The sequence below is a fragment of the Durio zibethinus genome, chromosome 14 (assembly GCF_047325235.1).
Source record: "Durio zibethinus cultivar Kanyao isolate XHJ-2024 chromosome 14, ASM4732523v1, whole genome shotgun sequence".
In the NCBI taxonomy this organism is placed as follows: Eukaryota; Viridiplantae; Streptophyta; class Magnoliopsida; order Malvales; family Malvaceae; genus Durio; species Durio zibethinus.
The window spans coordinates 23,951,175-24,003,302 of record NC_143175.1 but is presented as its reverse complement, the minus strand read 5'-3'; the positions used below and the strand labels follow the sequence as shown (position 1 = coordinate 24,003,302).

At 33.7% G+C, this 52,128-nt stretch overlaps 5 protein-coding genes and 3 pseudogenes across 14 annotated transcripts; 4 read left to right on the top strand and 4 right to left on the bottom strand.

Annotated features, from left to right (window-relative positions):
• Nucleotides 1-1,849: 1,849 nt before the first annotated feature.
• On the top strand, nt 1,850-4,377 carry LOC111295516 (uncharacterized). Its single transcript, XM_022889035.2, has 7 exons — nt 1,850-2,127; nt 2,223-2,392; nt 2,780-2,856; nt 2,960-3,025; nt 3,310-3,384; nt 3,474-3,548; nt 3,791-4,377. The coding sequence occupies exons 1-7, from the start codon at nt 1,976-1,978 to the stop codon at nt 4,166-4,168; spliced, it is 993 nt and encodes a 330-aa protein (XP_022744770.1). The 5' UTR covers nt 1,850-1,975; the 3' UTR covers nt 4,169-4,377.
• A 1,028-nt stretch (nt 4,378-5,405) lies between these two features.
• Nucleotides 5,406-12,484, top strand: LOC111295514 (transducin family protein / WD-40 repeat family protein). 2 transcript variants are annotated; one of them, XM_022889032.2, is made up of 12 exons: nt 5,406-6,184; nt 6,481-6,696; nt 6,794-7,915; nt 8,103-8,225; nt 9,275-9,456; nt 9,567-9,798; nt 9,951-10,160; nt 10,408-10,536; nt 11,124-11,192; nt 11,699-11,821; nt 12,015-12,065; nt 12,149-12,484. In XM_022889032.2, the coding sequence occupies exons 1-12, from the start codon at nt 5,951-5,953 to the stop codon at nt 12,314-12,316; spliced, it is 2,859 nt and encodes a 952-aa protein (XP_022744767.2). In that variant the 5' UTR covers nt 5,406-5,950; the 3' UTR covers nt 12,317-12,484. The 2 variants fall into 2 exon arrangements, with proteins under 2 accessions (XP_022744767.2, XP_022744768.2); XM_022889033.2 differs by lacking the exon at nt 11,124-11,192.
• A 137-nt stretch (nt 12,485-12,621) lies between these two features.
• Nucleotides 12,622-21,630, bottom strand: LOC111295515 (protein fluG-like). Its single transcript, XM_089744019.1, is given in 19 exon segments — nt 12,622-12,988; nt 13,083-13,225; nt 13,401-13,633; nt 13,841-14,029; nt 14,419-14,564; nt 14,978-15,107; nt 15,198-15,250; nt 15,324-15,441; nt 15,673-15,845; nt 16,475-16,743; nt 17,511-17,559; nt 18,043-18,138; nt 18,233-18,389; nt 18,680-18,785; nt 18,855-18,971; nt 19,308-19,374; nt 20,361-20,551; nt 20,707-20,767; nt 21,433-21,630. Coding segments are annotated over 19 exon segments (2,523 nt in total). The 5' UTR covers nt 21,595-21,630; the 3' UTR covers nt 12,622-12,925.
• Nucleotides 21,631-22,521: 891 nt separating this feature from the next.
• Nucleotides 22,522-24,111, bottom strand: LOC111293563 (thaumatin-like protein 1; annotated as a pseudogene).
• Nucleotides 24,112-26,460: 2,349 nt separating this feature from the next.
• Nucleotides 26,461-28,413, top strand: LOC111294212 (UDP-glycosyltransferase 73C11 pseudogene; annotated as a pseudogene). Its single transcript, XR_016327821.1, has one exon. The product of XR_016327821.1 is annotated as a UDP-glycosyltransferase 73C11 pseudogene (transcript).
• A 6,136-nt stretch (nt 28,414-34,549) lies between these two features.
• Nucleotides 34,550-36,241, top strand: LOC111295043 (UDP-glycosyltransferase 73D1 pseudogene; annotated as a pseudogene).
• Nucleotides 36,242-38,813: 2,572 nt separating this feature from the next.
• LOC111293621 (putative pectinesterase 15) lies at nt 38,814-41,612 on the bottom strand. Its single transcript, XM_022886439.2, has 5 exons — nt 41,065-41,612; nt 40,769-40,940; nt 40,037-40,243; nt 39,620-39,870; nt 38,814-39,180 (listed from the first exon to the last, which is right to left on the bottom strand). The coding sequence occupies exons 1-5, from the start codon at nt 41,466-41,468 to the stop codon at nt 39,033-39,035; spliced, it is 1,182 nt and encodes a 393-aa protein (XP_022742174.2). The 5' UTR covers nt 41,469-41,612; the 3' UTR covers nt 38,814-39,032.
• A 763-nt stretch (nt 41,613-42,375) lies between these two features.
• Nucleotides 42,376-51,074, bottom strand: LOC111293619 (uncharacterized). 8 transcript variants are annotated; one of them, XR_016327819.1, is made up of 24 exons: nt 50,849-51,074; nt 49,751-50,744; nt 49,547-49,618; nt 49,241-49,445; nt 49,026-49,134; nt 48,385-48,477; nt 48,176-48,268; nt 47,932-48,024; nt 47,641-47,733; nt 47,361-47,453; nt 47,181-47,262; nt 47,043-47,102; nt 46,907-46,959; nt 46,648-46,814; nt 45,553-45,763; nt 45,333-45,390; nt 45,143-45,199; nt 44,774-45,019; nt 44,148-44,218; nt 43,815-43,879; nt 43,642-43,698; nt 43,465-43,558; nt 42,948-43,088; nt 42,443-42,858 (listed from the first exon to the last, which is right to left on the bottom strand). XR_016327819.1 is itself a non-coding variant. In XM_022886433.2 (23 exons), exons 2-23 carry the CDS (start codon nt 50,711-50,713, stop codon nt 42,727-42,729), a joined length of 3,237 nt encoding a protein of 1,078 aa, XP_022742168.1. In that variant the 5' UTR covers nt 50,714-50,744; nt 50,849-51,074; the 3' UTR covers nt 42,376-42,726. The 8 variants fall into 8 exon arrangements, 4 of the variants coding, with proteins under 4 accessions (XP_022742168.1, XP_089600142.1, XP_022742169.1 ...); XR_016327818.1 differs by having other exon boundaries at nt 42,483-42,858; nt 44,148-44,182; XM_022886433.2 differs by lacking the exon at nt 44,148-44,218 and having other exon boundaries at nt 42,376-42,858.
• Nucleotides 51,075-52,128: the final 1,054 nt, after the last annotated feature.

The window sequence follows — 52,128 nt, the reverse complement described above, 5'->3', positions numbered from 1 at the left end:
GGAAACCAAATAATCAATTATGAAGCAATTGTCTTGATTTGAGCCATTCACTAGAGCTAATGACATGGCTATTTAGACATGCCTTGTCTAGATAATCTCAAGGTGTGATCATGTTAGATCAAAATTTAATCAAATTAATCATTGATTAATTGATTTAGACGTAATATGTCTCATAATAAAAATGAAATATAATGGTACATAAAGTTAAATATGTTAGAGGTTATCAATAATAATTTTAACAGAATTATTAAAACCATGCGTGTGACACAACAATATTAATAATCTAAATTCATGTAAGGTGGGTAAGAAAAGTTTGAAGTTTAGTAAAGTAATAAACTAAGTCTAAAAATGTTTTATTTTTTGGTGCAATAACAATGTCTAAAAAAAATTATAGTGTAGCATTACGATGAAGCAGGTTGGATGGACATTGGGAATGAGTCAGCATAACAAATAATAAGACTGGAGTTGAGATGACATACCTTTTGTTGGATGTGATCATCACGATCTCACTGCTTTTTCTTTTAAATAATAAAAAAATTTGAATTTTATTATTTTATTTAAATAAATTTTTATATTTTAATTATATCTAGATAAAATTCGTGATCGATTATTTACATTTAAATAAATTTTTAAATTTTAATATAAATAAAATTTTTGTTTAAAATAAAAATTTATTTAAATATAAATAGAAAATAAAAATTTATTTGAATACAGTAAAAATATATAAATTTATTTAAAAAATTAAAATATTTTAAAATATTTTAATTTTTTAACTTTTTTAATGGTCAATATTTAGTTAGTAAACTTTAGATTTAATTTTTATTGTTAGCAATTATTTTTATGGAGAATTTATAAGTTTAACGTAAACTCTTGTTAAAATCTTATATATATATATATAATTTTTTTTTGGTCTTGAAATAAAATAAAATTTTTCATATAAAATATTTTTAATAAAAAGTGAAGAACAAAGTTGAAGATGATTATATATTCTAATTACTATAAAGGTCGAATGCCATAATTGGATAAATTGGGAATGTTCGAAGATTCATTAGAACACCTACTATCCATGAATTATAACCTTTGACCCAAAAAAAAAAAAAAAACATGCCAAAGAGTTCAAACTGTCTCGTAATTCTTGGGTCATGCAGGCAAATGAAGGATTCCTTGATTTTGGGTGTAAACGAACGCCATACAAATCAATAATTGTATATTTGTATATTTTTAACGGTGTTTGAATTTAGTTCGAATTTGATAAAAAAATATTTTAATAGTTTTAATTTGATTTATTTAAATGATAAAATAAATATATTTATGAATATATATAAATAAATATTTTATAAATAATAAATAAAATATAATAAAATAAATTTAAATAAATAATTCTTAAAAGAATATAAATAGATTTTAAATGAATATAAATTAATTATAAAATAAGATTAAAATAAAAAATAAAAATATAATAATAATAATATTATTATTGAAATAAAAATAAAAATAAAAATAAATAAGCTTTAAATGAATAAATTTTAAATAAATTTATTTATGAATTAAACAGACTTTTATTTATATTTAATTTATTTAATAAATATAAAAATATGATTTAAAATCATTTATTAAATTTAATAAACTAAAAATTCAAACATATTTACAAACGAGTTCTATATAAAATAGAGTTTATGTTTTCTTCAAATAAAAAAAAAAGAAAAAGAAAAACTCCGTAAAGACCGTACCTGGTATCCTTAAAGCCAAGAAGATTCGGCTTTCTTGGGCCCAGAAACCATTTGGGCACAGTTTGGATTTCCAAACATAGAGCCCAAGTGTGTAGCACCCTTAAAACGGGGATTTACCACCGCCATTACCACCAGCAACCTGGCAACGCCAAATAGCCACTTAGATCAGGTGGGTAAGCCAAAAAAAACCCTAATTTGCAACCCTAACAAAGAAGAGAAAAACCAACGGAAGAATCAAGAGAACCATGGACAGAGACTGGGGCTCCAAACCCGGTTCTGGAGGCGCCGCCTCCGCCCAGACAGAAGCCATGGACCGCCGTGAGCGCCTTCGTCGACTGGCCCTCGAAACCATCGACCTTGCCAAAGATCCCTATTTCATGCGCAACCACCTTGGCAGGTGCAAAATTATATACCAAATTCTCCCTTTTTTCCCTTAAAAAGTTCTGTTCTTTTTTTTTCCCTTGAAATTAAATGATTTATATTTTTGGGCAGTTATGAGTGTAAGCTTTGCTTGACGCTACACAACAATGAAGGGAACTACTTGGCACACACTCAAGGGAAGCGGCACCAGACCAATTTGGCTAAGAGAGCGGCGCGTGAGGCGAAGGAGGCTCCGGCTCAGCCTCAACCTCACAAGCGTAAAGTTTCCGTTCGTAAAACAGGCATGTCTCATTCGTCACCCCCTTGTTCTCTTTTCAATTTTCTTTTATTAGTAGTTGTTTAAGGGTTAATTTTTTGGGCTAAGATGAATTGAGATTATGCAGGAAGCAAATGAATTAGTTATATAATGGCTCAAAATGAGTTTTTAGAAAGAAATCTCACTAGTAATATGGAATGTGAGAAAGATTGAAGGAATTCAATTTTGAATTATGTTTTGAGTCACCTAACAATTACATTTCTATGTTTTGAACCGGTTTATATTTGTACTTGATCAGTGCTTTACTTTTTGCCCGCATGTGCGAGAAGAGCAGTTTGCATATCTGTTCATGGAATCTCCTTATTTGTTTCTTAACTTATGAAAGTTTGCTCATTTGTTATTGTTTGTGCAGTCAAAATTGGTAGGCCAGGGTATCGTGTTACAAAGCAATATGATCCAGAGACGAAGCAAAGGTCTCTTCTCTTCCAGGTGCATTTTATGTACAACAGCAATAGAATTGCATCTGACAATTCTCTCTTTTTTAAATCCTTGTATTTATTTTTGGAAATTGATTGTTTGGTGTTTCATACAGATTGAATATCCTGAAATAGAGGACAATACAAAGCCAAGGCACCGAGTTATGTCGTCCTATGAGCAGGTTTGACTCTATATTTTCATTTTCTTTTTGACTTCTTAGGCTTGTTATGGTTCTAGTAATTCGTGATTGCTTCCCCTGGTTCCTCCTCTTTATACACAATTGCACTCAAAGTCATTCTGATTTTCGTACTTCGCTTATTTGATTTATGTAATTTTGGTCTGTTACAAGCAATAAAGAACTTCACTTTTTCCCAACACTTGAATTTAAAAGCATATTTTAATCATAAGCTCTTCTCTGAAACAAAATCTAATATCTCTTTCTATGTTTACTGTTCATGGATGCAGAGAGTGCAACCTTTTGATAGGAGATATCAGTATCTCCTGTTTGCTGCAGATCCTTATGAGATCATAGCTTTCAAGGTAAGTCAATTGTAGTATGTCACATTCTATTGATTCATTTAAATTATGTTTAGCATTTATGCTTATATATATTTAATTTACCTTTTCAGGTCCCTAGCACGGAGATTGATAAATCCACTCCCAAGTTCTTCTCGCATTGGGATCCTGACTCAAAAATGTTCACGGTTAGTTTATTTAAATGAGCATTACTGCTTCATGTGGTATCTCTTCTCCCATCTCCCTTCTCCCTCCCTCTTCCACCTGTCCCTGTTGACTATGTTGACATTAGCTGAGGACTGTCTATAAGCTGAATTGGTTGGCTAATCTTTCTCTTTGGATTAGTTGCTAATTTTGCATAAAAGCACTAATGGTTTTTCGAAAATGTTGTCAATAGTATCTTACCTTTTTGGCATTTATCAACATGCAGTTGCAGGTATATTTCAAAACCAAGCCACTAGAGGCGAATAAACCTCAACCTCCTCCTGCAGCCAATGGTACTGCAGCACCAGGTGCTCCTCCAAGGCCTTTGCCCCCACCACCTCATGCTCCACCGCCACCACCCCCTCCACCACAAGGGCTGCCAAACCCTCCTAGAGCCCCTCCACCACCTATTGGAAATGGACCTAGGCCTATGCCTCCTGTTGGAACTCCAATAGCGCCACTGCCACCTCCTGGGGGTAGTGGGACAATGGCAAATTTCACTCCTAGGCCTCCAACAATCCACCCTCCACAAGGTTTTCCTGGTCAACAGATGCAGGGACAGGGGATGCACCCGCCCCCTCCACCTCCTAACATGGGACAGTAGTCCACCTGGCTTTCAGTGTCTTGACAGGCTTATCTCTATCAATATGTATGCAAATTGCTATATTTTTGAATCATTTTCGGGTATGTCAGATCAAACATGTAATAGGATTTATTATAACCTTAGCAAACGTACTTTTCAAGTTGTATGTATGAACCAGTTCGTGCTTCCTTGATTTTACATATTAGTAACAATATCTTTTGCTCTAGAAAGCCTATTACTAAGTATTAAACTTGCAGATGCGTTTTCTTCTTACTCTTTTATAGTGGTCTTCAATGTTTGAAACAGCTGTCTAGATCTATGTTTTTTTTAACACTTGTGAAAATTGGAAAATTCTGAGTTCAATTGGCACGGCAAATAATACTAAAGTACAACCTTTTGTCAAAATAGGTAAGGTTATCATCTCGTTTCTGTGCCAAACTTCAGTTTTGGGTGCCTTATACGAGCAAGGCAAGTGGCAAGCGCAAACCCAGAATCGATTAGACAGCAAACAGTTCTTTTTAATTTGATTTGAACATGAACATGAACTGTTTTTTTTTTTTTTCCAAGTCTTAATTTGAAACAAATTTTAATTGCAACTGTAAATTTTTTTTTTTTTGGTGTTTTCTTTGTGAAATACCTATACAAAATGGTTTGTCCTGCAGCTAACAAAATGAGCTCTCAACCTTGTGAATTAGATCGTATCATTTGGTTGTCATTGGCCTACATGAAGTGTCCAAATTTTCACTTGATGACTGATGCTTTTGTTTTAATTGTATGTACTTTTCTTTATCACTACTATAATATCAACTAAGCACATACGAAAACTATAATCAGAGCATTGTCAATTTGTCATATATGCCACCATGGCATGGGGAGATTTAAGGCATTAAAGCATTAAAAGTTCGTATATAAATTACTTATATATTGATAAGTGAGTTATTTTTATATTGGGTTTGGCTTCAATCAGCCCATCTAAAAAGTTGAAACGGTCAAACCCTAGAAAAGATATGAAGGATAAAAAAGTGAAGAACAAGGTTGAAGATGTAAAGGTACCCTTACTTGGATAAATTGGGACCCATTCGAAGATTCATTAGAACGTTCGAAGATTAATTAGAACGCTGTGCTATCCGTAAAGCCATGAAGATTGAAGATTCAGCTTTCTTGGGCCCAGAACCATTTGGCCCAGTTTGGATTTCCTAACATCGAGCCCAAGCCTATAGCACCCTTAAACCCTAGAAAAAACTTAAACCCTTGAAACGGTCAGACCACAAGAGTTATCTCCACTTCTCATAGACTGGTTTGTCTCGCAAAACTTGCTGCCCTATGAGTTGCAGCGTTTGACCCAAAAGAACACACCAAAGAGTTCAAACCCCCAGTCCACTCAACGGGGTCTCCAAACCCTCGATCCTCTCTCGCTCGCCGCTACGAACGGGGTCTCCAAACCCCCAATCCGCTCTCGCTCGCCGCTACTAACGGGGTCTCCGTTGATTTCCCTTCCTTTAGCTATTCAATATTTCAGTTCGCTAAGTTTTAAAAGTCCAAAGAGCGCAGACTAGCCACGGAGCTTAGTTACGGTTTCCCATTGAAGATTCAGCTTCCACAGAGCTTAGATACGGTTTCCGAAGATTCATATTTTTGGGGGGCAGAAACCATTTGGGAACAGTTTGGATTTCCAAACATAGAACCCAAGCCTATAGCACTCTTAAACTGAAGGATAGAGAGGCCTTGCTTACACTTGAAACATTGAAAAAATCTCAACAGCCATAGCAACCCAGCAACAAAGCAGCAGCGGCGGCTGCGGTCATGGTGAAAGCGTATCTAAGGCACGAGCCGGCGGCTGCCTTCGGCGTAATCGTATCCGTTGAATCGAACATCACATACGACAACTCAGGCAAGCACCTACTCGCGCCAGCACTCGAGAAGCTCGGCGTTTGGCATGTGCGCCAAGGTGTCTGTACTAAAACCTTATCTCCTTCTCCTTCCTCTCGCGGCCCTTCTCTCGCCGTCACCTATGTCGCATCTTCATCTTCGTCTCTGGTAAAAATTCAGTCTGCTTTTTTTTTTCCTTTATCATTTAAAAAAAAATTTATTTTGATAGACGCAAAATCTTAAAGTTTCGTTTGGATATAATATTTTTGTGAATAATAATAATAATGCATGATTTTATCTTAGCATTGATAAATTAGGAACTTTTGTAAAATTTTAATTAAAATTTTAAAGTAACAACCAAACCTAGTCTTAAAATTTTCGCTTTGTTTTGTGATGGTGAATTTTTAGTGATTTTCATGAAAATGAGTATGAGCCTTGAAGGAATAAAATGGGTTTAAATGCAGGTAGCAAGTGGTTATGCCGATGGTAGTATAAGGATTTGGGATTGTGATAAAGGAAGTTGTGAGACTACATTGAATGGACATAAAGGGGCTGTGACTGCTTTAAGGTACAATAAGGTTGGATCTCTGCTTGCTTCTGGAAGTAAAGACAATGATGTTATATTGTGGGATGTGGTTGGCGAGACTGGTCTTTTTCGCCTTCGTGGACATCGTGATCAGGTTTGTCATTTGTACACTTTCTATTTAAAGTTAACAAATTATTGTGGTATTTTTAATTTCTACATGTTGTAATATCTTTGCATTTTACTTCTTGTAGATCACAGACCTTGTTTTCCTTGATTCTGGTAAAAAACTTGTTAGCTCTTCCAAGGATAAGTTTTTGAGAGTGTGGGATCTTGAAACTCAGCATTGTATGCAAATAGTTAGTGGCCATCATAGTGAAATTTGGTCTATTGATGTTGACCCGGATGAAAGATACTTGGTCACTGGTTCAGCAGATCTTGAACTTAGATTTTACAATGTAAAGCATGACTTCATGAATGGAGAGTCTATGGTGAATGTAAGCGGGGCTGAAATTGGGAATGATGGAGAGTTGTCTACTCAAAATAAGTGGGAAGTTCTAAAACACTTTGGTGAAATGCAGCGACAAAGTAAGGATAGGGTTGCAACAATGAGATTTAATAAATCAGGAAATTTGCTTGCTTGTCAGGTAGCAGGAAAAACGGTTGAAGTATTCCGTGTACTGGATGAAGCTGAATCCAAGCGCAAAGCAAAACGTAGACTTAATAGAAAGAAAGAGAAGAAATCTGCAAAAGAGGCAGTTGACGCAACTGAAAATGTGGAAGCAAATCTTAGTACTGAAGAAGCTGGGAGTATCTCAGTTATTACAGTTCCTGATGTTTTTAAGCTCCTTCAAACTGTCCGAGCCAGTAAAAAGATCTCTTCCATTTCTTTCTGTCCGATCACTCCAAAGAACTCGCTAGCTAGTTTAGCATTATCATTGAATAATAACTCATTGGAGTTTTATTCAATTGAAAGTGGTGCAAGTACAAAAACACTTGCAATTGAGCTTCAAGGACACCGTTCTGATGTCAGAAGTGTCACACTTAGTTCAGACAATAGTCTTTTATTGTCAACCAGTCACAATGCTGTTAAGATTTGGAATCCAAGTACTGGTTCTTGCCTTAGAACAATTGATTCTGGTTATGGACTGTGTGGTCTGATTGTACCTCATAATAAGTATGCAATGGTTGGAACTAAAGATGGGAAAATTGAAATTATTGATGTTGGTAGTGGTACTCGCAGTGAGATCGTTGAAGCTCATGGTGGCTCAGTAAGGTCAATTGCTACTATTCCAAATGAAAATGGTTTTGTTACAGGCAGTGCAGATCATGACGTGAAGTTCTGGGAATACCAAATCAAGCAAAAACCTGGTCAAGTGTGTTCCTCATACCTTCACCACCTCGTTAAATTTTTTGAATAGCTAACTTTTGATTTATTTGTTCCAATCCTTAGATAAGCTTTGCATTAATACAATATGTATTGGAACGTATCCTTTTTAGGAATGTAATTGTCATGTTGAGTTGACACATGAGTGATTCTAGATTGCTCTTGTTGATTTTCAGGATTCTAAATGCCTCACTGTATCAAATGTAAGGACTATGAAAATGAATGATGATGTTCTAGTGGTTGCTGTTAGCCCAGATGCTAAATATGTTGCTGTTGCATTGTTGGATTGCACTGTGAAGGTAGGAATGATTGACTCATCCTTCTATTTTGAATTTACTTTTTATTATGTTGTTTGGCTTGGTGAATTTCTTCTACTGTGGTGTTCCTTTAAGTTGTAAATGGAAGCACCATGAAGCTTCCTGCTTAGGGCTGTAAACGAGCCGAGCCGAGCCAAGTAGTGAGAAGCTCGAGCTCGAGCTCGACTCACAACTCGGGGCTCGATACTCGGCTCGAGCTCGATCGAGTTTTATTTTTCAAGCTCGAGTTCGATTCGTGATCGAATTCGAGCTACTCGAGCTCGCTCGATTAAGCTCGATTAATATGTAAAAATAAGCTCGATTCGTATACTCGACAAGAATTCGATTATTCATGCTCGAACTCGAACTCGAACTCGGACTCGAAATATTTTATTAATTAAAATAATAAAAATATATTTAAATATAAAAGCTCGATTAGGCTCGCGAGCTACTCGAGTCAGATATAATAATACTCGAATTCGGCTCGATCGATAAGTCGAGCTACTCGAGCTCGAGCTCGACTCGACAATAATCGAACCGAATTCGAGTTTTTTTCGAATCGAACCCGAGTAGCTTGCGAGTACTAATGTATCATTTACACCCCTATTCCTGCTCAACTTGGGAAAAACAAAGTTCATGTATGTAGTTGTTTTTTGTTCATCTCACTTTTGCTCTACATCTTCATCTGTCATTATGTACCTTTTAAATCTCATGATTTATATGTGAGAGCCTAAAGTGGAGAACTTGCAGCCCTATACTACCTGCACTAACCATGTCTTACGAAGATTGACTGATATGTGCTAATTAAATCTGTTGGTTTATAAGATGTTTGATAATTTCATGTTGCTCCTCCTTAAACCTGTTGTGATTGAAGCTTCTATTGAAAAAAAAAAAGTTTAGTAAATGATTAGCATTCTCCATGATTTAACTTCATTATAGCGTGTATGATATTTTGTTATCATGTTATCAATTAGCGATTTTCAAGGCAACTTGTTTTGCATTACTACAAGTCTATTATGATTATAATGATTTGCTTTTCCCTTTTTCTGCAGGTTCTTTTTATGGACTCACTCAAATTTTTCCTTTCCTTGTATGGCCACAAACTTCCTGTCCTATGTATGGATATTTCATCAGATGGTGAATTGATTGTGACTGGATCCGCAGACAAAAACTTGAGGATTTGGGGTTTGGATTTTGGTGACTGCCATAAATCCATCTTTGCTCATTCTGACAGGTGCTGTATGATTGTAATTATTATGAAATATAAAAGGCTTCTTAATCCTAATTGTTTATGTATTTTTGGTCAAATTTTTAATCACCAATTCTGATGAGATATTTTGTCAGTGTTATGGCAGTGCAATTTGTTCGCAATACTCATTACATGTTTAGTGCTGGGAAAGATCGCCTTGTAAGGTACTGGGATGCTGACAAGTTTGAGTTGCTTTTAACTCTTGAGGGACACCATGCAGATGTTTGGTGCCTTGCAATCAGCAACCGTGGTGACTTTGTTGTTACAGGATCTCATGACCGGTCCATTCGCCGTTGGGATCGTACGGAGGAGCCGTTTTTTATTGAGGTATTTTCAAATGTTTCTGCTATTGTAGTGAAGTTCTTGGCTAAGGAATGAGAACGCCATTGTTAAGCTAGTTATCCCCACTGCATTTATAATTCTTGTTTACCTTGATAACTGGATTTTCTTTTCATGTTTACCACTGCTTGAATGTGCAGGAAGAAAAAGAGAAAAGATTAGAGGAGCTGTTTGAGGCTGACATTGACAATGCATTTGAAGACAGACATGTACCTAAGGAAGAGCTCCCGGAGGAGGGAGCTGTTGCATTAGCGGGGAAGAAAACTCAGGAAACCCTGACAGCCACTGATTCAATTATTGATGCGCTAGATGTGGCAGAAATGGAGTTGAAGCATTTAGCTGAACACAAGGTATTCTTCTCTTGTTCCGTTTGTTCTAAACTGATGTGTTAATGGTTACCCTTTTGACTTATAGAATAGAAATATATATATACCAATAATCTATCTGGCAGAGTATATGTTGATCTTGCTCGGGAATACTAGGTAGATTTTATTAGGAAATTAAATGTTGAAAAGCATAAAATGCTTGGTGAAAACTGAAAAGAGATAGTTTGTCAATCTTTGTGTTGCAATTAATATGTTCACCATGTTACTTCAGGAGGAGAAAACCAGAGGAAAAGTTGCTGAATTCCAACCAAATATGATTATGCTTGGGCTGTCCCCATCAGATTATGTCCTCCGGGCTCTCTCAAATATTAGCATCAACGATCTGGAGCAGACTTTACTGGTAATTAAGCATTGTGTAAGCTTTTTCTCTAGTTCTAGTACAGCATTATGGAAAAGATTATATTGTGTTTCAACCATGTGTCAAGTTCTTGCATGGAGACAGACAACACACCAAAAGTCACGTCCTTGCAATTTTTTGTTGATGAGGATTAAGCTCATGATGAAAACTTCTTGATAAGTACCTTTTGTTATTGACAAGTCAATTTGTTTTTTGTGATCTACCTGATTGTGACCGATTACTTTGGATTGTAGTTAATTTTTTTTCTACTTGTTTAGTTAATTATTTATCTAATATATGGGAGTAAAGACCAGTTATTAACTGAAACTTTAGACGCTTTAAAGCAAATTTTTTTCGTATTCCAGCCACCTAAATGGCCAAGTTATGAATTCAGCTTATCACAATTAGAAAAAGAAAAATCATATATGACAGGTTGAACTATCTTTGTTTGTCTAGTAGTTAAATTGAACTTCTCTCTTATGGATTCTACTGGATGAAGCTATGTGGTGGTGATTAGTAGTAGGAGCATGTCATTCTTTCGCATCTGATTGTTTATCTTTATATTTGATTCAAAGTGGTTTCCTGCCCAGGCATTACCATTCTCAGATGCTCTCAAGCTGTTCTCTTATATGAAGGACTGGACTACAAATCCTGACAAGGTGGCCTATCTGCTTATGGATGTTCTTATGCTTGGATTTGTTAGTAAATGGCTAAAATAGTAAAAGGGCCTTTATACTTTGTCAAATTTCTCAAATAAACCATTATCCTTATATTATGCTCAGCTAAACCCATAAAATATTATTTTTGTATAATTAAGACCTTACTTTGCATAAAAGCCACTAAAATAATACTTTAAGGACCTAATTAAACAAAGTAATACTTTTAAGGCTTGATTGGTACAATAGAGAGATATGGGCTTATCTAGGAAATTTGGAAAAGTACAAGTGCTTTTTAGTATTTTAACCTTAGCAAATAGATGTGTGGCATGCACACCATGCATTCTCTCTCTCTCTCTCAAACGCACACAGACACATATACAATAGGGAATTTATTTTAAGGCTTTGGTATCACAGATTTTGAAGCTAGGAAAGCATATATTTTATGCATTTGAGCACTCAAATTGTAGTACTTACTGGTGTTATTACAATATATTCTGTATGGATAGGTTGAGCTGGTTTGCAGGATTGTTACAGTGTTGTTGCAAACCCATCATAGTCAGTTGATCAGTACCCCATCTGCCAGACCAGTCTTGACCGTTCTCAAGGAGATTCTTTATGCAAGAGTCAAGGTAAATATGTACTTTGGATTTATGCATGTTTTCAACCCACACATTCTCTTGGACAAAAAAATTCAGTTCAGCATGTGGTATCCCTTAATGATCTCTTTTCACCTCTTAGTATTGATTTTAACTGTAACATGATCACTAACATATTTCAAAATTTAAGGATCTATTTCGTTGACATAACCTTTGAATTTCCTAGGAATGCAAAGATACTATTGGCTTCAATCTTGCAGCAATGGATCATCTAAAGGTTTGTAAATGGCTTGTTAAATATTATCAATCAACAAGAAAAAGCTAAAACTTATTCTCTACTTTTGTGCCCTTTGATTTCAGCAATTGATGGCTTCAAGATCTGATGCTCTGTTCCGAGATGCAAAGTCGAAGTTGTCAGAGATTCGATCACAGCAGTCAAAACGTCTAGAAGCAAGAACAGAGACCAAAACAGAAAAACCAAAAAAGAAGAAACAAAAGAAATCGACTGATATGCATGTTTGGTCTTGATTTCCAAAAAGGGCAATCTTCCATTTTGTATTTTTGTAAGGTTTATTATAAGTTTTGATTTCTAATGTATGAATCTCATCATCCAAGTGAAAATTTGAAATTCTCATGACCAGGCTGCCTGGATACGTGGGCTGGAAAGAATAATACACGGAGCTTTTTCTTTTTTTTTTTCTTTCCAATGTCTAGGACAATTATGATTACCCAATGAATTCACAATTAAATTTTTTTTTCTAGATTGATGGGTTTTTGTACATACGAGTCTAAGCCGATATTTAGAAAAATGGATATAAGAATAGATTTTCCTGTAGTAAAAGAGAAAATGTTTATATTTAGAAAAAAAATAGATAAAATCCCTAAAAAAAAACACATTGGAGTTAAAAATTTTATGGTACAAAATGTTACATTCATAAAGATTGAAGTAGCCAACATCACAAAATTATTAACCTTGATATTCTGAGGGCCAACTAGTGTCATTCCTTTACTATTGATTGGCACAACCCATTTCCTTTAAAAACACATTTGGCATTACCAACCACAAGGCTCATGGAGTTTGCCTTAAAGGAAAGTGAAAAAAAATTCATTATCTGCCTGGAGATTGATATCATCGGCTTAATAACGGTGTATCAGTTGCTTGTATGCGTCCTTATTCTTTGAATGGTAGTCAATTTCTGCCTGCATGGCATCAGAACATGAAAGATATCAATGATTATATTCATGGATTAAATTTCTCTAAAATAACCATTTAGAAAACATTGTTGGAACTTACCTTTCGAACTCCTTTTATAGCAACAAAAAGTTTTTCACCAATCATCTCCCTCAATACATTGTTGTTCTGAAGAGCTTCTAAAGATTCAGCAAGTGATGAAGGGAGTCTCGGTAGTTTCCCCTCAAGTGTAGCTGGGTTTGCATCTGTTTCATTGATAAAAATACATTACAAGACTAATGTCAAGGTATCAATTTCATTGATAAAACGAATATTTAGAGTGGCAAATATTCCTGAAATAAAAACATTCAGATGAATAAATGTCCTTCAAAATTTTGTTATCACATGTGGTAAATACCAAAAAAATGCCATCTTTGTTACCAATAGGATCAGGCAGATGAAGGTGCCTCCGTAGACCATCAATTCCAGCGGCAACTATAGCAGCCAAGCCCAAGTGTGGATTTGCACATCCATCAAAAGATTTAATCTCAAAGTTGCTCACAAAACCATCCGGGATCCCAGGTGGACATGCAGTTCTTAAAGGCGCTTCTCTGTTTTCTTTTCCCCAGCACTGATATGCTCCACTCCATGCATTAGGTTGAATGCGATCATAACTAAAGACAAATAAAAGTTGAAGCAGGATCTAAGCAGGTACCACTATAAAAAAGTAGATTTACCACAAACTGCATTTGTTCATTCTAATCTATTGTTATAATCGGTGGGCATAGAATACATGAATGCACTGCAGTAATCTTAGCATGAACAGCTAACAATTGATTATCCAAAATAAATAAATAAATATTTGGAAATAGAGAATAAACCTATTTGGAAGTGGTGCCGTCAATGCCAGAATTGACGGAAGATGGCTTAAAACCCCTGCCATGAACTCCTCCCCAATTTTAGACATTCCATACTGAGTAGCTGCATCAGATGCTAGAAAAACATTTTGTCCATTCTGCCATAAATTGATATGCACATGGGATCCCGAACCTATGTCATCCAAAGCATACCTGGGCAGAGAAATATAGTTTAAAATGTTAGGTATTCTAAGTTTCGAACATTAAAAGTAGGACATGCATGAAAGTCTCACACCAGTGACTTATATGTTTGACATGAAATTTAGCTCAATCAATAAGCAAAAGAGTCCTCCCATAATAATCTATTCATTATTATATTAACCAATTAGAACCATTTAAACTTCATCCAACGCAGAAATGACAAAAATAATAATAATAATAACCATAGTGGCCAGCCTTGCATGGACAGGGTTTCATCGTTCCTAAATCAGCAAGTCTTTCAATTCGCATCTGCTTATCCCCCAAAACCAGAAACTATAGACCTAGACCATGAGAACAAGGATGCAAGCATTGGTCAAACTAAGAAAAAATTTGCAACTTACTTCGGGACAAAAGTTGCCAACAACCCATGTTTATTTGCAACAGCCCTAACAGCTTCGTGTGTGAAAATCGAATTGTCAGCAGCATATGTACAAGCAGTGTGCCCCAGAGCCATTTCAAAATGACCTTTTCCAGCTTCTGCATGCAACTGCAAATTTTAAAAGCTAAGTTAACAGAAGCAGATAACAGTCAAACTTGCACTTCCTGAGAAGCAAAATGAAGCACGCACGGGAGGGAGGAAAGGGGAAAAAAATGATGGCTGCCTCTACTAAGAATTAAAAAAAAAAATTAAAAGAATACCACTGAGGAGTTAAATAGGAACTAAACTTCTATTGTGATCAATAGAACTCAAATTTGACCTCTGTATATTTATTCTTATATTGGATTATTTTGTGTCTTGATGGAGATGCTCAACCAAATAAATGGTACAACGAAGACAAATTGATCATCAGGTAAAATATGAATATAAAGGCTAATGACTGAGCCACACACATTATCAATTTGATAGAAAGTGCCTCCAATGAATGTAGATATCAAGCATATATGACTTCTCATCTGTACCTGCTCAACAGCAACATTCAAGGAATTTAGAGTTGCAATAATTTCTTGAAATAAAGTGGACACAGCATCAAATCCAGAAGAGGAGCAGTAAGGTTTTGAGTCAATTGGCACCCACTCTTCTTTCCCCTCTCTGCAAAATTTCAAGATTAGAATTTCATTATAATTGAGCGGAGCCTAAAGTTGCAAAAACAAAAGGAATAAAACTGCATACATCACCCACCTTTCCAGCTTTTTCAAGAGATAAAATTCATTTTCAAATCCTGCATTCATTACCTGCACATATAGCATTCATTAGTTAAGCATGAAATACTCTGCTATAACATGTATGACAGACCACCTAACGTACCAAGTTGAACTCATCTTATAAAACTTTTGAAACCCTTCATAAGGCATCTCTTGGGCTATATTCCCATGCTTCACCAGGTTTAAGGTGCATGTCAGCCAAAACCATCTCTTGTTTTTTCCTATAGAGGAAGAGGGTATTGACATTATTTTCAAGGAATAACGAAAAATTAGCACTTTGTAGCAATGATGATCTCATACGGATGTTGATATGATCACCGTCAAAGATCTGAAAGCACAGCCAGAATATGGAATGATATAAATGCATGTAAAATACGTGAAGGTGTTGAAGGGGCAGATACAAGAAATTCAAATTGTCGAAACCAAATATTTATTCCTCAAAGATACAGTACCGAGGAATTTCCCTCATAGTCAATAGGTCAGGTATCAGTCTGATCTCACCCGTTCCAGTCAGATTAGTCTCATCAGCTGGACCATCAACAGCAGAAGTCATACCCATACATGCAAAAGTCAAACCAACACCATTTTTCTTCACAATATCGTCAAAGCGTTTCTTTGGAACAACCTGAAATGTTAAATAAATTAGAGAGAAACAGCTAAAATGTAGTTTACCCTTTCAGACATGAATGGTCAAGATGCCTTGAACAAATGACATCTATAATAGCTAGTATTCAATAGCTACCATATAGTTATAACACTTAATATAAGGAACAAGATATAGCCTAACGCACAATTATGATGCATGAAAAGGACCTCAAGCTTTCATTCAATGTACAATTAAGCCATTATATTGTTATTTGGTTCAATGAAACCATTTTACTTCTATTTCTATGTAATAAAGTCCAATAGCTAGCAGAGTATCTGCCACATCACACTTGCAATAGGAACTAACAGAATAGAATATTCAAAATAGATTAGCATTTGTGCATGATTAGGAGTATGAAAGCATGAACTGCCCAGCTTATGATCCCTAAAGTGATACCCAATGAATAGAAGGAAAAGGAGATCAATTCAATTTTGAAAATTAAAGATTTTCTCATCAAAGTTGGTAATTCCCTTTAGTAAATTTTTTATTTTCCTCATTTCTCAGATATTGGCAAATGAAATGCCATAAATTTCTATGTCTTCCATAGAGTTGTGATAACAAACTTAATCAAAGAATAACTAATTTATAGTAAGAAAAAGAAACCTTACATGGCATCTATGTTGTCCAGAAGTATCTACCCATACAATACAAACAAGGGAAACATTATGTTCTAGAACATTTGCCCCTAACACATAGCTGGGAGATTCACTAGCCTTTGAATCAAAAAGCTTCCTGCCTAAATTAATCTTATAGAACTGAATTCCATTATGGGCAAAGATGTCCTTGGATGCTTCAATTGCTTCAGCAATTGAGAGATCACGGTCAATGCATGAATCACTTAAAACAGAAAAGACAACCTCACGAGCTCTTTTGGCACCTAAAAAAGGAGTAGATTTAGGCATTATTGTCATATGGAATGTACATAGAGCAAGATATAGAAATCTAAAACTAGAAGAAGCAGTTACTTTCTAATGAATACATTCCTTTTAAACTTCACAAGTTGTTTTATCAAATAAATAGACAGATACATCAAGGCTTCTATACTTTTCCAATCCTTCAACAAATTAGTCTATTTTCTTCCAATAGTGTGAATGAAAGGGCCAGGCCAAACACATGCATATGCACAAGCACACACTCACTCCCCAATGAAATTAATTTTACATTTGTGAATAAATAACCAACACGGACACATATTCACATAGCAAACCCTCTATATGTTGTAAATGAATGAACTTTGGAAAAAATAGTTTCTATAATTAAGTACCTATTTTTTCATCATATTAAAGGGATATTTTGGAGAGTAACTCTATGTTGTGTAGTCAGAATTTTTAATAAATACCAAGAATTTTCAATTTGAAAATAATCACACTTCTTGCAATGCAAAAGTTTTGTCCTAGCAGTATAGACAGACATCAATAATTTGAATAAGATAGAAGTCAGGAATCTTGATCCCACTCAAACCTCACCACAAAAGAGAACAACACCCATCATGAAAAATGATATTCAAAGCATGTTATGAATGATCAGATAAGGCCATGAGAATTTTAACAATAGAATGCATTAAAATCATAGAAGCAAATTGGGAAAGAAGAATCATTCTTGAGCTATTCTATGATATGTCAGTGGGTGTTAACTTCTACAGACCTGAGTAGTATGTTTCAGGAGTTGCATATGCATCAGTGCTGAACATCACCTGCAATTTTGTGTTTAAGATCAATTAGTATTAAAACAAACTTAGTATACATATAAAAAGAAAGAGTAAACCATTTCTGTTGGGCATTGACAGCTTCCTCCATGTGAAATGCAACAGAAAGACATATTCCAGGGAACAAGTCCAGTTGAATGGGGTGGGAGAAATGAAAGAAAATTGCCCCATGTTAAATAAGGCAGCCATAGGACGAAAAGTAGAAAAGGAAACCACAATTTATCTTTCTATACGCTATAAAGTGGAGCAAATTCTAAGAACAGCTAAAAGCATATGCAAGGATAAGGTTACTAAATTAACTACAGTAACGTTACTTCTAGAAACGCTCACATGTTCTCACTGGATGAACTGGAACAAAACTCTTTTACAAAAAAAATGTGCATTTACCTAATAAACTAATGCTTATTTCTTAAAAACTTCGGTACACTTCGTACCAGGTTCTCAATATTTCCTTTGAGTAAGTGTTCTCACCTTCTTTATGGGAGCTAGCTCCAAAAGTTCTTTGACAGAGGATATCATCCCATGAACACTGAGCTTGGGAATGGCCAACCTGAAGTCAAGGTAAACCTGAAAGAACAAACAAATACATGCATAAGAACATGGCAAATTGAATAACTAGCGTAAAGAATGAATGTGATTCACTGGAGAGTAGGATTTTCACCTGGGAATAAACAGAGGCCAGATATGAAGCTTCCTTTGAGAATGGGTATGATGCATGTAAAAGAACTATCCGACACCCAGAAAATCTTTTGTCCTCTAGAAGGGTTCGGAGATGAAGAGGATTGGATGGTTGTAAATCTAAATCTTTGTCTCCAAAAGTAATTGTGGGAAAAATGAAAAAAAAAAAAAGAGAAATGAGAGAAAAAACAATACTGAAAGTGCATACAGGTTGCTTTAGTGCCATCAATGATAGATTACTGACAAGGACAAAAACTTGGAATCTTAGGAGCTGTCTGGGTCAGGGGCTTCTAAAAGGGACCTAGATAAGCCAGGCCACTTCTGCATAGATGCTAACATTGCAATCCAACTCCAAGTTCATTTCCTCATCTTCAGCCAATACTAAGAGCATAATTGGGGAACATTTTACAATCTAAAAGCTAGCTCTTACCCTGCATGTATCTGCAATGGCAAATCAAACTGTAGAGCAACTTCCAAACTACGTGTGAAAATATGGTCGATAAAGCTTTTATTTGTAATGCGTACAGGCTTCCCACCTGAAATAGGAAATGGTTACTTATATCCTGTGATGAATACAGAACATCCAATGTGCATGCTATACTCACTTTTTAAAACTTCAGAAAGACCAAGCTCAGCATCCTCTCTGGTGACAAATGGGTTGATTTCCAAACCACTGCGGTATGCAGCTATGCTTTTCAAGCCAACAATCTCATTTGCAACTGTAACAGTAAGTTAAGGAAACCAGCTAAGACAGTAAGCTTTTCTCATATATTCATCCTTACCAGTTAGGCAGACTAAACTCAATAACCATTCATTGGTAGTCAACCAAAGTTACATGAACTATCCTTATAACTTCAATCATATGTAGCAGATAAAATGTGAATTTCCAAGAATCAAAACAAATACAATGGAATAAGTGTCCTTCAGTTATAAATGAACAGGTCATTGGGTGATAAGATGTGGTAAAGCCGTGAAGGTGCATGCCACTTCAAGCCAAATATCTGTGAGAAAAATAACATATGACCATATAAATGTCTATAGTTATTGGAAAGGATATGACCTCAAGCTTTTCAAAAATGTTTCAGTGAATGCATCCAGTGTCCAAGTAGATCCATCTAGCATCTCCTGTAAACATACATAACACCAATGATAAAAAACCATACTACTGAACACCCAATATTACCAAGAAACTCTGAGGTCTATTTGATTCAAAGAAGCAGATCGGACTAGCACCTCAACGTTGCAAGTTGTGGCTAACCCCTCAAAAGTCCACAGGCATAAGTCATCGAAGAATTTAGTTTGGGTCAGTGCAACTTAAAAAAGAGGATAAGTTTCGACGAAAGTCTTATAGATATTATACAATATAAGTTACAGACTAATATGTAAGATGTATAGGCATAGCATAAAAAAAGAACCAGGACAACTTAAAATGGACGAAGTACAAACATCCTTTTCACTAAGTGCAGCACATAACCACACACATGCCAGCAACATATGATCACAGGGACACATATCCACAAGAACTTATAAAGGAACTCCTCAAATTTGATACCCTCGTTGACCACTTCTAATTCTGTGTGGTCTATGTCTTCCATTAAATGTTTCAAGAAAAGACAGACATATCCACTTTATATTCACTCTGCAAACAAGTTGCCCATGTAATACAAAATTGAGAATCAGGCACACGGATTCTCTACTATTCTCTGTTTCCTTCAATCTCTAAATAACAGAGTTGTTAACATGCAATACCATCTGATAACACATGAAACATCACAGGCATAAATAATCCTCGAGAAGTGCAAAAATAGCCAATATCAAGATTGACATCTGATGATTTATAACTATAACATGGATATGACTATTCCTCATTTAAAGATAGTCCTATGCCCCTAAAGTGTAAACAATGTAGAAACGTATATACATATATATATATATATATTTATTTATTTATTTATTTATTTATTTAAAAAGAGAAAGAGCATTTGTGTGTGCTAATGGATTTGCAATAATATAAAATGTAAAACATGAATTTGCCATGAAATAGTACGCTTATAATATTTACATTAGAATTTCATATAAAGTTTTCAAAAAAGATTCAGAAGGTATCCTACTCCATCAAGAATCTCCTCGGCCAGGTGTTCAGTTCTGAGCAGCCTACCAACAAATGGAACAAAATTTTTATGCCACTGTATGTCAAGCTTCTTGTCAAGTTTCAATCCATCATCAATGAGAATAGCAGAGATTCCTGCAGCTTTAAAGCACTTTGAGCTAATGGCTTGTAAGCCAGATGATCTGCGATAATGTTCCACAGCATCCAAGGATGATTCCGTGCAATAGAGTTCTGCAATCTAAGCTTCTTGTCAAGTTTCAATCCATCATCAATGAGAATAGCAGAGATTCCTGCAGCTTTAAAGCACTTTGAGCTAATGGCTTGTAAGCCAGATGATCTGCGATAATGTTCCACAGCATCCAAGGATGATTCCGTGCAATAGAGTTCTGCAATCTCCCTCAAATTCCTCTGCCAAAAGACAATAACTAACACTGTCAGAATAAATGGATAGAACCCAACTTTTCAATGCTATCAGGCAATGAAAATTCACATTCACTACTTGTTTCTTGAAAACAAATGATTAAAATGCAACATAAATTATAATAACATAATTAGTTTGCACTTTGTTATCCCAAAAATTCGTTTTTTTTTTTTAAATTACTTGCTTTTATAGCCAAACGCGGTTTTTTTTCTTTCTATGGGTAAAACTTAAAAGCAAAAAAAACCCAAATCGATTCTTTTTTTGAGCAGTTATTCACTTTCAACGGCAGATTTAACATTCCCCAAACATGTAAAGATAAGTCAACTTTTTTTGTTCTATTTTTAAACTTAGAAACAAAACCAATCGTGAACTCTAATAACAACTTAAAAAGTAAGATTCATTACTGTCTCTCCCTCTGTTAAGCAAAAATATAAAGAGGGAATTAAAGAAATAGTAAAAGAAAATGGAATTTGAATTTTGAATGTCGTTTGAAACTATCCAAAACAAAGTCAACATGCAGCAACACTTATACACCACGGTGAAAAAACCCAGAAGCTTCTTTTTTTTCAAAAAATTTCTTTTCAGTTTTGACGATTGTTCTATAGCATTAAGCAACAAAAAAAGAAAAAAAAGAAAAATGGGATGGGTTTGCCTTGAAAGAGAGGGAGTGAGGAGCAAAGGATAAGGCGTGGCCGGTTGCTTCGGACAGTGAATTGATGAAAGCAAAAGAGGAATCCAAAGGAACAATGTTGTGAGCATGAGAATCCACCACCTCTATTCTCTCTATCGCTTCTCTCAACTCTGCAAATTCCATTCTTTATTCTCTCTCAGTCACCAAATTCTTTTCTTTTCTTTTTATCGGGAAAATGAACCGGCTTTTGGCAGAATACGAAGGGAGGTACGTCGCTTTCAACTAAGTTTAGTTTAGTGAACCATTGACTTGGACTAGGAAAGAGAAAATTATAGGGAATTAAGATTGGTTTTTTTTTTTATTTGAATTTGTTAAGATTTAAATATTAATTATTAAAATTAAGATTTTAATACTTTATCAATTTGTTAAGAATTTATGTGACATTTGATTATTTCGGTAAACACTTTTGGAAGTTACATGTCAAATTCCAATATCGAGGATTGGCATGAAACTTGGGTTTTGTTGGAAAAGAGGATTTTTAGTTTGGTCATTGATTGGGAGACAGACAAAAACTGCTAGAAATCTGTCGTTTCCTTTATGGAGATTCGTATTGTCCCCCCGTTTCCCATGTGTTAATCCATGTTTAGATTACGTGACAACTTATGGCTATGCATTAATATTTCTTCTTCGTTTAATGTCGTAACCATGAATTAGGGTTGAGAAAAAATGTGATAAATTCTTGCCTTACGAAGCTATTTTTGTTGCAGTAGCTCAATCAGCTACATTCACATTTAGAAACAACTACCCGTGCACAGTTTGGGCAGGAACTCTAACAGATGCAGGTCCTCAATTATCCTCAGCCCGTTGAGTTAGCTTATCCTTTTGATGTACCTTAAATGGCTATGAAATCACCAAAACAAAAAAAAAAAAAAAAAACCAAAGAAATACTCAACCTTAAACTATTATTACAGGAGTGATAAATTAGAACTGAGATCTCATTGGAGCTTTGAGACCAAGGTATCGCATTATCTTTAGTCGACGACCTCTTTTGTTAGATTTCGGTGGAAATAGATAGGAATTTTATGAAGGCATTAATGATACCAACTAGCAAGTAGTTGAAGACAAGTCGACCAAAATTTGAGTGCCAACTCACATCCAGGTGACTTGCAGGCTTGCGTTCTTTCTTACTACCGGTTTTGCTTGAGGTAGATGGAGCCCATTTACCTGTCCCAAATTAAACAGGGTCAAGATAACAACGAAGGGTAGTTTCTCCAGTATATGCAATGAAATGTCAAGGCATTAAAGGCTTCAAGTATAATCCAAATGCGTAAAAAAAAAAAAACACATATATGCTCTTATCTAAAAATTAAACGGATTTTGAAGTGTGATAAGAAGGGAGGAAAATGCAATTAGTATTTGATTGTCGGCGAATGTTGGCAGTTACTAGTCTTATCCTCTTACCATCAAACTAAAGAGACCAGCTAGTCAAACTGCATAGGCCTAGTTTATTAGCATGCCTACGTTGACAAGTTTATAAACGACAGAAGGTAACATCGTAAGCATTAGCCCCGCTACATTTGTCGATTGGGGGATCATTATCTGCTGGATGGGTATGTGCCAACAGCCAACTGACAAACTTGCTTGAATGTTTTTAAATATTCATTTGGCTGGCAAGCCTGCCCTGTAAAGCCTCCAGTGCAACAATATTTGGGATATTTCAATGCGTTGCATGGACTATTGCATCTTGCATCCCACATAAACTTCATTTTGGTTTTGAGCCTCCAATGGTGAAGGGCACACATCTTTCAAATCCTTGATGCCGTCTACCACAGGGCATGGTCCGGACCCTTCAATCAATGAGCCGCCTAGTGGCTGAATCCAAACTGGGCACATTGAACCCATGGTTCAGGCTCACTTCATAAGACACCACATTTTGGTTAATACCAAAATTGAGGAGTGTCGCAGGGTGTTTTTGTGGTGGGGATTGGCAATCCATTGAGCCAGACCCACAGTCTCCTGTCTCACAAGTAAAGTTAGTCATGGTCGCATCATGGGAGCACTTGGTCCGTATCCAAATGCTACCAGTCCAAGTGTCCGGCATGGAGAATATTTCCAATGTGCCTGGTCCTCTCTCGGGATCACAGTCGCCAAGGGCTGGCTGATGACTACACTGAGAATGAGCTTTCATTGTCGAAATTGAAGGTTATATCCCATCGTACAAATCTACCTGAAAAATTCAGATTAGCAATTAGGGGGTAGGTCTCTCACCAATTGAGTTGAGCCTAAACGTTGTTACAATATGCCTTTGATACCATTGACAGAAAATAAAAAAGGACTTGACAGAAAACTGCTTTACAAGCCATTGAACTTGAACTTCAGGTTTCAGGTACCGGCCATCGGCGGTGGGTTTGTTATACAAAACCAGCTATTTATTTTTGGTAAGAATTAGAGATTAATAAATTGAAATTCATTTCAGTCAGAGATTTAAAGGTATAGATTTTCCATTAAAAAGGTGCCATAAGTGGAAGAAGCAGTATCTTTTGCATTAATTAACATTTGACCACAGGATTAAGACTGCTCTTTTTTTTTTTTTTTTGAAAGGCAAGTAGCTTTTCTCATTATCATGAAATGTCTTCTGCAACCATTACAGTGAAGTCTGGACATTCATCAACCCAGTAAACCGTCTTATTCACTCTCAAAAGCCTCTTTGGCGAACAAATGTGCTACCTTGTTTGCTTCCCGCTTAGTGTGCATACATTCCCAAGATAAGAAAGTTTGCCCCAAAAAAGGGTAGAAGTACAACAATAAGAATGGAATAGAATTATGCACCCAAAAAAATGGAATAGAAGGAATAGTTTGCATTTTGCATAAACAATATTTATATAGCATTTTTATGTAGTCCATAAACCTTAAAATAAATTGTAAAATGGAAAACATATTACAAATACTAGGTATTTACATACAATTATAAGAAGATAAAAATGGAGGACATAAAATTGCAACCATGAATATAGCAATGAATCAAGATATATGTTGAACAGAATCTGTGCTAGACTGCTAGTTAAGCATATCTCTGTCTTAGACAACTTTATTGTCTGCATTACCGCTTTTGATTTTTTTTCTTTTTGTTCTTTCCTTGGAGTTAAGATTCATTGTATTTAGATCTATAATGGTCATCTAGAAGTGTCCAAGCATAGAAATTAAACGTGCTTCGTCATTCAGATAAACTCAAATTTGAATCTGATTCTCAGTCCCACTTACACATGCTACCTGATGCAGACAAACTCAAATTTGAATTTGATTCGCAGTCCCACTGATAATCTTCATTTTCAACCTGTCAAGGACAATATAATTATTATACGACAGTGACCATCAAAATAATTGATGATTTAGATTTTGCCTCCAATGCTGGTTGTTCATATCAAGAACGATGAACCTATCCAATTGTAAGGAAGAGTGGGGTCTAGCCATATTGGTTTTTATCGATTAAGGTCTAAAAAAAGTTTTGTTTTTTATCTAAAAGAATCGCCTTAGCTAATAAAAGAGGACTGTGTAATAGAGAAACAAAAAGTGGTAGCGCGGAAATCCAGAGAAAGAAGAAAAGATTAAAAAAGTAGCAAAAAAAAAAAAAAAAAAGGAAAGTAAATTGAATGAAAATTAATTCGTGATCTAATTAAATTAAAATTTTATTAATAAATTTATGATTTAAAATTTTATATTTTAAACAGTAAAAATTATATTTTATTTTAAGAATAAATATAAAGAATATTTATTGAATCATTTATTTAGTGATATTTTTTAAATTATCTTTTTAGTTATTGATTAATTTTAATTTTAGTTAAAAAAATTTTTTATATATTTATTATTTGATAATAATGAATTTTTTTATGGTTCATGATTTTTTTCTTTTATATTGAAAGATTTTTCATATAAATTTTGATATATTTTATTTTTTTTGTATTATTGATTGTTAATTATTATCTATTATTATAAATTTATTAAGATATATTATTTTTATGTTATTGTATTTTTTATTTCAGACCTAACACCGATAATGCTTTTAAAAATCTATAAAAGTGCATAAGATATCAATCCAAAATCAATGTTATTATATGGAGAAAATCCTCATGGTGAGGTTCACCTAGTTTACTATTAATAAGCCTAATCATACATTTCTGCCTTTATCAGCCAGAAGTTCTGAAAGCATGGGAAATGTTTTGCATGCTGCAGTTGGATTAATCCTGTTATTCGTGTTTGATATATAACTATCATCATGAGTCCACTGGGTTGATCATTGATCTAAATTTTGTGCTGTGATTATTGAAAATAATGAATATCATAAATAATTTGTTTGAAATTAATTAAATATTATTTGATAAATAAAAAAACATGTAAAATTTTTTTTTAAAAGGAAATAGATTTTTAATAAACAAATTTATATGTTTTTAAATATGTAAAGTTTTTATAAGATTAGGTATAAGAAAAAAGATATAAAAAAATTGTAAGATTTTATATGATAGCACCTCATAAAATTATTAGAGATTTACGTTTTATGAGTGTGTATATTTGAATATTTATAGGTGGACTAGAAAAAATTAAGAGAATCTATATAAGTATGGTGCATGAATACACATTAGTATGTGTATATTTGAGTTGATAATATTTTATAAAATTAAAAAATATTGAGAAAGTTTATAAGTATTAATAGTGAATGTTTGATTTGATTGTATGTTTATAACTTTTTATAATTAATGAATCTATTTTTTATTCATAAACATAGATTAATTAAATCAAATTATATTAAATTATCATTTTTTATAATTAATTAATTAATTAATTTTATTTTTATTAATATAATTAAATTAAAATTATTTAATCTAATAAATGATATCAAAATTATCGTTATCCTAACACATTAACTAGAACCAACAGACTCTAAGCCCCATTTGGATTGAACTGAAGCCATGGTGAGGTGCGTTTAGCACCCAAAAGTTAATTTGCCCAATGGGACAGCATTTGAAGATCAGAATGAGAAACGGGCAGACTGAGAGTCAAATCGGCACGGCTCTGAGGCAGTGAGACAACATTTATTTAAGTTTAATTATCCAAATGCATATGTAGGCACATACGTCACAAGCACCGCAAAAACGACAAATCATGTCAGCAAATCAATCGCCGACATCAAATTAATTAATTGCTATATTAATCAAGATTACTCAAATCAGTAAGCATTAGTTGCTATATATTTAATCAATATTACTCATTCGGTCATTCCTCCAAATCATTCACTTTGCCGAGAAATTCACAGAGCAATGACAACTGAAAGCTATGAACCTCACTTTCTTTTCATACCCTTGATGACTCCAGGCCATATTATCCCCCTGATGGATATTGCTAGATTACTGGGAGAGCGGAAAGTGGCTGTCACCATGGTTATAACCCCGCTAAACGCTACTCGATTTGGTTCCATCATCGACCGCGCCGCTAAATCAGGATTACCGATCAATTTCCTACAACTCCAATTTCCCTCGACTGAGGTTGGCCTGCCCAAAGGCTGTGAAAGCATTGACAAGCTACCTTCACTTGACTTGATAGGCAAATTCTTGACAGCACAAAGCATGTTGCAGGAACCCCTTGAGCAATCATTGCAAGAGATGAAACCACTTCCAAGTTGCATAGTGACAGACAAAAATATCCCTTGGATAGCTGTTACTGCCTCAAAGTTCCAGATACCGAGGATATTATTTGATGGGACGAGCTGCTTCACTCATATATGCTCTCACATTTTGCACAAATCTAAGGTCTACGAGCATTTGTCGTACTCAGAACCTTTTGTGATACCAGGATTACCTGATCGAATTGAATTCACAAAAGCACAGCTGCCTGCATCTTTCAATCCAGGTTCCAATAAAGATTTGAAAACTTTCCGCCAAACAGTGAAAGCTTCTGAGGCAGGAGCATTTGGAGTGTTACTTAATAGTTTCGAGGAATTGGAAACAGAATACGTAAAGGCATATCGAGAGGCCACTGGATTTAAAGTTTGGTGCATTGGTCCTGTATCATTATGCAACAAAGAGAGCTTAGATAAGGCTGAACGGGGTAGGATACCCTCAACAGATGAAAACCAATGCATGGAATGGCTTGATTCCCAGGCACCAGGCTCTGTAATCTATGTTTGCTTTGGAAGCCTCAGCCGCATACCATCTTTACAGTTAATTGAGATCGGCAAAGCCTTGGAAGCGTCAAACAGACCATTCATTTGGGTTTTAAGAGAAGGATATAAAAAAGAAGAAATGGATAAATGGTTAGACGAAGAGGGATACGAGGAAAGGATTAAAGGACGAGGCGTTTTAATCCGGGGGTGGGCACCACAAGTATTAATTCTATCTCACCAGTCAATCGGAGGATTCTTAACACACTGTGGCTGGAATTCAACGCTTGAAGGAATCTGTGCTGGTATTCCAATGATTACATGGCCATTGTTTGCCGAGCAGTTTTATAATGAAAAACTCATTGTACAAGTACTAGATATAGGAGTTGGGGTAGGGACTCAGCAAGTTGCTATGCAGTTTGGGGAAAAAGACAACGCGTTTGGGGCGGTGGTGAAGGCTGAAGACATTGAGAAGGCTATAAACAAGTTAATGGGTGGAGGAGAGGAAGCAGAAGAAAGAAGAAAAAGGGCAAAAAGGCTTGCAGCTCAAGCAGAGAAAGCAGTAGAACATGGTGGATCTTCTTACCTCAACATTACATTTTTCATTGAAGATGTTGTACAACAGGCAAAACACAATCGAACAAAGTTTTAAAGGTGCAGTCTATGTCACGCTTGATGTCAGAATAATCTTTGTCCCTTCATAGTTGGAACAACAGTCATCATCGAAAATCTGGGTGTTTGGTTAACATTTCTTGCTAGGAAAATAATTCATGATGTGACATTTATAACTTTGCAATCGGTGAAATTTGGTGTATCCTCAAAAAAAAAAAAAAAAAAAAAAGTTCTGATCACCTGTTATTGCACGGAATCGTTTGAAAAAGTTTCTGCCCAATTTGGCTGGAAATTGAATCGTGGAGTCTACATGTCAAGAGTTAATCAAGGAAAACTAATCCATCTTTTCCAATCATAACGTAATTTACAAGGAATTTAATTTTTTTCCCCAAGCACTATCTAACAGAAAATCATTCTTAGGGAAGTTATTTTATGAAAATTTTTAATGAAATATTTTTTCAAGGTTGCTCATCTCAAGACTCATCCAAATAAATAAGAATATTAAAATTTTTTAAAATTAGTATTTATAAAATTGACTTTTACAAAATAAAAAAAAAACCTAAATTTTATCAGCAATTAATGTTATTCACTAAAAAAGTAATTCTTAATATTTATTATTTAATTTGAGAGTTGAAATTTTTTTTTTTATTTCGAATCTTTCAAAGCTCAAAGTCTTATTTTATAAAGTCAACTCTTACATGTTCCAGACTCATAGAGAGAGGAAGAGCCTTTGGAACATGTCGGAAATGGCTGCTCTTGCTTGTATAAAATTTAGATGTTACTTGTATTATATATATTTTTTATTTCAAAAAAATTTTGACAAAGTAAAGAATTAAAAAATATATATTTATTATTGAATCAAATATTGGAATTTAATTTTTTTAATAAATTCAATTCTTTGGCTTTGAGTTTTACCAAAGAATTAAAACAGGTGTTGTCGAAATATAGACTTTTTTGTTTTTTTTTGGGTGACCAACAAAATATAGACTTCAATCGATGTGGAAAAGAATCTTCTAATTTCGTCAGTCTTCAGGCATCACTGCTTATGTTATCTCTCCTCTTCCATTTCTCCTTTGAAATCAAAATTTAAATGAGAAAATAAAAGCAACAGACATGATTGCTTTTGGAGAGAATTTATTTAAAGGTTTTTAGGTTGGTTTTGTAAATTTTTTATTAAAATCAATAAAATAAAAATTAATTTTGATAGAATTTAATGAGAAAACTAATAATATGTAAAAAGTTAATTAAAAATAACATTTATACGCAAAATTTAATGAATTTATTGAATGATAATGAAAATTTTATAAAAAATTTTCAATAAAAATGCCTATTAAAAGAAAGTACTAAAATACATTCAAATTATTTAAAATTTTGTATATTTTTATTTATGTAATAAGATTTTTTAATCTAATAATTTAAAATTTAATTTTTTTTATTTAATAATTTTAATAAAAAAAACTTACGGACATGACTTAAAGAACATTAACTAAATCATGCCCTGAGAATGGTAGGTTTTGGTCCAAATTGTTTGAATTTGATTCCAAAATTGAAAATTAAACCTTACTACATATTTAATATATATTAATTATTTCCAACGTAGAGACTTTCTGAAATTACTAATAAATAAAAAATTTGCCACCAAGATTGTTTAATTTTGCCTACTTCAACACATGGGCGCATGTGGCCTATAATTTATATCCACTAAATCTAAAGGGAGAATCTTTTGATGGATGCAAATTGTTTTTTTTTTTAATAAAAATTTTTAAAATGAGTGTGAAAATTATGTTAATTTTACAATTTGCAAAGTTTAATTTTGTGAATCAAAATCTTGATGTAATTAGGATCGGCAATCCAACTCGTTTCTGACGGATTTTGACTCGATATTGTGGGGTCAATTTTTTTTTCTATTTCGTTTTTCAAGTCGAGTTTTAAGCAAACTCGATCCGATCCGATATTATATAAAAAATTATTTTTTAATTAATTATTTAATTTTTATTTATATATATTTATATAATGATATTTTTAAATATTTATATTTGAAAAATAATTTTTTATATTTAAAAAAATTTTTTTTTATTAATTTCGAGTTGGATTGAATCGTATATAATTTATATAATATCGGGTCGATGTCAGGTTTGGATATAAAAAAACAAAAAAAAATTCAAGTAAGATCATATTCGGATTTAATTACACATAAAATTGGATCAAATTCGGGGCGAACAAAATCCGACCCGATGTCAACTCTACATGCAATGGATCTATATCTAAAAATAGTATTCGCGTATTGGCCACCCTACTACGATTTTTAAACAAACACATATTCATGGCATCAACATTTCACCTCACAAAGTTAAAAATTTACAAATTATAAATACTTGTGTTTCCATTTGACACTTTGAGAGGAGATATGGAGCGTGGTTCACGACAGTATTGCCTGCCAAACCTCAGCAATTAGGCTTGGGTTCGAATTATATTTGTTAATGAAAAAGGAAAAAAAAAAAAAAAGAGAGTAGGTTTAGATTTTCAGAAAATTCTAATAAGCAATTATTCATGGCCAATTTTCTTTTGTTCATAATTCATTTTCATTATTTATCACGAGCAATCAAAATTTGATGATTAACGATAATCAAACAATTGATTATTATCATTGATTCGTGGTTAATGATCAATAATTATCGTTGATTGTTGAAATGTGTAGGATTAAATTGTGACTGACAGCTTGTAATTAATTAGTGACATTTTTGTTAAAGAAAAATGTTAGAGATATTTTTAAATTTTGCTTAAATAATCATATTTTTGAATGATTTTAAAAATGCTTTTTTTTTTCAAATTAACACGATGCATTTATAATTTTATTTTTGAAATTTTCTTCACAAAAATCAAATCTAGATTAAAATGGAAAAGAATTTCCCTTTTAACTGAACTAATTCTTATGAATAATTAATGACAATATTAATTAATTAAAAGAGATTTCTTCTCTTACTAATTGAACTCTACTTAAACTAATTATAATTAATGAAAGTATATTATCATTATAAATAAGGAGTGTAAATGAGTCACATTACTCATGAGTTTTTTAAATTTAAAATAAAAAAAACTTAAGTTTAACTTATTTATTATCAAGCTAAACCTAAATTTAAACTATTCATTTAACGAGTTGAATTAAATTTGATTAATTTAATATTTGATTAAAAAATTTATAAATCTAATTGATTTTTATTTTTTAATATATTTATTATATATAATAATCAAATAATAAAACTATGATACCTAATTTTAATATTCATAATTTTATCGAGCTTGATTGAACTTATCAAATCTAACTTGAATTTTAATAAGAAAAATAAAATTTATTTGAATTTAAATAAAATTTCAAGTATCAAAAGTTTAAATTAAATCAAACTTTAATTTAATAATATATCGATTTGATTATACTCAAATTCTATTTGTTTTGTTTTACACATAAAAGTAAATGATGGTTGTTAAAAAAGTTTTAGATGATCAGTTGATGATAGTTGTCGATAACTAATGGTCAAGTCTTAGTTCAACATAAGTTGATTTAGTTGACTAGGGAAACTATTCATGCATTGGCTCCATATGAAAGGAATAACCTTTGTTTTTTTTTTTAAACTTTCCAATCGAAAAGATCTTTTCCTTTCATATACCAATGTTGAAAAATGAAATTATGAGCATTAATTACATTGTAGCAAAACGAACATAGCCTAACCCATTATTAAAAAATAAAACTTTTAATTAATGTTTTTTAAAACTAAGTGTTATTAGGAATAAAAAAAAGAAAAAAGTGTAGGATTTTTTTATTAAAAAAAATTACGTTATAAACCGTAAAAATTTAAAATTAACACATATCTTTTTAGGATATATTAAAGAAATAAAATTTTAATACTGTTTAAAAATTCAACAAATAAAAACGAACTAAAAAATAAATGAAATTAAAGTTTTTTTTCTAGAACCTCGCGTGGTCCACGTTCACAAAAGGCTTGAACCCAATCGAAAAGCCTTGCATTATGCTTCACGTGGGCCGCCCTTTGGTTAACGACTCACCGGCTTCTCATTACCCAACGACCAAGAACCGGAGAAATTCGAAGTTGCGAGCAATCGAGATATCCAAATCATCAAATCCCATTTCCATTTATCGACATCCAAGTCATGTTTGAATAATAAAAATAATAATAATAATTGTCATTGATTTTTTTGCTTCTTTTAAATAAAATTTTGATGGTTAAATAAAATTATCATTTTATTTAAAACTGTTCAATCTTTTAGATTAAAATAAAATGTATCGTATTTCATAATTTAAGATAAATAAATATATGTATTATATTCAAAATAATTTCAATAAGTAGACACCGATAAAATTTAAATTCAATTACTTTTCATCAAAAAAATAAATCTTAACTAATTAAATCAATAACTTGATAATCATTATTGATTATAATATATGATATGTACTTTTAAACTAATTCGCATAAATTTTTTATTATTGTTATAGAGAAATGGTTGGCTGGTGTTCTAAAATCTCCAAATTAAGTAACTCTCTATCTAAGCTAAAACTAGCAATATTCTAATTAAAAAAGGAAATAAGATTCCTACGTGAGAATTATAAGTCTTAGTTACATAAAATTTTATGCTTATTAAAATTATCACGATTTTAACAAATAATGTATTTTATCTTTAAATAAAAAAAAAAGAAATGAGGTTTACGGCAGCAATAATTTTATGATGCGACCGACTTAATTTGGACTTTCCTATCGAAACGTAAGCACCTAGCTATGTTTAAATTGGTGCGGCATTTTCAAGCAAGGGACATGTGGACATAGGGTCGGTAATCCAATCAATCCATGATGGATTTTGATCCGATTCAATCATATAAGATCGATTTTTTTTTTTTAATTTTGGTTACGGTTTGGGTTGGGTAAGGTTATGAAAAAATCGAATTTTGATTTTAGGCAAACTCGACCCAACCCTATATTATATAAAAAATTATTTTTTAATTAATTATTTAATTTTTATTTATATAATTATATTTTTAAATAATTATATTTTAAAAATAATATTTTATAAATTTCGGATCGGATCAAATCTAATATGATTTATATAGTATCGGATTGAAATCGGGCATGAAAAAATAAAAAAATTTCAGATCGAATCGGGTTCGGTAGGAGCAAACCTGCCCCGAACCTGATCCAATACCAACTCTATGTGAACAATATCAAAAGAGAAGCAAGTCATGCAAGCATAATTTAACATTCACATATATATATATATATATATATATATTGATTTAGAATCAATATATTTATTTGAATAATTATAAATGTCAAGCTGAAATAATAATTTTCTGGATAGATTAAGTCTTTTTTTTTGTTTATTTTTATTGACAATTTTGAATAGTTAAATACGATTAATTAGAAATGAAAGAAAATTTAATTAATTTTATTAAAATTTTACACAATCACTAAACGACATTTATATAATAAGGAACAAAAAGGTCATATATAAATAATCACAATTAATTATTCAAACTCTTATCTTTATTTTATATTAAATTTAAAATTATTAATTATTTTATTAAATTATAAAATCAGCTTACGAAAAATTTTTGCAAGATATTCGTTCGTATGGACAAAACTTTAGCACCTGATAACAAAAGAGAGTTAGATTTTAGTCCAAACAGGAGAATTTGAACAACCATAGAATTTTTTCAAAAACTTTGGGGTCCCGCAAACAGAAATTTTTTAAAACATTTTTTCATATAACAACCGCATTCAAATTCTAACATTACAAGTAATTAATTGATTAAATATTACAATCAAAGTTCATATAAATTAGTGTAATAAGTTAACAACTACAAGAAAGCCTTTGAATAAGCTAGAGGTTATGGAAGAAGATTCATAGAAAAGTAAATTATGGAAATAACGTGAAAATTTCTCAACTTGGTGTAATTCTGTGAAGAAAGTGACTATGAAATCCTATTAAAATCAGACATCCAATCTAAATAAAAGAAATATCAACTATCAAGCCTAAAGGATCCGACCAACCATTACCGGCACCATGATTTTGCTTTAAAATCATATTAACGTGGGAGTCGGGTAAAGAGATGTGGTTGACAAGTCGGCTATATGGCCTAGCCAAGTGAGTAATTCAACACCAAACATACGATAAGCCATGACTTGATCAATCCAAAATCCAAGTCAAGTCAATTTTAATTTCGATGAGACAATAAGATAGTAAACGATAATATATTATAATTAATTTTGCGTTATGTTTAAAGTAATATATTTGGAATTGTTCAAAGTCAGGCTCTCCTTATAAGACCTGCCATTGGTGGCAATCCTCCTGCAAAAACATCTAGACTTGATTTTTTACAAATTTTACGTAACCAAATCGATCCGTTCCTAGAATTGTTGTTTCTTTCCATTTCTTGAGCCTGTGGCTTCAATGGCCAAGCAACTACACTTTGTGTTAATCCCGCTCATGGCACAAGGTCATATGATTCCGATGGTGGACATGGCCAGGCTTCTTGCAGAGCGAGGGGTGATTGTAAGCTTGATCACTACTCCCCACAATGCGTCAAGATTCGACACAGTCATCCAACGAGATACGAAATTTGGGCTCCAGATTCGGCTAGTGAAAATTCCATTTCCATGCCAGGAAGTGGGACTTCCTATCGGTTGCGAAAATCTTGACACTTTATCCTCCAGGGACCTACTGAAAAAGTTCTACAATGCACTTGCCATGTGGCAAGAACCATTGGAACAATTTCTTGAACAACAAAGGCCGCTTCCGAGTTGCATAATTTCAGACAAGTGTCTCTCCTGGACCTCAAAAACTGCTCAAAGGTTTAACATTCCCAGGATTGTTTTTCATGGGATGGGCTGCTTTTCATTGCTGAGCTCTCACAATGTGAAGCTACATAAGGCTCATTTTTCTGTTGCTTCGGATTCGGAACCCTTTGTGGTGCCAGGACTCCCTCAAAAGGTAGAGATAACAAGGGCTCAACTTCCTGGTGCATTTGTTAGTTTGCCTGACTTAGACGATGATCGCAACAAGATGCAAGAGGCTGAAATGACTGCTTACGGAGTTGTGATAAACAGCTTCAATGAACTAGAGCATGGATGTGTCGAGGAGTACCAGGAGGCTATAAAGAAAAAGGTTTGGGCCATTGGACCAGTTTCTTTATGCAACAAAATAAACTTGGACAAGTTTCAAAGAGGAAACAAAGCAGCGATCAATGAGCAAAAATGCTTGAAATGGCTCGACTCAATGAAACCAAGGTCAGTTATTTACGCTTGCCTTGGCAGCCTATGCCGTTTAGTTCCAGCACAATTGATAGAACTAGGGTTGGGTCTAGAAGCATCACAACAACCATTCATTTGGGTAGTCAAAACAGGTGATGAAAAAGCTACTAACGAGTTAGAAACGTGGCTTTCAGAGCATAAGTTTGAGGAAAGGATCGAAGGGAGGGGACTTTTGATCAAGGGTTGGGCTCCACAAGTACTTATTTTATCCCACCCTGCAATAAGAGGGTTCTTAACTCACTGTGGTTGGAATTCAACTATAGAAGCCGTCTGCTCCGGGGTGCCAATGATAACATGGCCTCAATTCTCCGAACAATTCTTTAATGAAAAACTCATTGTTCAAATTCTAAAGATAGGAGTTCGCGTTGGGGTCGATGTCCCTGTTAGATGGGGTGAGGAAGAGAAACTGGGTGTGTTGGTCAAGAAAGAACAAGTTGAGAAAGCAATAGATATGTTGATGAATGGTGGAGAAGAAGGCGAAAAGAGAAGAATCAGAGCACGAGAACTTGCACAAATGGCCATAAAGGCAGTAGAAAACGGAGGATCATCCTACTCCAACGTGTCACTATTGGTGGAAGACATTTTGGAGCAAATCACTCAATACTAGCTAAACTGGCAGTTAGATGCCCTCTTCTTCTTCTTCTTCCTTCTTTTTTTTTTTTTTTTAAATAAATTTCCGAAGGCATTTTGAATGTATTATGAGTAACTTCTACGAATTTTCTATTATAACACCTTGATTGTTCAAGTATCTTCAAAACATGCTAACTTTTATCCATATATATATATATATGTATGTATGGGGATAGATCAAGTTACATAAAAAAATTATATATTTTTTTATGTTTTTTTTTAATTTTAATTATAATAAATTTAAAAGATGAGAGAAACAAATCAAAATAAAAAAATGATTTAATTTTATTTATTGAATTTATTGAAATCAATTATTTAAAAAATATAAAACTAAAAAGTTTTTATGTTTGTCAAACTTGATTCCTCTGCTGTATATACTATGAGTAGATCACTTCTTATAGAGGTTTTTTTTAAAAAAAAAAACTTTGACAAACTATATATATATATATATATTCATTGCAAGATATTTGAATATTCATTTTAATTTAAGCACTAAGAGAATAGAATTCTTAAAAAATTTCCTTTTTTTTTTTTTATATTATTCAGGGTTTCAACTTTTGAGACAAAGTCTCCAATAGTAAATTTATTTCCTTAGATTAGACAACATGGAGGCACCCTTGTAAATTCCAATTAAAAATCAATAGGCTAGGCTGACGATGTAAGGGCATATGTTGCGTCATCGGAAATGAAAAAAAAAAAAAAAAGAACAGTCAGTCAAAATCAAGTAGGAGTATTCAATGTATAATATAATTGTGGATGTATCAGATTGAATATTTTATTACGCAAAGTCAAAGTCAATTACTTTATTAATGAATTATTTTATTTTATATTGTACTCTTGTAACATTTCTTTATATAAATTGAGTTAATACCTAGTTAGATCATGAGTTACACTGACAAGAGTTTCATCATAGTTTGAAATTGAATTGGTCTTAGAATTTTACTTCTATGTAGGTGATAGGGATATCTTTGGGCCTAGACGTAAATTGGTTTTTTAATTTTATTAGAGATTGTTAATAGATAATTAGATATATTTTTTATTTTTAAGTTGATTTGATATATTAAATTGATTTGATATGTATAGTGTTATGTTAGTTTGATTATATTATTATTTTATTTCATAAAATTTTTATTTTTTGTCTTTTAATTTAAAAGTTGGAGTGTAAATATAGAAAATATCTCTTATCTTATTCTTAACCACTCTTTTTCTTTTGTGATTATAAGATACACTAAGGTTGGCAATTCACTCGAATTCATCGAGTTTTAACTTGATATTATAAGGTTGATTTTTTTTTAAAATCAAATTTTTAGTTAAATCAAATTGAGTTTTTTTTTAAAATGGGGTTGAGTTTTAGGTAAACCTATTCTAATCTGACCCAATATATAAAAAAATATTTTTTATTAGTTATTGAATTTAATAATTTAATTTTAAAAATAATTTTTTATAATAAAAAATAATATTTTATTAATTTTAAGTCGAATTGATTGCAATTATATATATAAAGATAAAGTCAAATATAAAAAATAATATTTTAATTTCGAGTTGAATTAAGTTCAAATATTTATTATATAAAGGCAAGTTGAATTTAGAATGAATAAAAACTTTCCCCGACCTAACTTATTTTCATCTTTAATTCTATCCTATGTGTATTTTTATAATTCTTGTATTATAGATTTATTAACATAATTAAAAATTATAATATTAGCTATAGACCTTTATCTTTTAAAAATTTTTCAACTTGAATATTTCAAACCATCTACTCTTTAAAAATAAATAAAAAACACAAATATTCTATCTCTTCCTTTTTCCTTTTTTCAAAAATTTAAGCATAAGAGAATTAGAAAATTTTAGAATTGCATGTATTTTAAATATTAGAAATTATTTCATGCCATGAAAACTCTAGAAATTAAAAAAAAAAAATTGTTTTAAGTTTTAATCGTGATGGAAGAACTACTTGATGGGCTTATCGGTTCAAAACTATGGCAGGAGACCTAAGGCCATGTCTTTGAAGAACAAAAGAAACCATGTCTATTACGAAAGCAAGCCCGATCAAGAAGAACGAGGAAAAGCCCATGTCTGGAAAAAAAATGAAAACCTCGCTTCAAACATGGCGTTTTTTAGTGTTTATGTTGTTTTGTTGTTTTGTTTAGTTTCAGGTTAAATTAAGGAAACTGTAGTTGGAAACTTCAAAGCCAAGTAAAGGAAACAAGTGGCAAAGTCATCGTCGTGCCCTCTGACGAGAAATATGGCCAGGAAATATTTAATCATCAAAGCTTTTACTTTTCATGCAGGATGTCCTTTCGTTTCCATCCAGGGCTAATTATGTGATTCGCCCTGTGTCCTGTTGTTTTGCAATGCGTTTGGTCCATTGACTAGCTATGCTGGCTTTAAAGTCCTGTTAACTGTTAGGTCTAAGCCCACAAAAACTTTAAAGAGCCTTGATGAAGCTAAATGCATTCATTCATTTGACATTTTGAGTGTGCTTGGCAGTGGGTCTTGACTACTTGGACAGATGATGAATGTAAATTGATGATGGAGAGTTGTTACAAGGCACTCCCTGTAGGAGGCAAATTGATCGCATGCGAGTCAGTGCTGCCAGAGGATATCAGATGATAGTCATCGGACTCGGGCTATCCTCGAAGGTGATAGACAATTTACAGTGCCAAGGGTTAGCATAGGCAAATTGATCACATTAACTTTATCCGCACCTTTCGTTATGACTCGTGGGAATTGATCAACATCATACAAAGAATTACACTTATGACAAGAATAATTACTCCATTTTATTACGTCTACACTTAAAATTTCTCTCTGGAATGAATTAATAACCGTAAATTCTACATAAACTAGTTGTGGAAATGAGTATATAGATTCTATCTATATAGTTATACCCTCATAACAATGCCCGCCTATTCTCGAAGCCATTCATCTCCAGCAATGTACGAAATGTTCATGTAGGCAGCTGCTTCATATTCCATTAGCTTCTTCGCATAAGAAGCTCTGAATGTGTAGTTTGCTCCAGGCCCCAAGCACTCGTATTCTCCAAAAAATACGGTCCTGGAAATAAAAGTTTTGCATATTATGATAAAATCGCAGAGGAATGCTACAAAATAATTGCCATATAAACATCAAACAATGCATATATAGACTAGAAGATGCAACAGAGGTGAAGGTAAAAAATTGACAAAGAAAAGATCAAATAATAATTTTAAAGCAAAAGAAAGATGAAAGTAGTAATTAAATGAGATTGATCATTGTATAAAGGGGAGGTAAAAATTTTTGAGAGACCGTGACCCCTGTCTGTCCCTTTTAACGTTTGTCTTTATGATGTAATATGATGAAAATTCGTAAAAAAAGATGGGAAAAAATTGTAAATTTTGAAAACAAGAGAGGAAAATGTACTTTCAGGAAATGTACTTTCAATGTAAGTTTAAAGAAAGATTTTGTAATTTGAAATTCCATAGATAAATTAAGAGGTATGGATCAAACGACAGACTGGTCTCTAGAGGGATCTCGCCAGTCATTCCAGCCGCCTGGAGCCACAACATGAGACATGTAAGTTCTAGAAAATACGACAGTGGCATAAGCTCCCCAAGCTCGTCCAAGCCACACGGTCCCGGTTCCCCGAATGATGCAATCCACGAACGAAAACCCTGTTTGTTCATCCATAGATTGCCTTGCTTGAGCTGTGATGGATCCACTAACTCCACTCGTCCCCTCTTTAGCAATTGAATGGATAACGCACCCCTGTCATTAATTACTGTAAGTTTGTAACATTTGGGGACAAAAAGTGTCGGTATGAGGCAATGTGTCACTCACGGCTCAACATTGAAAGTGATATATAGTGGTAAATGATATCAAATGAAAGTGAAGTGCAGTGACAAAATTAAACTTAATCACAAAGTTATTGTACCTCATAGAGTGATTTAGCATTTCCAAATATGAAATCAATGGAACCTTGTATGAAACATCGTTTGAAATAATGCCTCCCACGATCATCAAGAAGCGTGTCTTGGGCTCCATAAAATCCACAATTGTAAAATGCAGCTCGATCTCCTGCTATTCTAAGTGCCACCGCCTGCTTTCCAGTTTCACCGGGGAATGGCTCTGGAGCTGTATTCTTTTCGAGAAATTGGAACCCAACCGAACCCAACCACGACAAATGAATAAGAAATCAATGTCATCCAATAACTAAATTTCATTAATTATATAAACAAGTTCAGGGTTTTACAAGGATTTGAGCTACTTAGTTTTTGGTGTAATAATTTATTGAACTTAAAATTGAGAGTTTAAAATAATTCAATTACGAACTTACTGTTTAATTCCAACGGTTTACTCACCTAAAAAGAGGTGGATTTTCATAAGGGTGGAGTCTGATCCCTAATACGAATTGCAATTCCTCTTTCTTTATTTCTTACACTTCAACTTCCTTTGTACTAAAAAAAATATAACTCTATTATGCCTCAACTGTTTGCTCGTAGTCACACATATAATAATATACTTCACATCATAAATTTACGTTAGATTTTGGGCAAGATAGATAAATGGAGCAAATTAAGTCACTTTTCAACTCCTCTAAATTTGTAGGATGCAAAGTTACATGACTACGTCTCAACCTAAGAGAGTAAGAGTGAAGACTAATTACCTTAAAGCTAATGTTGTATGCTGTAAAGTTAGCAGCAAAGATGGCAACTGAAGAGCTGTATACAGTCCCTCCAGTGGAATTCGAAGTGTCATTCCATTCTATTGCGGTGTTGAGAAAACCCTCACCTTGAATTATCAAGTTGGATTTCTTGGCATGGACTACTACCTTCTCCCTGCCATCATTATAATCAATGAGGTTCCATGCATGCAGAAGATGATCAAGTTATGTTGGATTAACAGGATTAGGTATTTATGGTGCAAAATACAGAACAAAGAAATTAACGTTGTAATAATGACCTGTATGTACCAGAATAAATAAAGATCAGGGTCTTGGAGGGGCTCGAGTCAGGAACAACATCTATCGCCTTCTGCACGCTGCTGAAATTGGCGCAACCTTTGGAGTCAACTGTTAATACAAGTGACACTTTGTACTGAGAAATGAGGCTAGACCTCCATCTGGTATAATCAGTACATTTGTGCTTACGCCGGTGATGATGGTTTCTAGACACCATCCTTGTTAGTAAAGATAAGAGTTCACCACCTTGCCTCACAACTTTTCTGACGAAGGAAACGTCAAAACTATCATGATCGTTTAGGGTGATGCTTGTTGTGAAAGGAGGGAGTGTATACAGAGCAATTAGACTGGAAAACAATGCAATGAGAAAGGCGAAGAGCCAAAAGGAGTTTGTTCTGATTGTCATGGCTAATGCTATGGGTTAGTTAGAGAATGATGTTATATTGAGCTAAAAGAGGAGGGGAAAGGTATGGCCTTTAACATTCCCTTGGGAAGGCCGAAGGGGTGAGTTAAAGTGATGATTGGCGTGGGAGGTAAGATACGTATGGGCCTTACTACTGTGATGTTTGTACGTCTATTGATAATTATAGTCTCTTCTTCAAGAGTAATGTGGTGTGTAAACGAAAGAGAGAAAAAGAAAAGGAAGGTTGGAAACTGCATACGCTAAGCCACGAGAAAGAGAGAAAAAAAGGAAATTAAGATTACGGCAATGATGAAAGTAAAGGAACTGCGATATTAGCATGTTCATACTCACCAGATACTTGTTGACCCATTTTAGTTATAAATATGCTTAATATAATCACGAGTTCATGACTAGAACGACTATCCTAATTCGGATTTGCATTTAATAGATACTTCATGACATATATTCAATGGATGAAATTACTGAAGATAATCAATACTAGAAAGAGTTATATTACAATTTGAAGATGTTTAGGACAATCAGCAAACGCCCATAATAAGCAACTCTAACACGACCTTCAGCTAGTGGTCTCCGCAGACCTTATGATTGAGAGTAGTAAGCTTTTCTATTTCTACACATGGTAATAAATTTGTGTTTGAGATCAACCTTTTTGGTATAAAAACTGGATTGTTTGATTTTGCTTCAAATTCATGCGACCGCATTTGAGGACTAATCAAGTTCTGGGGTTTTGTAGAATGGAAATCATTGTTTCTTAAATCACAAAGGCGGAAGCAGGAAGGCTAGTCAATATCTCGGTTTCTGGTTTATATCCTCTTTCAGACATTTATTCAACAACGTCTTCTGTACTCTGTCCATTACAAGGAAAGGCTGTGATGTTTGTAGGTGTTGGTAATAAACAAACTTCGAAATGCAATCCCACTGTTAGTCCTAACGAACTTGCAGATAAATCCAAGAAATCAAATATAAACCCTAGTAACTTCGATTACCTATCCTCTATTCTGCCAAATGCAAGTCTTGTGCCGGGCTGTTTCATTAATAGTAGGATAAGAGAATTTTAACAGCACTTCACATTGGAGCTCCTCCCATTTCACAAATTGAGCTCACTTCTTTACCTTGACCTTAAAAGTGACAGAGAATAACAAATTTATGTACCTCAATATCTACGTCCATACACAAATTAAATACAACAAAAAAAAAAAAAGCTATTTTCCTCCCTTCCGCTCCAAAAATAAACTATCCCTTACTCCACTTGGTTATATAACTCTGTAGGCTCTGTACTATTAATAACTGGACAGGGGGAAACTTGTTTCTGTAGCATCGAAGTTCCTTTGAAAATCACCATCTGGCAGCAGGATTTCTTATATTCACTAAGCTGAAGCACGAGGCAGACGTAAAGTTTCAGAAACATGGCAGTCAAAGTTGGACAACAGAATATAAGCACATTATGATGTATTGACAAACCTGGTCTGGCCTTAACTTCTTGAAGCCGAATTTGTCCGTCCAGATTGATTCGGCTTCTTCAGCAGCTGGAAGCACAATGTTTTTGACATTCAAGAATGCCAGCAGCTTCTCAATACAAGAAAACAATAACTGGAAGTATCCCTGTAAGGTAATTTAACTTCACTAAATCAAGATTTAGGACAATGATATTGAAACAGGCAATAAAAGATAACAGCAACTGTCAAAGTATATATATTATGCTTTCAAAACTAATAATTTCCTAGAGTCACAAGGAATTAAAGACAAGTGAAGGAGAAGCAACTCCAAAGGGAGTCAGCAAGAAGGATATTATTCAGATTGTTTGGTGGGCCAGGCAACAATTCCAAATTAGAAAAACCGGAATTGCCATTGTGGTAGTCAAAATTACAAAGCCAGACAATTGCAGACAAATGGAAATCCAGTTGATTAAAGCCATGTAAAAGAAGTGGGAAACGTAGGCAAAGGTCATAAACACAAAACTTGGGACAATTAGCCTCACCTTCCCACGGTTAGCAAAGCTTGTAGCAACTAAAGGGAGTTCAGCAATTTCTTGCCCAAAAACTCGAATTATTCCAGCTGATACAACGTATGAGCTGCAGCATTAGCAAAAGAAAACATTGTCAACATTCTAATAGCAAAAGCATTTAAAGCTTTAAATGTTATGCAAACGTCTTACTTGATTGTCAATACTGCACAGTACATTCCCCCATATTCTTGGCCCTTTAAATTCCTTCTGTGAGAGAGATGAAGAGAACAAAGGACATAAATTTGTCCAAAAAAAAAAAAAAGGACAACACATCTAAATATGCAGCCAGCTACATCACGCACAAACAAGGGTCTCATGCTTACCCATAAACCATGCATGGGATAAGGTCCCGCCCAGTTGATGCATCAATTACAGGGTTGAAACATTCCTTGACAAAAAGATGGAAAAAGAAAAAAAAGAAAAAAAAAGCAAAATTTCAGTGAAATAAGACAAGCCATGGGTCCAGACATCTTTTATGTTTTGAAAAATAGAACATAGCCTACGACTTAAGTAGCAGATCACATCAAGTCCAACAAGGCAAAATTATCTTACACTAGAAAATCGCAGTTTGAAATAAAACATGCAAATCACAGCTGCACTTTGCCAAGCAATGTTTCAAATTTGCAGGATAAATCTTGCTGGAAATGTACATTTACCATCCCACATCTCCCAAAAGCCTTTAAAGCAGCCCCTATGCAAAGGTAGCAAAGTAGCGTCATTTTGTTTTCTAGCCAGAGAAACAAAATGCATCCATTTATCAATCCTTTTGGCTTAAATACTCTTATGAAATTAAATTTGTACAATCATTTTCTCTTTCTATATATAACATTAATTGTGACAAGCTCCACCGTGATAATAATGTCAAAGCAAGGTAATATTAAGATGCTTCCAAATTTTGGTGATGATTGAACAGCAAAAATACATAGCTAATGTTAAGGAGATGTCTATTCTAGGAAAGTAAGAGATAAACATACATTAACTATATAAACACAGTATTTTGCCTTTCCCTTCCACTATAGCAGAAGGAAAAAATAAAACTAAAAGATAAAGAAAAAGAGAAAAGAATGAGGACAACAAGCATAATAGTTAGTTACAGAGCTACTGATGTTTACATGCAACACATTCAACCCAGAAAGCATACTTTCCGAATAAATACTTGAAAATAAACATATAATAACAGCAATAATTAAAGGAAAACATTGCATGGCCACTGTTTATCAACAGTTGCAACAACCATTGGTCATAAAGTGAAACAATTAAAGACATGATGAACAAGACTTACATGGAAGATACCAACAGCTTGAGAAAGCAACAATCTAGTTTCAGGAGAAGCAAATTTGCCACTAAGAAGCCTCCATCTCACGTCAATATTGATATTAGCATCTAAACCCTTTTCTACATGCTTCTTCTTCACAATATCCAAAAAGAACTCTGGAAGCTTTTCAGCTCCACGAATGAGCAACGTCCACAGTGTAGAATGGATCCTACTGCAATCTGAGCAGCAAAACCATTTCCCTCTGGGTATTTCCTGTTGTACAAGTAGCAACAGTGTTTTCATCCATTAACAGAATAGTGTGTCCAATAGACAGGAGCGAAGAGTTTCATATCAAATAATCAAAGGTACAATGACATTAATAATGGCAATGCATACCCTTAGATCAGCCATTTTATGACTCCTCAAACAGCCAATATGATATTCTTTCTCGCACTGGTCCAAAATGATTTAAAAATAAAAACAAAAGATGCGCAAATCAGTGGAAATACAATTAAAAGAAAAACATGTTCAACAGACTTTAAGACCAACGTACAAAAAAAGGTTAAATGAAAATTTAACATTATACCTGATCACACAGTATTATTGTCCGAGGACCAAATCCTGATTTGCTAAAATCACATGCCCTATATAAAATAAAATCAAAGCAACAACAATTTCAAGCCAAATCAAAGGATATAATGGACAGAACCAAAGAAATTTATGAAATATCACAATGCAAACCGTATAAGGATAGTCTTCATGGACTATAAGCTTCAATCAGATTCATACTAGTGTGTACTCATCACCTGCATAATGTGCATCCACTAAGTTCTGCCTCGATGCTTTTCACAATATGTAGGCATCTGCTGGTTATTTGTTCTATAGCATCAACTCCTAAAATCCTTCCAGCAGCAACAGCATTAGCATTATGCTCCATACACTTTTCTCTCATAAACATGTTCTGGCAATATTGGCAGTACCAGTGACCACGAGGAATTGTTGGTAGAGATGCACATTCTAAATAGATCAATAAAGGTGTTACTCATTATCAATCAGGTAAATCAGAGCTGTAAAACTAATCTTCAGAGGCAACTACAATAGTCTTTGACAGGTAACAGAAAAGTAATCTACAAAAACAAAACAATAACTCTAAGCGTAACCATCTTTGTTCAAGATTAAGAAACAAGAGACCAAATCACAATAAGTGGAAAAATGAAAGGACACAGCAGAAACCAAGTTTTGAATTTCTTACTGCTTAAAATAAAAGTTCTAGGAAAAGTAAATGCGCCAAGCAAAATGCCAATAAAAACATCTAATAACATGCCTCAGAGAGACTAAGAGAGAACACATTTATGTTAATATGCAATGCCATTAACTGAGTTGGTCTCCCAACAACTCAGTCTCTGTTTATTTAAAATAGTTGGTTTTTCATCCAACTCAAACTCCACCTCTTTTGTTTATTTTCCTTTTTCTCTACCTTTTTTGACTAAAACATTCCATTCAAAAATCATGATGCAATTTAAAAAACCGTATTCTCTTTTTTTTTTTTTTTTTGTTCTTTTCTCCTTATTATCTTCTCTTGGTAAAATATACAAATTCTTTATCTACATAGTCAATGCCACATGTCTACTACAGTAAATCTCATGCATATTTAGAGATGCATATCAGGCATGAAGATTAGATACCTCAGACCTCAGGTTGCCCAATTATCATTCTTAACAATACAAAAATGCATAACTAGTCAGATGAATCCCTAAAACCCCAAAGACAAATAAATAAAACATTATGGTGTCCAAAAAATACCACAAAATAAAGCTATGAACCCAAGAAAACAAGATAAAACCATGCATCCCAGCTTTTCCTATTTAAAATGAAAAGAAATTCTTAATATACAATCAAACCTTTATGGAAGGCCCTCGGGCATCCATCACAAAGCAAAAGATTTCCACCATCAGCACAAATGATGCATGCATCATCATTATCCTTGGCAGAATAACGACGACCTTTTGAGAGAGATATTGCCAGTTCATGCAGAGACACCCCATTAGATGTGTAAATGTAAGCATAGCTGCCAAAAAACAAAAATATAATCAAGATATACTTAACAAACATATAGTAACCTAGGAAGGAAGCTGTAAAGCATCTTATATGAAAATATACGGTTTTCGGCGAGAAGCCCGACCAGCATGAGCTTCAAATTGTGACGGGCTAACCTGCACGATAAAAAGGAAACAGCATAAACAGACAAACAATGCAATTCCTAAATTCTGAAGATCAAGCAATAAAAGCACAATACCTCACAATTGCAACAACGACAAATTATCCCATAGCCCTTTTTGTAACCCTCAAGCAATCTCTGCCCATCAAAACTAATCACAATTTACACAACACTAAGATACAAAGGCATAACATAAATTACTTTTATCTCAATTACCTGTCCATGGACACAATATGCAACTTCAGTTCCATCAGGCAGTCCATCTTCCTCAAATACCAACTTATGCAATCGCTGATCTCTACAGAAAAAAATTCCAAGAAGAAAAGGAGACTAAATCAGAAAAAAGGGGGAAAAAAAAAAGAGCTTAGTCTAGAATTATATTAAAAAGGAACCAACTTTGTTGTCATCTTCCATTGACTTCCATTGGGTGAATACATTGGCGATGAGGCACCTTTGAAGGTCTTTGACATCAAAACCGGTTTCACTGGCCTGAGAAATTCCAATAAAAGCACAAAAAGGAAATAAGTATGAAGAAAATACCAAAGACTGCAAAGGAGCTTCACTGAAAAGAGGTCCTTGCATCTCAAAACTTTGCAGGCATAGGACGTAAAACAGAAGTCAGAAACATACCATTGTAAAATGGCAAAAGGAAAAGGATAAAACAAATGATACTAACTTCTTTTTTATTCTCCATTGGCCCTTATTTTTTGAGGAAATATAAACTGAAGCACTCTTCAAGGACTTTGTCAATAACCCTGGTTTTGTTAACCTAGAAATAACAAATATGGAAGCATGATACACCAGCCATAACCTATAAAGTACAATATTCAAAATTTAAATTACCATCTAGCACCACTATAGAGCTTCCAATTAGAACTATTTACTTCCCACGAATGGAAAGAAAATGGTTATAGACAGAATTATGCAAAACTAAAATGACAACAGTAAGACATAAAAAGAAACCAACTTTCTTGTTGTCTTCCATGGATTTCTATTTTGTGAAGAAATAGATAATGAAGAACATTGTGATGAATTTGATGTCAAATCAAACTCTGATGACCTGAAACAATGCAGGAGGCACGTGAAAAAGGCATAAAACATCAATAATTCATCTCATTTCAAAACAAATAATTGAGGGCCTATTTATGAGCTAAAAAAGGATGACACAAGATGGCACCCAAAAAAAAAAAAGACATTAAAGAGATACTGACTTTCCTGCTTTCTTGCATTGACTTTTATTTTGTGAAGAGATGCTCAATGACACACTTCCAGAAGACTGCGACATCAAAACTGATTCTTGTGATCTGAAATAACACAAAAAACAAAACATATAAAATAAGAAATGTAGATGTTACCATCAAGTACTAATTGATATAAATTAAGATAAAATTATATCAAGAATGCATTAAAATTTACTTACTTTCTTGTTATCTTCCATTGTCTAGTAGATTGTGGAAAGATACCCATTGTAGCAGTTCCAGAGGACTGTGAAATCAATAGTGGTTCTTGTGATCTGAAATAACATAATGCGACAATATAAAATAATATATCTAGACATTAATACTCGGAAGTAACTGAAAACCATAAACAAACATCACTCTAGCATTTCTTTACAACTTCATTTATGTTTAATTTTATACTGCAATTCAGTTTCATATACTCCCAAGGAAAAATGAATAAATTGCATTTCTATGAAGGAGTATGCATACTGTAGAATTGTCAGTCAAATAAACTTAAAATGTATCAATCAATTATAGCTGAATGGACAATCAAAAACCCCATCAATACCATACAAAGATTTGAATCTAACACCTTCAAGGGGAATTACATGGTAATGAATTGTAATGAATGCTTGGTTATCAGGAAGAGATTGTGCAAATAACATAGTTTAGCAAATCAAATGATCAAGCTACAAAATTTAGACACATAACAGTGCAATTGTCAAGCAAATAGAAAATTCAACTAATGACAAACATTAAGATCCCTAGCCAACCATACTCTATAGCAGAAGAGACATTGATTACTAATTTTTTTACAAAGCAATGCTTAAAGAATGCATACCTAGCTCCTGCTCTGGGTGCACTCATTGTGCTGCACTGAGATTTCTTTGACTCCATGCATGAATTGCAAAGTGGCCCCATTTGGCCATCATGTATTACAGGAAATGAACCTAGAAACAAGTGAATGACAAAAAGAATAAGATCACAATACAATCAAAACCATTCTAATTACTTGTCTCTGTCAATAATAATGAATTTACCAAGACAAAAGGTCACCTTTGCATCTTCGACAAGTGAAACATTTTTGCTCAGGCAAAGCACTAACGATATTTTGAATTGTTGCTTCTAATGTATGTAGAGGTCTCCTCCTGCATGCCCTCAACACATCGAGCAGGCTCTTCCCATTTTCAAAGCAGATATATTGTGCCGCACGTTTGTATTGTTTACAAGCATGAATCTCAAATTGGGAAGGAGCAACAACCTAAAATAGGAAACAAAATAGCAGCAAGAACTTCAATAACAGCAATTATTAATTCATGGAGTTAGAGTCCAAGACAGAAACTTAAGAAAGAGATTCCTTACCCTACGCCCCTCGCACAAAGAACATGAACACAAAATTCCTCCATCTGTAATGATACCCCGAAGACCAGCTGTCTGAATTAATATAAAACTAATAATAAGCCTTAAGCTTTGTACTACATTTAAATTTCAAAGTAAAAGAAACAAAGAGCAAGAACCATAAATTCAAAAATAATAATAATAATAAAATGGGCGGCAAAGAACCACCTTACTACTTATTGTACCCATGTAAACTACTGGAACCCCGTCAAGTAAACCAGTGTCAAAGAGCTCTTTAACTGTCATTGGGCACTTATTAAGGGCAACCTTTTTTGAAATTTTCAACTCCAAATTCTTCCTTGGAGTCGTCAATCCACTGCCTTCAGCTGCTTCCTGTCCACCAAAATTTGAAACTAACACATTTTCAACAGTCTGCTGTTCACCCTCCAAACTGCCTACTGCTTCAACCTTTGGTCTCAATGATGATTGTTTAGACCGTCCCAGGGCCTTCAAGTGCAAATCATCATTATTTCCGTCACTACCGTCAACAATCTGCATCGAAGATCCTTCAAAACCTCCTTTCTCAACCAGACTCGTCTCCAGCTCATTCATCGACTTCTCTTTAGGCATGACCTTTACCAAATTATAACTAGACACTGCACGAAACCTAGATTGAACAACAGGCCTACCATCCATTCCAATTTCCTCAACAACCAGGTTCCCTACAATGGCATTTTCTCCAATAATATGGCTCTCTTCAATCGAAGCCTCTATAAATGGACCCCCTTCAACAATATCTCGAACAGCTAAGCTCTCATCAACCACATTTTCAACTGCCATTACAGTTTCATTTCCTGGTCTACCTCCAATTACACCTTCAACTACATCATTATTCACATCACTTGCTTCAATCAAAGTTTTATTCTTCTGATCCCTATCAACTAAAGACTCTTTAACACCATTTATCGGTTTACTAATGTTCAGCTTTTTGTTTCCTAAATTCTCAGAAAATTCATCATGGCAATTAATTCTAGATTTTTTAACTCGAGTGTAAACAATGTAACCATTCACTTGAGTACTTTTAATTCTTTTACAACTAGCACTAGAACTAGCCTGAGTTTGAGAGTGAGTCACCGTCTCCCGAGTTGGACCGAGTGAACCCTCCAATCCGAAATCCAACTCTCGCTTCATACCTCACTCCACTCTCAAATTCCACTAAATTCTGCCAAAAATAAAAAAGAATAATAAAAAATTTTCACAAATCATTAATCAAGTAAAAACTAGAAAATTCGAGAAATTTAGCAGCGATATAGTTAAGGATTTTACCGATTAAGATCAGATAAGGGCCATGACAGATATGATTTTAGAGAAGAAAGTCGAAATTTTGGGGGGATATTAACATGGAGGATTCGGGGATTAGATTAGAGGAACTTTAGGTTTTGAATTTAACCTTTGAGGATTTAAAAAAGGAATTTGAAATTTTGTGCTTTTTTTTTTGCGGGGCGGGGGGGGGGGGGTTGTTGTTAGGAGATGATGAAACCGACATGCCGACGAGAGAAAAATGGGACGGGGGATATTTTATGAGACGGGACAAACGGCGTGATCCGTAAATAACAGAAAGTGGTCAAGGTGTATGAATTGACGATATTAACCTTACTTGCCTTCCAAGTTACCTAATTAGCCGTTATTTTATTTCAGTGTAGTGAGGTCCAGGCCTGTTACTTTGTGTTTGTTGAGGCCCTGTAGGGCCAGCGTACTGGTTTTTTATTTGGGCTACAAATATCAATCATTTTTAAAGCAAAAATTATCGATTGTCACCATATGTACCAAAAAAAGTAATGTCAATCCATTCAAGCATTTGATTCGTGCAGGATTACAATTCTATATCTCTTGATGTAAAAGAAATTCCCATTATCATAGTGTTCTTGTAGTTTAGTTGTTTAATTCTTAGGCTTTTTTTTTTTTGTGAATGTTGGAATTTATTGATAAAAATTCCTAAAAATAAATTAAAAAAAAAAAAAAAAACTCTGTTTTAAAGGTATCAAAATGAACCTAGATAACCTACAAATGTATTATTTAACTAGAGAGTACAGTTGTACCTTAAGAGTTTGCTACCTTCTTGATTTGAATATCTAATCCCATCCCAACCCATTATATGGTTAGGGTAAATTTTTTAAATTAAATAAGTCAAATTAGCTTCGAGTTCTTTTGAGAGTAAAATGATATTTTGTTAAACTTAAGATTTAATTTAGTTGATTCATATAATTATTTTTAAAATATAACTTAAAATATATTTAAAATTTAAATTTCAATACTTGCAATTTTTTTTTATATCTTACGGTATGATTTACTTTATTAAAAAAAAAAAGGTTATTTTGTCTAACAATAATAGGGTATCTTAACCATTCATTATTAACATTCATGTAATTACGAGGGAAAGTTAGGATTTACAAGAAGGTGAAAATAAGGCTGTCATTCAACATAAGGAGTAAATGGCATGCTGTTATATTGCACATCTGGGTTAAGCATAAATAGGTGAAGATAGGGAAGAAGTTATAAATTAGGATCATGGTTGCAAACTACAATGTTTGTGCATGCTAATAATC

Coding starts and splice junctions, on each gene's coding strand:
- LOC111293619 (XM_022886433.2), bottom strand. CDS start 50,713: ATGAAGCGAGAGTTGGATTTCGGATTGGAGGGTTCACTCGGTCCAACT. Junction 49,619..49,750: donor TGGGTACAATAAGTAGTAAG/GTGGTTCTTTGC, acceptor ATATTAATTCAG/ACAGCTGGTCTTCGGGGTAT. Junction 49,446..49,546: donor CTTTGTGCGAGGGGCGTAGG/GTAAGGAATCTC, acceptor TTCCTATTTTAG/GTTGTTGCTCCTTCCCAATT.
- LOC111295516 (XM_022889035.2), top strand. CDS start 1,976: ATGGACAGAGACTGGGGCTCCAAACCCGGTTCTGGAGGCGCCGCCTCC. Junction 2,393..2,779: donor AGTTTCCGTTCGTAAAACAG/GCATGTCTCATT, acceptor TTGTTTGTGCAG/TCAAAATTGGTAGGCCAGGG. Junction 3,549..3,790: donor CTGACTCAAAAATGTTCACG/GTTAGTTTATTT, acceptor ATCAACATGCAG/TTGCAGGTATATTTCAAAAC.
- LOC111293621 (XM_022886439.2), bottom strand. CDS start 41,468: ATGACAATCAGAACAAACTCCTTTTGGCTCTTCGCCTTTCTCATTGCA. Junction 40,941..41,064: donor ATTTATTCTGGTACATACAG/GTCATTATTACA, acceptor TAATGATGGCAG/GGAGAAGGTAGTAGTCCATG. Junction 40,244..40,768: donor CATACAACATTAGCTTTAAG/GTAATTAGTCTT, acceptor TTTCTCGAAAAG/AATACAGCTCCAGAGCCATT.
- LOC111295514 (XM_022889032.2), top strand. CDS start 5,951: ATGGTGAAAGCGTATCTAAGGCACGAGCCGGCGGCTGCCTTCGGCGTA. Junction 6,185..6,480: donor CATCTTCATCTTCGTCTCTG/GTAAAAATTCAG, acceptor GTTTAAATGCAG/GTAGCAAGTGGTTATGCCGA. Junction 7,916..8,102: donor TCAAGCAAAAACCTGGTCAA/GTGTGTTCCTCA, acceptor GTTGATTTTCAG/GATTCTAAATGCCTCACTGT.